The sequence below is a fragment of the Emys orbicularis genome, chromosome 14, assembly GCF_028017835.1.
Source record: "Emys orbicularis isolate rEmyOrb1 chromosome 14, rEmyOrb1.hap1, whole genome shotgun sequence".
NCBI lineage: Eukaryota > Metazoa > Chordata > Testudines > Emydidae > Emys > Emys orbicularis.
This window is the reverse complement of record NC_088696.1, coordinates 32,913,451-32,981,326: the sequence shown is the minus strand read 5'-3', so window position 1 is coordinate 32,981,326 and position 67,876 is coordinate 32,913,451. Positions and strand designations below refer to the sequence as shown.

Sequence of the window (67,876 nt, the reverse complement as noted above, 5' to 3'; positions counted from 1 at the left end):
GTCTGTTTGAGGTGAAGTTTTTTTAAAAAGATGCTGGGGGATTCAGACAGTAGCTCAAAAATCTGAGCTCAGTTACTGTATCTGTAGTGTAACTTAAATCAAATAAATGGTGTAGCTGAGCTTGGAATATGGCTCAAAATGCCAAACGTTACATACAAGAGCGCTCAGTAGTTTGAGCATTGGCCTGCTAAACCCAGGATTGTGAGTTCAATCCTTGAGGGGGCCCCTTCAGGATCTGGGGCAAAATCAGTACTTGGTCCTGCTAGTGAAGGCAGGGGGCTGGACTCGATGACCTTTCAAGGTCCCTTCCAGTTCTAGGAGATAGGAGATCTCCATTAATTTAATTTTTTTTTTTTTTAAAAGTAACTGGGGATGAATGAGGAATTCTGCAGGTGAAGATTTCAGGAAAGGAAGCATCATGAATAACTAGCTAGGGGAGGGTATAGCCATCCGCTTCCAAAAAGATATCCCTGCACTCCAGAGTAAGGATCCAAAATACTGTGCTAACAGTAGTGTAAGCTGCTGCATATTGGATTATGACTATAGTGTGTTTTTAATAAAGATCCTACCATTACAGCAGTCAAAAAGGAGATGAGGTTGCTTGGAGCTAGGTCAGTCCTACCTCAAGATGTATATCTGGGCAGTAGGTTCTGCTACTGGACTGTTAGTGCCAACATGGACCTGTAAGAAACCCTACAGGCTGGGCTTACTTGAGCCAAATGCCCCAAACCACACCCCTCTCTACATATTGGTCCCATCCTGTCTTCATGATGTTATCATTTTCCCAGAGATGCTTTTTGTGTCTGTATCCTTGATTCCCTCTTGTATTCCCCTGGTCCCTGAAAATCTTTTTTCCTTTCGCTCAGATGCCCCCTTTCTGTCCTTGCAGCAGTATTTACTATGACACGACTTTGGGCTATGTGGACAGATCATGATGCCACAGTGGGAACTCCAGAGCTCTTGATATAACAAGCAATAGCAACCCGTACTTCCTGAGCTCAAAGAGTTTATATATAGGCCCTGATAGACCTAAGAAAATATTGCACACAATGTTAAGATGGGTGGATCTCAGGTAATAGTCTCTCAAATTCTCCATTCTGTAACCATCTTCCCATTTAGGGCAAAATGGGAAATTGGCATTGTTGAGTCCTATAAAAGTGATGCTTAGTGAGCCACATTTTTCTCAATAAAGAAACAGGCCAATTGGGCTGTTCTAGGAGTGTCCATTGCTCTCTGCTTTTCAAGGGTTTCATAACAACTGTTGAGGTGTTTCTTATGGCTAATAACCTCTTTCACCTGTAGAAATTAAGTAATAGCCCCACCCACAATGCTGATTGGTTTCTTGGTGAGAAAGGCAATTCCCATTGGATGGCAGCAGCTTGTCAGTCATACTTTTGTCCTTCTCAGAACTGTACTAATACCAAGTGCTCTAAGACAGGCTTTTATATCCTTGTGTGGGTGAGCTCTTGCTTCAATAGTGGTTGTGTAGAGTCTCTTTCAGTTGTAAGTGTCTGTTGGTGTTTTATACCTAAACCTTAGAGGTAAGGAAATGGAGTCCCAGGTGCGTCAGAACTTCCATGCTGACTGTGAGGTTGCTGTGAACCGCATGGTGAATATGGAGCTGTATGCTAGCTATGTCTACCTGTCTATGGTGAGTAGCTTTGTCTTAAAATCATATAAAATTTTGTCTTGAACAGGGCTAATCTTGTAGCCATAACTTATTGGAGAAGCATGTTTCCTGATGTGCTGGTGGTTTTGAAATGAGGGTATATTTCACAATGTGATTCCCTCAAACCTAATGGCAATTGAAATGTCAAGGTTACTAACCTCTGATTGCCTTAGCAGCAAAACATATCAAGGTATTTATCTTATTGTGAGCAACCTTCCTTTTTCATGAGGGGTGAGGACTATTATTGTCCCTTTTTTTAAAAATTCTGGGCAGCTATTTCTTCTTCTATCAACTTTTGGATAACTCCAGAATGCTGAAACCAACAGTAAAGAAACCTTGGTGCAAGTAGTGGATAAATGAAAGAGGATGAGGGAATGGGACAACTCAATTGATGCTATAAACCACCTTAATAATGAACATAAGTTTTTGATGTCAGCAGAACATGTAGCACAATTTTTAGCTCATAGGGCAAAGTGCTGTATCACAACAGTGTGTCATGTGCAGCTGTTAATCTACATAAAAGATGGGTGTAACTGTTAAGATTCAAAGGCCTAACACCTTTCTATAGGTTGTAGGAGGTGTGAGGGAGGTTAATTGCTATTACAGACTGATTTGGAATCTTGTAACTGTTTCTGGGGCAGTGGGTGGTGATATAGAGATTCAGACAAGATTCCTCCTCCTATAACTACTCACAAAGAGTTGAGACACTGGAAGGAAAATATCCTCTGCATTACTTTCTCTAGTCCTACTACTTTGATCGTGATGATGTAGCCCTCAGACATGTAGCAAAGTTCCTCAAGGAGCAGTCCCATGAGGAGAGGGAGCATGCAGAGAAGTTCCTGACCTACCAGAACAAGCGAGGGGGACAAGTTATCTTGCAGGATATCCAGGTGAATAAATATTTCCGTGAGTACCCAGAGAGCAGCTGATGAAATGACCCTGGCTCTAGAGTTTTATTCTGCATGTTACTAGTGGCAAATGGGTTTGTAGTCAATTTGCTCTTCTACAGGACTGCTAACCTTTATTTGTGCAACCATGTGGTGTGTTTGTGTGGTGTGTGTGGTGTGTGGTTTTTTTGTTTTTTGTTTTTTGTTTTAACATCTGAGGGGAGTTGAATTCTAAGCCCTCTTGAGGCTCCCAATCCCCTGGAGTAAAACTTCTTGCACTGTGAACTATGGTGATGAAGGCAGAGGTAGGGAGTGTCAGAGTACTAGGTAGTACAATTGGGGAGGTGGTAGATCAGGAGTAAGCAGCATTGATAGAGCATTCTACAGTAGTCTTGTCCCTGAGTTTGGCTTACCTTCTCTTCTCCCCCCCCCCCCCCCCCCCATGACATGCTAACTAAATGGAGTAGCTCATAGAATTAAAAAGGATAAAATAGCTTGTTTCATCTTCAGAAATGGTGCAGTGTATTGTAAAAGGAGCCTGCTATCTGTGGCTCATAAATGAGACAGGTGGGGATGTTGTGTGTGGTGGGTTTTTTCTTTCTTTTTTTTTTTTTCTTTTAATGGTGGTCTGCCTTGACAGAAACCAGAGCGGGATGAGTGGGGAAACAGCCTGGAGGCCCTGCAATGTGCCCTGCAGCTGGAGAAGACTCTGAACCAGGCCCTGCTGGACCTGCACAAGCTGGCTACTGAGAAGAATGACCCCCATGTGAGTACTAGCTTAATCTTAAATTGAGACCATGGGTGCATGCTCTTTGTACAGTGGGCACCTGCTCCCTGGTTGTGTCATTAGGTGTTGCCACAATAGAAATAAAGCACAAGGAAATGCAGGTATTTGGATCAGAAGAGAGATTTGAACCACTGGCTCTTCTCTTGCCCTCTTACCTTACCTGTTTGGGTGGGAAAGTCTTGTGCAGTTTCATGCCATGTGCATGAGGTGACTTCACAGTAGCCTTTCTGACTTGCAGTACTGATGGGAATTCCTTTACTGATCATCGAATTGGAAGGGACCTTGAGGTCATCTAGTCCAGTCCCCTGCACTCAAGGCAGGACTAAGTAGTCTCATTCTAGACCATCCCTGACTGGTGTTCAGGGATTTTTAAGAGCAGGTTGGACAATGGAGATTCCACAACCTCCCTAGGGCAACTTATTCCAGTGCTTAATCACCCTGACAGTTAAGAAGTTTTTCCTAATGTCCAACCTAAACCTCCCTTGCTGCAATTTGAGCCCATTGCTTCTTGTCCTATCCTCAGAGGTTAAGGAGAACAATTTTTCTCCCTTCTTGTAACAACCTTTTATGTAATTGAAAATGGTTGTCCCCTCTCGGTCTTCTCTCCAGACTGAAAAATGGTCATGTTTTCTAGACCTTTAATCATTTTTGTTGCTCTTCTCTGGACTTTCTCCAATTTGTCCACATCTTTCCTGGAATGTGGCAGCCAGAGCTGGACACAATACTCCAGTTGAGGCCTAATCAGTACAGAGTAGAATGGAAGAATTATTTCTCATGTCTTGCTTACAATACTCCTCCATGCTAACTGATGGTAGAATGAGGCTTGTTAAAACTCTGGTGTGGGTCCCTCATTTTTGGTGCTTGCCCATTGCAGATCAGGTGCTGTTGAGTGAGCAACTTTACATTGTCCCCTGAAATGTGGTGGGAACTGATTTCTTTTGTCCATGCTTTGCAAACTTCAGCTTTGAGCAGGGTCACCAATGGGGGCTCCATGCTGCCTTCCTTTCCAGGCCCCCGGTGGACCATGGAGTCTTGCAATATTGACTTGTTGAGACAAATGTGCTATCTCCATTTTTATAGGATTGGAACAATCCACCTTCACTTTACTTCTGTCTTTCCCCCTAGCTCTATGACTTCCTGGAGTCTGAGTACCTTGAGGAGCAGGTGAAGACCATCAAGCAGCTGGGAGACCATGTCACCAACCTGAAGTGCCTGGGAGTACCCCAGAATGGCATGGGAGAGTACCTGTTTGACAAGCACACCCTGGGGGAGAGCAGCTGAATGCAGTACAGGTTCTTGTGTTTAGAAGGAATGTCTTGCCTGAGCTCAAAATAAAGAAGAATGAAAGCTGTTTTGGCTGTAACGTGGCATTCACTGGTGTGTGTGTGTTATATAAAATATATAATGCCTCTAAACTGTATTGGAACAAAGCATGGGAGGGCATAATGTCATGAGGATAACGAGGGACAGTGAAATTCAACTAACCTTCTATACAGCAACAGATGTGGCTCTATGAGGAGTTTATTCATGCTAGTCTTCCTCCACACACATATCTATTCTGGCTAAAATCTAACTCTTTCAGCAGATCTCCTTGTACACAGTTCAGGAGGAATCCCTACAAATATAGTATTCATTGGATCAGCCAGCAATAGGAATGTAAATGACAAGAGTGGGACTGGCTATGGATAGTGGTGGCAGCAGAAAATGGGATGGAGAAATAGTGCACTTAGTGCTCCTACATCAGTTTGGTGAATTCTGGGAGCTCAGATTACAAATGGCAACATTCAGCACAGCTCTCCCAAATGAAGGGGAAGAGTCTTCCCCCCAGAGAACTAGTACTAATCCAACTGCTTCCGGGAATCAAGAGACCTTAAACATACAGGGTTTGTCCCTTATGATCTCTTAAAGGGAGTGTCAGGAAAAAACAAACCCAAGTCAAATGGGGATGAGGGAGGGAAGACAAGATTCCTTGCAGACTCTTGTAGCACTTACTTTAGCTGGTGTCTGCCATATAAAACCAGAGTTTGGCAGGTCGTGTTTGAGAGGCCCTGTATCAGGGTTGGATTGGAATAGCACAGCGAGTTATATGCCAAGAAGGGACACATGCCCCCTTCTGATTTTTAGATGGAACACTCCAACAGCCTCTGGTTATCTGACCAGGATAGGCTGGTGGAAACCTATGTTCCCTGCTCAACTATGCATTAAAAGGGTGTGTTCTAGTGTAGGACCACCTCACCTACTGGGCACCTGCACCAAAGTGAAGCCGCTTCTAGCTGTGGCTGTTACTCCGCTCTACTCCTACCCTAAAAGACAAATGCAGGAAGGGGTGGGTGCTGGAACAATACCTCTAGAAGGCACAGCAATGGCTGAAAGTTGAAGCTAGACCACTTCAAACAGGAAATAAGGTGTACACTTATAATGGTGACCATAACTAACCCTTGAACAACTTAACAAGGGTTGTGGTGTGTTCTCCATCACTGACAACTTCTAAAAGATATTGGATCTTTCTCTGAAAAAAGAGATGCAGCAGGCATTTGGGTAAATTCTTGGGCTTTACTCTGACGCTCTGTAGAAGACGATGATCACAATGGTTCCTTCTCTTGGAATCTGACTCAGTGGAGTGGTGGGTTGAGACCCATTGCCTCCAAAGGAGTTCTAAACCTGACCGGCCTAGCAGCAAAGGGAGGTGCTGAGCCTTGGCAGGAGAGAATTGTTCTGGAATCCACAGCAGGATGGGGCTCATTTTCACTGAGAGAGCCTGACTCAAAGAGAAGGGGGAGACTCTCATCTAACTGCAGCACAGGCTTGTGGTAGTAGGAACTACAATTCTTGCCCTGGGGCAGTCTCTCTCCTGCTCCAGGGCTCTACCCCCTCACTTTCCTTCCACACTAGGCCACCATCCTTACATGCGCTCCTGGGTAGGATGAGACCTATTTCCACCCTCTTCTAAATGAACAACCATACTTTGGAATAAAAGCTTGTTAATTAACAGTAACACATGTGAGGCCTCTCTTCTGCTGTGAGGATGAGAGCAGGAGCCTTTCTGCAGGAACAATTCCCTCTGGTCAGGGCCGGCTCCAGGCATCAGCCCACCAAGCTTGTGCTTGGGGCGGCACCTGGAGGGGGGCGGCGGCGCAGCGCTCCGGCCGCCGGCGAGAGCGGAGCCCGGGGGGGGGGGGGGGGGGGCGGAGGGCGGCCGGGGCTCCGCTCTCCCTGGCGGCCGGGGGGAGAGGGCGGCTGGAGCCCTGGGAGGAGGGCGGAGTGCCCGGCCGGGGCTCCGCTCTCCCCGGCGGCCAGAGCGCCGGGGAGAGGGCGGCGAGCCCCGGCGCTCTGTCCGCCGGGGAGAGCGGAGCCCCGGCCGGGCACTCCGCCCTCCTCCCAGGGCTCCAGCCGCCCTCTCCCCCCGGCCGCCAGGGAGAGCGGAGCCCCGGCTGGGGCTCCGGCCGCCCTCCCCCCCCCCGCGCTGGCCCTGCCTCTGGTTTCTGTAGGTTAGAGGGTGCGGGTCATTTGCTTTCATGAAATAAAGTAAGAGTGGCTTTTTAAAAAATTTTTTTGTGCAGTGAGAACATTCTACAGGGCATAGCTGTAAGAGGCACCTTCTTGCTCAGTATAACCCTGGGGAAGCTAATAGCTGCACTGATTGTCCTTGGGACCATGCTTTTGGCAGGCATGGAGTATCCCTAGTCTAATTGTTTCATTCTCTCAAACCTGGTTCATCGCTGCTACTTTCTTGTTTCCCCATTCGGTGTGCAGTAGTGCAATTATTGCAATAAGCAGAAATAGAGTTCTTATTGGTAGAAGTTAATCCATTTTTGTAGCCCCATGTGCTGAGAGTATGGGGTGGAGTGAAGAGACATGGATTGGAGAAGCTGGAAGATAATGCATAAATTCCCCATTCCACCTAAAATCACAGTTGGGTTAATTTAAGGAATAACCTTATTAACTGGACTGTAAAACTTTACTGAATCATGCTAGCTTTTCATACTCACTTCACCTATATATTAAATTATTTCTATCCTATCCCTTACTGACTTTAAGAAAGGGAAGACCGCATTCTATAAAAGTGTTTGATCTCTTGATAATACATGATTTATTGCTATTAACCTTTAGATCACACTTTGGCTGTTCTGGTTTCATTTACTTTGTTCAGTTAATATTCTGTATCTTCAAAAGAAATCTTCAAAGTAGAACTTCAATCAAATCATAGTTGTGCGTGTTGTCTTCCTGGATTAAATGTATACCCACAGCCAGCACAGTGCTGGATACGGAGACAGAAGGTTGTTTAAACTGTTTCAAGAGGATGTGTGTGCTCAATGCAAAATTCTTCTTGGGTCCATGATTATCTATAAAACATAGGGGTGTACTTTTCAATCGTACATGACTCAAGTTGACTTGATGCCAAAGAAAGTTGTAGATGGTCAGCACCCTGGAATATCAGGCAACTTATGTATTTAAGTTCCCACTCCTGCAACGAGTCCTGCATTGGTGAATCCTTTTACCCATGTAGAACACCATGGACGTCCATGAGGTTCTGCGTAGAGGCAGGGATCTTCCTGCATGGAGCTTGTTGCAAAATTGAGGCACCCAAGTCTGAAAGTTGGGTCTTTTTTAATATTACATGTATATTTTTAAATTTTCATTCCATTTCCCATAATACAAAGAAAATGAGCATTTTCCTTGAACTCCCCACTCTTCTTCCCTCCATGAGATTGGAAACTTACTTTTTGGGCTAAGACTAAAGATGGAGACTTTCAGCTCCAAAGCACAGATTTTTTTTTTCTAATGAGTTATGATGAAGGCTCCAATCTGCAAAGACATACGTATGTGCTTAACTTTACTACCAGGAGAACTTATATTGCTTTCACTGGGACTGCTCAGATTAGTAAAGTTCAATACGTGTTTGCTGCTCTGGGACCTTACAGAGAACAAGGTGATCAAGTGCCAGACCTTGCCTAGTGTATATGCTAATATCAAACCGTATTTTTCTCTGCTATGCTAAATTATATATATTGTAGCTTTCTGTCTTTTTAGTTCTTCAGATTACTCACTTCATGAAAGCAGATGCTTATTTCAGAAATGGTTAAAAAATACAGCCAATATATGTAAATAATTCCCACTGGCTCCTGGCTAATCTACTATCCTCATACTGTACAGAATCAGTAAACCAACAGAAACCAAGACATATTAAAAATGGATGGAACCAGGAAAACATTCTTGAAAGGCTTTTGCTCAAGTGATTGACACAGATTGGAACAAATGCATGTTGTTGCTTGTGCTCACTTATGGGGATCTGAACATTCAGATTTGGAAAGATAAGGCCCCTTCCTCCCCACTGTCTTTGGGTGCTAGTGCCAGCAAACTCCTGATATCCCAGATGGGTGGTATCTATTAAAACTGTATATAAAGGTTTCTGTCATGGCTATCAATCTGGCACCTTCCCCCTATCCCATACTTACCTTAAATACTCCTATGGGCCACTCCCAATGTAATATCTAACATCACAGCCATATCAGATGTGCCTCTCCTGCAAGTAGTAGGATAAGATTAAAGCCACTTGCTAACTGTCTCCTCCACCATCATCCTAGTTACTAGAGAATTTAAGGAGTCATGCCAGTACTTATCTCCGCTCTAGTTTTCTGGTATGCTAACATCCTAGCAGCAGACTGTCCCTCTTGTCATCAGGTTATGGACCATCCATGACCCCAGAGCATGAGTGTGTAAGAGGCATTACTGTAGGGAAAGCTAAATTAACAGAGAAGAGCCTCCAGAGCTTCCACTGTAACAGGGAAGCAAAGTTTCACAGAACTAACAACCATTCAGAGGAACTCTACGGATGCCTAGGAAATACCACAAAAAACACCATGCATGCTCCAAGAAACACGCTCCCAAGATCTACATTTTAGTTACCTCATTGCAGACCACTGTGGGCAGACACATTTATTAGGTGACTTGTAATCATTACATGCATAATGCATTAAAAACACAAGAAACCAGAGAGCATTCTGCTTGATACAGTCCTTCTCTCCTCAGCAGTATCATTGTAACAAGTTAACTATACAGGGGAGTCCTTTTTTCCTGGATGGAAATACTGTCATAGCCCCACCCACAATGCTGAGTGGCATTGATGAAGAAGGATATTTCCATTGGGCAGCAGTAGCTGCCCGTCACACTCCCACCTTGTTGGGGATGGTAGTAGTACCAGCTGTGCTAGGGTAGAGGCATCTACATTTATTCTGATGATGTGTTCTTCATTTATTAGTGTTAGAACGGGCTCTAAGTTAGTATTTTATACCTATATTTTTTTAGACAGAGATATGGACTCCCAGGTGTGTCAGAACTTTCACTCTGAGAGTGAGGCTGCTGTTAATCACATAGTGAACCTAGAGCTATATGCTAGCTATATCTACTTGTCAGTGGTAAGGCCTTATTGGTTCCAGTATTCTAAAATAGAGAGTACAATGTATTGTAGACATGTGACAAAAAGAAAATTCTTGTAAAGATGTTTGGTTGAGGATAACAAGTTTTGCTAGGGCTAGTACTCTCTGATTAGTAGCTCTTAATGGTGTAAGCATGTAAGTGAATACAGGTGTGCTCTCTTTAGTAAGGACATTGAGGTTGTTGTGTTAGATCTTTCAGGATACAAAACAAACTCAGCTCAACTTCAATAGCTATTTAAAGACACTTTAGGCTGTTGAGGAGAACTACACTGACTAAAAAACTCCTCTGCTAACAGCTTGTATCAAAGCCATACATCAACAAACATAGTATTACAGTAACTTGTACATTCCGGTCTCTTAATAGAAAGACCAGTACTATTAACTGCATATGGGAGAATTCCTCACATGATGGAACTCTGGGAAGTCCATGATTAACTCCAGGGAAGTGGAAGTTATGAGGCTCTGATGGCATAAACTCAAGGTTTATGTAATCACACAACCCCAAAGCACATGTAAGAGTTGGGGGAGAAATGAGGGTTGTGTAGGCAGCTGAGTTTTTTCACCCACCTGTTTACTTTACATAGTCTATAACCTATTAAATATAAGTCTGAATTGTATTGTTTAACTGAGTTCTGTAGAGTTTGTTCCTGAAAACTAGGCCCGGACTTATTGGGTGAAGGGATATTTCCTGAGAAAGGAAATCAAATAGTGGGGAGCTGAGGAAGTTACAAGTGCAGAATGAATCCAATGGCACCATGTGCCCTGGTGAACAATTTCTCCATCATATGCATAATTCACATGTTTTTATAAATGAAATGTGTGTTCCTTGAGTTGGTGCCTTTTTTGCAAAAATATATTGGAGTGCCCTTTCTCCAATAGATCCATTAGCTCCATTTTCTGGTGTTCTTAGAAAATTGGTCATGGATGTTTCTGTTTCTGCAGCTACCATCAGAAAATCCAAAAAGAGAGCGTACCCTATGAAGAACTCATCTGTAATATCAAGAACTACAAACACAGCTATGTAACCCATGGGTCAGTGTGTGTTATAGGTCTGCCTCAGTGTCCCTTTCATAGAGGATATGAGTCTGTTACAGCCTCACTGAGAAAGCTTTAGCTTTTAAACTCAAACTGTAGTAGCTCAATTTTTAAGTTCTGGAGGTTCTCCAGTTCAATCCTCAGTATGTGAACCAAGATGGCCACAGTGGTTACTACACTTCTACTTAAGCTCCTGATATTTACAAATGCATTAGCATGTCACATTGTGCCTTATTCTTGCTTCAGTTTGATTTTTTCCCCCTATCCTTCCATGTCTTGACTGTTCTTACTCCTCTGTGTTCTGAAGATGCTCCTGTCAGGTACATCAGATTCTTACCACTGTTTCAGCAGTTCCTGATTGTTTCTGCTGCTTTCCTTTGTCCCTGCCTCAGATTTCACCTCACTACTCTCTGATATCCCCACTATCATTGTTCTGTGACAGACATCAGGTGATCTGAATGTACAGAAACTAGAGGTGGGTCTGAACCAAAACCCTACATCCAAAAATAACTGAACTCTGAGGATGTTCAGATCTGGGTCTGGACATTGCAGCTGGCTCCATTCTAGAATGGGTCAATCCAAAATTCCAGATCTAGACCCCTGAACTGAGTGGTTCAGGGGAAGCAGGACTTCAGAGCTTTCCATATAACAGGCAGATTATTACACAGCTTTACTAGTAGGTAAGTAACCTTGACACCATTCAAAAGATAGTATTGGAAACAATAAGACATGCCATTACAGGCATAATTCCCTCAAACTTCCCATTCTAGCTCGTCTTCCTTGGGCAATTGGGTGTAATTACTAACCCACTTTCTTTGCACTCAGTGCAAGAAAACCAGAGATTTTCCTGTAGTGACTATGCTGTTCTAAGTAAGTATCAATAAACCCCTAAAGTTACAGGACAACAGGTGCTCTGTATTACTGAATCATCCACTCAGCTGGGGCAATTCTGTTACAAACCATCCCCAGAATGCTGACTGGTTCCTGGAAGAGGGGAGAAATTTCAATTGGTTGGAGAGCCCATGACAAGCACATCCATCCTACTCTGAAGAGTATTAATGCCAGATGTGGAACATAACCCAGACTCTGGGTTCAGTGGTGTTTAAATTGTTAGTTTATACTGAAATTTAGATCCAGCTATGAGTAGTAGTGTAATGGAGTCTCAGTTGTGTCAAAACTTTCATCGTGAATGCATGGCTGCTATCAATCGGATGGTGAACTTGGAACTGTATGCTAGCTATGTATATCTCTCTATGGTGAGTGCTGGCTGTATGCTTAATGGTTTAAAACAGAAGCACTTCTAAAAGCTCTTTTCCTGAGTAATATTTTGAACTGCAGCTGTTTGGGGCCAAACTTAGAAGTGGTTTTTTTTTGTTTTTTTTTTTAAATATATATATAAGTACTGAGGTGGAAAAAGACCTGTTAGATCTCTCTGCTAAATCTGGATTGTTTCTCATAATACTTTTTCTCTTTTTTTTAAATTTGGTGGCTAGTTTGTACAGCTTTCAAAGCCCTAAATCATGCTTTCCACAGGCTAATAAATCTTGTCAAAAGTCTTTTGTGATATTGTCTATTTTGGTGCATAATTTCTAGCTATCCTCCAAGACTCCAGCCTAAATGTCTTGTCATACTTGGTGTCTATACTTGTCAAATATCTATAGGGCAGATGGACATGGCAAGTCCATCTTGGTCATCTCTAAAGCAAACTATAGATATTCAGCCCTTCTAAACTTTCTAATTTAATTAATGTAGTCCCCCAATATACTTATTGCTTTACACTCCTCTCAGGTCAGTTTTCCTATAACTTCTGAAAAAATGTAGCCCAAAACTGAGCACCCCATTCTGGCATGGGGAGCTTATAGATTAGATTTGAACTGTATATTGTTACTCTCTAGCAGTATGCAGTTTCCAGGCAGCACACCTGTTTGAAAATGAGAATTTTATTCTTCTGAGGAGAAACTGATATTTCAATGTTTGTTTTTTGTCTTGAATCAGGATAAAATTGTGAAATTTTTGTAAAACAAAAAGCTTCAATTAGGAAACACTGCAACACTTTGCCTGAACACCCAAAATGTTTTGTTTCAGGTTGGTTTGACAGTGACCTGCATCTGCCTGAGCTGCCATGGTGCCTCATGGGAGTTGTAGTCCACCCTGGGAGCCTGGAATAGAGAACTACATCTCCCATGTTACACTGTAGCCATTCAGCGCTTCCAAGCAGGTGGTTGGACTGAGCGTGGAGGAGGAAGTAGGGAAAAGAGAGCTCTAAATCTGAGGGGGCTCCAGAGCAGAGTCAGTAGCGGGGAAGGGGCTGTAACTGTAATTCCCATTGTATTAATCACCTAAGAATATATGCTTCTATTGCACTTTAATGTTTCGGTTGCTTTTAAAATTGTGTGGCTGTGTTCATTGTCGATAACTCAATGAGCAGCTCAGTGTGTCCTTGTATGGAGATGGGGGACATAATTCAACAAAAGCAAATGGTAGCAAATTCAAAACTGATAAAAGGCTGTATTTGTTCACTCAATGTGTAATTAGACTGTGGGATGCATTACCACAGATGTTGTCAAGGCCAAGAATTTTTTTAATATTCGAAGAGGGATTGGATAGTTATATGGATAACAAGAATATCTAGAGTTAGAACAGGTAATACAGAAGTATTGGAATGGATAAAAACCTCATATTTAAGCCAATCTCCTCTTAGTTTTAGGATGAGACATCCATGAGGAGGCAGAGTGCATCACCTGTGCCTAATGTGTGGGTCCTGGACCTTCCTTTGAAGTAACTGATGCTAGCTAGTAGATGGGTCACAGGTTTTATAGAGTTGGACAATTCCTGCACTGGTGTTCAGACAATGTCTATTGCATACACACCTTATTACACATAAACAGGTAGCTGTACACTTGTCTAATGACAGATGATATGAATATATAGTCCCTCTTTAGGTCTAATTGCCTCCATTGATCTCCTGTCCCTCTCCCCAGTCCTATTACTTTGACCGTGATGACGTGGCCCTGAGGCACATGGCCCAGTTCCAGAGGGAGCAGTCCCGCAAGGAAAGGGAACACGCAGAGAAGTTCCTGAAATACCAGAACAGACGAGGAGGACGTATTATCTTGCAGGACATAAAGGTGAGAAACCAATCAGGGTGCAAGAGAAAGATCTCTGGCACTAAGCATTCAAACAGGAGTCTAAATATTTGTTTTAGGTATACTTTTTGGCTGTAGTTGATGAACTCCTACAGGAATATGACAGATGAGCTCAAGTAACAGCTCTCTAAATAGTTGGCTAGCTGACCTGTTTGTCTAGCTCTCTGATAAGAGGTATGGGCTTCAGAAGTAGATGTATTAGTGTCCTCGCTTGAAGGCGAGGGGTGACTGGCATCCGCTAATCTTTGTGGTAAAGAGGTGGTGGTTTGAGGAAAGTATTTGGTCTAGAATACCAAGGTAAATGTTCTGCCAAGTTGATATTCATACAGGTCTACCAGTGCAAGAAGCTTGCAGCCCACCAGCCTGAGTAAATTTTAGCTCTAACTGGTGTTACCACAGTCTGATACAGCATTGAGGCATATTACTTTAAATAGGAATAACTAAGAACAAGTTAAACAAAAGCCCAGTGAAAGCTTCAGTGAGGGGGAATGAACTCCCTGTGCCAGTGAGGCACACGGGTGATAGCAAGTGAAGCAGTGCGGCTTGGCCAAACAGAGGTATTGCATGCTACAGACGGCATGGACTTCAGTAAGTGAAGCTAGAAGGCCATTTGTTAAAGGGCACATAACTTTCTGTTTGGGCTTGTACAGAAGCCCGAGCGGGATGAGTGGGGGAACAGCCAGGAGGCCCTGCAATGCGCCCTGCAGCTGGAGAAGACTCTGAACCAGGCCCTGCTGGACCTGCACAAGCTGGCTACAGAGCAGAATGACCCCCATGTGAGTATGTGTGGGAGTTGAGACTGAAGCTGAGATGTATATGGGAACATAAGCTACCTTTTCTGGGTGGGGAGTGGGAGATTTCTAATATGACCACAGTGGCTGTTGGACTATTTAGAATCTTTCAAACTAGAAGACATTTATCTGTTTGAGATTCCCTGACTAGCAGTCCCACCATGTAATGGCAATCTCACAAAATGGAGGGCATTTTAACTGAAAGCGCTCCATGACACAATACCTCTCCCTATGTAGTTGGCCATGAACAGGCTGCTTGGCACTCAACCCTGCACTGAAAAACAGGCCCAGGTCCTCAATGGAACTATGCTGGTTTGACAAGTGATGTCAAAAGTGTCTTCTACTAAATGAGGATCTGGTCCACAATTAGAGCAAGACCGGAATCTGCTGTCAATGATTTTTGATGGAAAATGTGGTTTCTACAAAATTGAAAAGTTTCCATTGGAGAAACATCTTTCTACCAATATCTTTCAGATTTCTGTTGGGGGTGGGGGCGGGAAAGGAATCTGAACAATTTTTTTTGGTCATTGTAACACAATCTCTCATCCTGAGCTGCCATGGTGCTTCATGGGGTTGCAGGTGACTCATGTTCCCCTTCTCTTCTGTTGGCAGGGTGCTCTGTCCATGCTACAACTCACATGGTACACCCATTTCCTCTCTGGCTGAATCACAGTGGTGTCATTCATGGAATGTTGTCTGATTGAGTTCTCAGGCTTATGGAGGAGAATGGGGGCATGTGGCACCAGAACGCCAACTCCCATGAGACACCACAGCAGCTCAGGCAGACCGGTTCCATGTCAAACTTAGCCAAAATGTGTTGATGTGTGTTTCTAAATTGGGGGTATGGGTGTGGAATTTTGTCCTGATTAGGAAACTCCAATTTTTTGAGGTTTCCATCCAGAGCTAGAATCATAGAAATGTAGGGCTGGAAGGGACCTCAATAGGTCATTTTGTCCAGCTCTCTCTGCAGAGGCAGGCCCAAGTAAACCTAGACCATCTCTGACAAATGTTTGTGCAACTTGTTCTTAAAATCTCTAATGGTGGGGATTGTACAGCCTCATTGGAAGCCTTTTCCCAGGCTTAACTATCCTTACAGTTAGAAAGCTCTTCCTAATACCTAACCTAAATCTCCCTTGCTGCATATTAAGCCTGTTTCTACTTGTCCTACCTTCAATAGGTATGAACGACAATTGATCACCATCCTCTTTATAACTGCCCTTAACATATTTGAAGACTTATGGATCCCTGCTCACTCTCTTTTTCTAAAGATTACATATGCTCAGTTTTTAAAACTTGCTTCATAGGTCAGGTATTCTAAATCTCTTATCATATTTGTTGCTCTCCCCCGGACTCTCTCCGATGTAGCCATATCTTTCTTTCTTAAAGTGCGGCACTCAGAACTGGACACAATACTCCAGCTTGGGCCTAATCAGGGCTGAGTAAAGAGGGCAACTATCTCTTTTGTGTCTCTCACACAACACTTCTGTTAATATGCCCCAGAATATTAGCTTTTTCCACAACTGTAACACATTGTTGACTCATATTCAGGTTGCCATGTACTATAACTCCTAATTCCTTTTCAGCAGCACAGTACTACTGCCTAGCCAGTTACTCCCCATTTTGTATTTGTGCATTTGATTTTTTTTTTAGTTATGATAGTTTACTGTTATGCCATTAATATTGTTTCTTTCAGATTTCTCCTGATTTCTTTTTTTTTTTTTCTTCCTCCTCCTCCTCATCTATTTTTATTCCCTTGGAACCTTGCCTACTACTTGAGTTGGGATGAAATGTGGAAATAGCAAAACTTTATAGGACTGAAATTCCAATTTTTAGTCATCTCTACACCTATCACTTACCTATCAGGTGATAGTACAGTAGAACAGGTGATACCTGTTCTTCATAAACTACTGCCTCTTTCTCTAGCTATGTGACTTTCTGAAGTCTGACTACCTGGAGGAGCAGGTGAGGGCTATCAAGCAGCTGGGAGACTATCTCACCAACCTGAAGCGCCTAGAAGTGCCCCAGAACGGCATGGGAGAGTACCTGTTTGATATGCACACCCTGCGGGAGAGCTGCTGAACTTCACTCTGAGATACTGCCTAGCTTGGTGACACCTCTGTGCACAGAGAAGATGAATTGACTGAACGCTAAATATTGTGAATAAAACATGGCTTTCAGTTGTAACTTGATATTTTTTGGCCTTACTTTGTGCTGTAGTGAACTGGCTTACATGTCTAGTTCTGCTGTACTCACAGGCAATAGAACTCAAAATACTGTTAGTGCTCTAACTACTGCACATTAATAACATGCATATGCTTCTTGACTATACCCACTTCAGCAGGAATCTGAAACATAACACTCAATCATAGTTGAAGGCTCAATCACTTCCTGTCTTATCCCTCAACCACTACCCTAAACCAGTTCAGAAACTACTGCACGTACAAATGAGCTTATTTTCTTATAGTCACTTAACCAACCTATCTCTATCTTCCACTCAAGTTTGCCATACTGTTGGCTCTCCAGGCAGTATTTCCACACCAGTGAGATTCTCTCTTTTCCTCCCCCTTCCCTGCCCCATCACTGCAGGTAGTGGGTGAAAATCTCTTCCCTCTAAGATTCTGATTAAGCAGAATGATGCCCTGTACTAGCTTGCCCTTGCAAGTAGTCTAGTGCCTCTCAAATAGAGCTTTCCAGGTAATCTGTCACAAGAGGACTGTTCTTCTGACTTCTATAGGCAGCAGTTTGCAATGGGCAGAGATACTGTTTTGTCAGAAGCTACCTAGAAAGCTGTAGTTGAAGGGAGGGGAGGAACCTTTCATAAGCACAGTGGTATCCCTCCCATTGACAGGGCTCTGGCATTGGATTTATGAGAACCATGGTTGCAGAGCTCCTTGAGAATGAAGTCAGGTGCCACGCCAGGCTGAATGTGTTCAAAGATAATCTCTGCAATGTTCTCTTAGCATTGAGTTCTCCTGTCTAAAAAGGCACCATATAGGTGGTGAGAAATAGTCGAGTAACTGTGTTTAAGGCATCAGTATGAAAGATTAGTGATCTTGGCTTGTAGTAGCTACTTTGCTCCGGTCACTGTTGACACGGGGTAAATGCCATGGCTTCCTTGTCTTTTATTTCCTTGGAAGGAAGAGAGCTAAACTCACTGACATATAGATACTAACAAGAAACCTTTTAAAAAAATTCTATTTTCTATTGTGTAACGCTTCATAAGGGTTTAGTGCCACCTATGTGGGGGGCTGATCCAATGCTGGTAATCAAGATGTTGCCAGTTTTGTTCCTTTCCCTTCCCTTCCCCATCACTGTCCTTCACAGGAGAGGCTAGTTAAGACAGTTTGGGCTGCCCAGGAATCTTTGCTCCAGCAGCAGAGCTGCAGGTGATAAATAACAGATTGGCAGAAATTTGGTTGCTCAGGTGTATTTGGATGTTGTTTTGCAACATTGTGATCCTGATCCCTTTGAATTAGCTTTGCCCATAATAAAAATGTGGAATGCAGATCTTCAAGCTGGTTGAATATTGGCTGAGAAGGACTGTTCTATTATAGGCTATTAAGGAAATTCATTAATTGATTTACCCACTTCCACTGTGCATGAGATCACCAAGGGAAGTGGGGAGAATTCCTTTCATTTTTACCCTCTGGTGTGATTGTGGAAGGAACCAGGATCAGGCTTTTCCCTCTACATGCTAAAACCTGTTGGTTTTTTTTAGGCGTGGAAGGCAGAGAAGAACTCAGTGTGACATCCAGAGGGACAATGGCTCCGGTCACTGTGTTTCTTAAAATTCATTCACTCCCACACAGACTGCACTGACAGAGGCCAGGTGCCATCAGTACATGACATTTTTGAAGGTGCACCCATAAAATGTTTTGAATAAGAATGGTAGCAAGGCATTGCCTTTCACTGGAAAAAAAAAATGTGAGAAATCATTGCATGTGGGTCATGGGACTTTTGCCTGTTTTTTAAAACACACTCCCCTATTTCATCTTCTGGCCCCAGCATGAAATTTAATAATGGAAAACACACTCTAATTATCTACTGACTCCTTCAAGTGCAATAGGATGCATCAGGTTTGGTTTTACCCTTGCCACAAATGTTGCTTGCTGTTCCTGTGACCACCACTGCCAATATTCCTAGGCCTGTGCTGCTGTTTATTGCTATCAAGTCCTTCCCTCTCCACTTAGGCCTCTGGAGTTTCTAGTTTTCCCTGTTCTCCATGTTCTATTTTTGTTTGTTTATTTCTTGTTTGTTATTATTGTTGTGCTCACAATGTGCTAGGTGCTGTACAAATATAACAAAAAGCCCATCTCCTGCTGCAAAGAGTTAATACTGAACTGTGTCCCTTCTGCTCTTGACTTTTTCCCAGTCTCTTCTATGTCAAACCTCGAGGTCCTTTCCAGGCATCTGAAGAGAGGGGATTTATAGATGCATAGATCCCAAGGCCAGAATGTACTACTGTGTTCAGTGAGCTTGACCTCCTGTATAACACGGGCCATGGGACTTCCTCAGAATAATTCCTAGAGCACATCTTTTAGAAAACCATCCAATCTTGATTTAAAAACTGTCAGTGAGGAAAATCCACCACTACCTTTTGTAAATTGTTCCAATGGTTAATTACTCTCACTGTTAAAAATGTACACCTTATTTCCAGTCTGAATTTGTCTAGTTTCAACTTCCAGCCACTGGATCATGTCAGACCTTTCTCTGCTAGAAATGTCTACACCTTTCTCTGGTACTTATAAACTGTAATCAAGTCACCCTTTTAACTTCTCTTTGTAAAGCTAAATAGACTGAGCTCTTTAAGTCTATCACTATAAGGCAGGCTTTTAATGATTCATGTGGCTCTTCTCTGAACCCTCCCCAATTTTTCCAACATCCCTCTTGACTTATGGACACCAGAATTGGACAAAGTATTCCAGCAGTGACTGCACCAGTGCCAAACACAGAGGTAAAACAACCACTCTACTATTTCCTGAGATTCCCCTGTTTATGCCTCCAAGGATCGCATTAGCACTTTTGGCCACAGCATTGTACTGGGAGTTCATGTTCAGGTGATTATCTGCTATGACCCCAAACTCTTTTTCAGAGTCACTGCTTCCCAAGCTAGAGTCTCCCATCCTGTAAGTATGGCCTACATTCTTTGTTCCCAGATGTATACATTTGCATTTAGCCCTATGAAAATACATTTTTTCTTGCACCCAGTTTACCAAGAGATCTTGATCATTCTGTATTAGTGACCTCTTCATTAGTCACCATTCCCACAATTTCTATGTCATCTACGAACTTTATCCGTGATGTTTTCATGTTTTCTTCCAGGTCTTTCCTCAAAATGTCAGATAGCATAGGATCAAAACAGCTGCCCTGTGGGACTCCCCTAGAAACACTCCTGCTCACTGGTGCTTCCCCATTTCAAATGTTCTTGATGTAACAGCAGCTGTGTTAGGCAGCATTTCAGAAAACGAAAGGACCCTTGCCTCCCTTTGGAGATGGCATAGGAAAGAGGGACACTCCTGAGAGCATTTTATCTAATCTAATCATCATAGGGTCTCAACCTATTCCCTCAAACATGCCATTACTACTCCTTCCCTTGCTCACAAAGCCTTGTGAGAAATTAGATTCATCTGCTGAACTGTGCTCATTTGTTCCCCCCGTCTGTGTTAAATGTGGTAATAGGCCATGTCATGTTACCTGTGGAAATTGAGAAACAGCCCAACCCACACTCCTTACTGATTCTTAGGCCAGCAATAGCAGTGAACCACACCCACAGCTGGCTTTGAACACTATTAAAACCTGCTGTGGAAGCAGAGGCTTTGTGGTGTTGGTGACTTGTGAGATTTTGTATAAGAGTGTTTGACTGGAAGTTAGCTTAAGATTTAGTTTACTGCTAAAGTTTCTATTTTATGAAGGAATGGAGTCCCAGGTGCGCCAGAACTTCCCTGCTGAGTGTGAGGCTGGTGTGACCTGTATGGTGAACCTGGAGCTGTATGCCAGTGGTGTCTATTTGTCTATGCTGAGTGTTTATTCTCCTTTCAGAGAAAAGGAAGCAGACAGAAATGTTCTTGAGAGACATATGAAGCCATTTCTTTAAAAGTTAATAACTAGTCTATATTTTTAAAAGATGTAACTTATCAGTTTTTACATTGAATAGTAGAACCACTTGGCATCCTGCTAAATGCCTCATCTTCTTCTTGAAAGCTCTCTTGCAGTCAGTTCCAAATGTCTTGGGTTGGGGTTAAAAGAACAGCTTACTGGAATGCATTGAGCTTTATGTTCATAGAATCTCTCTTTCCAAAGCTGACTTCAGTTACTGGGATTCATGTTAAAAATGTGGCCTTCTCCCTGACCCCCTTTAACTATTTAAATATTTCAGTTAAAAGGGTTGCTCTAGTAATATTAAATCCTCTTTTGGACTGGTATGGCAACTAACTATGCTGAGTATAGGTATGCGAAGCTATGTGTGGGAATTTCTGACCCCTAAATAACTAATTAGGGTTATCTCAGCTTCTATAAAACAAAATAATTTGGCTATGGGGGGAGTTAACTAACTCAAGTAGCATATTCTTTGCACTGATAAATACTTTGCTTCCCAAGGAAAGCTATGAAGTGTACCTGTTGGGTGTAGAAGATTGTCAAATTCAGGCACTCAAAAGCCCTTCTGTGTGAGGTTCATGTTAGTAGCAACATCAGAAGTATGATGGGTTAGGTTGTGTGGATTTAATTGGGAATAACTTTCCTTAGAGTCAAGTTCCCCTTTGTGTATTAGAAGGAAAATTTTCCATGGATATCTGACATCACATGACAAAGGTCTTTGTTAATATCTTCTTCTTCTCCCCAGTCCCACTACTTCGACCGTGATGATGTTGCCCTGAGGCACATGCTCCAGGTTCTGAAGGAGCAGTCCCAGGAGGAAAGGGAGCATGCAGAGAAGTTCCTGACATATCAGAACAAGCGAGGGGGGCGTATTGTCCTTCAGGACATCCAGGTGGGAGAGAATTTCTGTATCCAAGAATGGAACTGCTTGTCTGAACTCCCCAGGGAAAGGGGCTAAGTAATAGGGGACTAGCACAGAACATGGTATGCTGGCCTTGCCACAAAAAGTCATCTCCACATAATCAGCCATAGGCCTCTCAGTGACGGAAGAGGTCTCAGTTAGCATAAAAAGAAAAGGATAACAAATAACATAGGACATTGTCTTTTGAAAGGCTAGGGCTGCAACAGCTGGTGTAGCATTGGCCATTATTCAGTGACTAGAGCTTCAAATGACTAATATTGGCAGGTGTACATGAGCTCTGACCAAACTTGAGGGGCCAGGAGAAACTTTTTTTCTCTTTTACTATTTCCCTGCACCTACCTGCATTATCTTCCCCTGTAATGAGGAAAGAAAAGTGAAATAAATGCAGCTTCCAGGGAATGGAAAACTTGTGCTTTGTAAATGAAAATGCTGTTGCTGAGAAGCAAGGCGAGAGTATCTCACTGCAGGATGTGAATCTGTTCTCTGGCACAGAAGCCAGAGAAGGATGAGTGGGGAATCAGCCGGGAGGCCCTGCAGCTGGAGAAGACTCTGAACCAGGCCCTGGCTACTGAGAAGAATGATCCCCATGTAAGTGAACTGGGACTAAGAAGGGGAAAACAGCTGCCTTTCCCTACAGTGGTTCAGAAAAGACAACTGGGGTAGATTTGGGAAGCAACATAGACCATAGAGGGACCTATGTAGGGCAGACCTTCCAAAAGGCAAGTGTTGGAACCTATTTCCCAAGCCTCCTTTCTCAAGGTGTGGTGGAAGGGTGAATATTTCTATTATAAAGATGATGGAGAGGAAGAGTCCAGTCTCCTTTCATATGGTGTAGTCATATACCTATATGTCATGCCCTGTGCTGCAGCTCCTTAAGGAAACTGGACAGCTTCTCATGCACTGATGGGGCACCTTCCAAAATTCATACAGCCCCCATTGCTAGGGACATGATCCAGACTAGCTTCTTTGTAGACAGTAAGAGAGCTCTAACGACAGACTTGTTCGTCTCTCAAACTTGAGGTCCCCTCACAAGATAATGCCATTTAATGAGTACCTGCAATGGCCAAAAATCTGTGCTTCTAACTCCTATTTGTAATCCTCCTGCAGCTTTGTGACTTCCTGGAGTCTGAGTATCTGGAGGAGCAGGTGAAGGGCATCAAGCAGCTGGGAGACCACCTCACCAACCTGAAGTGCCTGGGAGTGCCCCAGAACGGCATGGGAGAGTACCTGTTTGACAAGCTCACCCTGGGGGAGAGCAGCTGAACTTCATGGTGTAGAACCAGTCCACTGTACTGGCTCACCAGTGCATAGTTGTATTGCCTTATTTGCAATGTATGAGAATAAAATATGGTGCTCATTTGTGGCGCGTCTGACTTTGCTTACAGGGTGCTCTAATTAAACTCATCCCTGTTGTGAGCCCCTGGCAACAGGGACTGGCAGAAATGACTGTATGCCACATTATGGATGGATGGCTGTTGTCTATGCCTGGTTTGCTGCAAGCCCACGCTTTCTTGGTCACAGCTGAAGACTTGTTCAGCTGCTAGTGTTAATATCAAATCATACTGAAGTGACCCTATGTGCATAAATGGCAGCCGCATCCCACAACAGGCACGTGTCCCATTTAACATGTAGTTTGAGGCCACTATTGCCCCACAAAGAGGGATAAGGACTATCTCTATTCAGGATATTCACCTGCTGCCATAGGTGTATTTCCTCTACCCATGTCCGTTATAGCTATAAGCCTGCTGCTCCACAGTCAATGCCTTTGAAGGATGATCGGCCCTTGTGAGGATGACAAAAATCATCGTCCATCACGAGCTAGCTGAGAGAGTGGAGTGGGATAACTGGATACTGCTCTGGTTGTGTGTGTGTGTGTATGATAAAAGAGAGGCAGAGCACCCTCTCTTCTCCTGAGATGGGGCTGATGCCATTTGGTTTACAGAAGGTGCAATTGAAGATTTAAAGAAGGTGACAGCTTGAAACCTGTTTGTCCTCAAATATCCTGCATGGAGTAACACAGCACCAGAGAGCTACATCGACACATGAGGCTGTCAATAAACACACGGTTATTGAAAGCTGGGCTCTGTGTCGTCTCATATTCTAGCATAGTGATAACTGGAAGAGTAGCAGGGCGAAGCTGCTGTCAGTGTTGCTCTTTGCCTTTTCTGCTGCCCCCCTACCCCCCGTGTGAGATCCGGTACCAGCACCAGTGTTCAAGGTCACTGATTTTCTACAACTCATTGTTCAGTGTCAAGGTACATTTTGTGACTCCCAGTCTCTTTGAAGTTGTTTACAAAGGGAATCCTGCTTTAAATCTATGTTTAATTTGGGAGGAACAGATTTCCAAGACGGCTTAATATGTGAGATATTCTATGTAAATGGAGTATTGCCCTTACAGACAATTCAGAAACTCCATTCTTTGACTCCCACATCCCTCCGCTGCATGCATTATTCAAAGGGTCATCTGTCACTTTCTTCTCTGATGTGGCTCTGGTATGCAGCAGGATACATTCCTGATGCTAAGAGCTGCTTCCTAGGAATGAATGGAAGAGAAGACCTATCAGTGTGTGCTTCATTTTGTTTTTAAATTTTGTGGTTAAGAAATATGGATGGCAGAGAGAGGGATTTCCCAGTGTCTCTGAACTTGTGACCCTTTGAGGGAAAACTGGATCCTGCAGCCAGGGGGAGTGGAATAAGTTTCATAGTGGGGGTACTGAGAGCCATTGAACCAAACTGTAAACTCTGTATATGATGGAAACCACTTCAAGCCGGGGGGTGCGGCAGGACCCCTAGTTCCAGCACCTTTGCCTGTAGTTGGGTTTCTGAGTATTCAGTCACTTCTTGCAATGCTCTGTCAGACAGACTTGCTGCATTGACATTAGCCAGGAGGAACAGACCTCTGCAAAACAAGTGGGATGCAGGATATTCTGTTTTTGCATTGCCACAAGAATAGTTAGATGGCTGTTCTTGTTGGAATCATTGCCATTTTCACATATGCTGGCTGCTCCAATCCATATCCCCGGGGCTCCCCTTGTGTCCCTCCAGTTCCGTTAGGTCTCCACTGCACTGCTTGAGCTGTCCTCTCCCGGTTGTACTTTTGCTGTTGTTATTTTTTCCTTTGTAGTGCCCATAACGAGCTGGGTGCTGCACAAATATGAGGGAAGGCGCAATCCCCGTTTACACTCCATTGTGATGCTCCAGCCTTTGCACTTTCCTACCACAGTCTCTCCTGTGAGAAACCGCAGCCTACTAGAGACAGATCTGAACAGAGAGGGGATTTCAGAGTTCTCCATAGAACAGAACAGGGAGTTGCATTAAGGAACATTTCAGATACCTGAGAGGCTTTGGTGTTCCTTGGGAAATGTCACAAGAAATGGGAAGCCATGTACAGTCCAAGGAACATATATCTAATCTCATGTGTATCTATTCTGTATGGGCATTTATATAGCCTCTATTATCATAGTGACTCAGCACCTATATAAACATTCCTCCGGACACCCCCTAACACCTCTGTCCTTTCCTTCCCCACAGGGTGTTATTGGATTTATTTGCTGAGCCTGTCACTCTGTGTCTGGCTGCCATACACCAAAGGGGTGGTCATGGTAACAGGTCAAGTCATATTACTGAATCACCCCTTCATCTGTGGGAAGTGAGGAACAGCCCCACCCTGGATGCTCATTGGTTCCTTGATGCGAATGAGATTTCCATTGGGCAGCAACAGCTGCCAATCACACCCAGGTGTGACTCAGAAGGGAATTAATAGCAACTGTGAAGGCCTAGGTGGTGGTCTTGATTCCAGAGTTAGTTTACTGCTAAACCTCACAAAGAGAGGAATGGAGTCTCAAGTGCGCCAGAACTTCCATGCTGAGTGTGAGGCTGCTGTGAACCTCATGGTGAACCTGGAGTTGTATGCTAGCTATGTCTATCTGTCCCTGGTGAGTGTTTCTCTCTTCTCTAGTGTTTTTGTGTATCCAGGACTGGGTGTGATTTTTGCATTAGGGGGATTCATGTCCTTATACTAAAATAAGTTTGAGGTTTCTCTTATTATCTGGGTTGAATCCCTTGAGTACCTTTTCCAAGTAGCTGTAGTAGTAGGATGTAAAGCCATCCTAATGCTGCCTTTGTGATAAATGGACAAAAAGTTGCCTTGTTGCTATGCAGAAAAACACATGATTATGCTGACTGTGGACTGTAGGATGTTAACTATAATATTGCTTTACTGTAGTTATGGTAAAGAAATGTGAAACTCTGGATAGTTAAGCAAATAGAGGGCCAGTTCTGTCATGCCATTCGAGTGTTTCCAAAACGTACATGCATACATCACTTGTCGGATGCAGCCACTTTTGGCACAAGAATTAATGGAAGGCAGGACACATTTTGGCTACTTAGGTAGCACTGGGGCAACTCTGAGTTCCAAAAAGGTATCTCTGGATTTTTGTTTAATATCCAGCAGGCAAATGTCTGTTTGAGGTGAAGTTTTTTTAAAAAGATGCTGGGGGATTCAGACAGTAGCTCAAAAATCTGAGCTCAGTTACTGTATCTGTAGTGTAACTTAAATCAAATAAATGGTGTAGCTGAGCTTGGAATATGGCTCAAAATGCCAAACGTTACATACAAGAGCGCTCAGTAGTTTGAGCATTGGCCTGCTAAACCCAGGATTGTGAGTTCAATCCTTGAGGGGGCCCCTTCAGGATCTGGGGCAAAATCAGTACTTGGTCCTGCTAGTGAAGGCAGGGGGCTGGACTCGATGACCTTTCAAGGTCCCTTCCAGTTCTAGGAGATAGGAGATCTCCATTAATTTAATTTTTTTTTTTTTTAAAAGTAACTGGGGATGAATGAGGAATTCTGCAGGTGAAGATTTCAGGAAAGGAAGCATCATGAATAACTAGCTAGGGGAGGGTATAGCCATCCGCTTCCAAAAAGATATCCCTGCACTCCAGAGTAAGGATCCAAAATACTGTGCTAACAGTAGTGTAAGCTGCTGCATATTGGATTATGACTATAGTGTGTTTTTAATAAAGATCCTACCATTACAGCAGTCAAAAAGGAGATGAGGTTGCTTGGAGCTAGGTCAGTCCTACCTCAAGATGTATATCTGGGCAGTAGGTTCTGCTACTGGACTGTTAGTGCCAACATGGACCTGTAAGAAACCCTACAGGCTGGGCTTACTTGAGCCAAATGCCCCAAACCACACCCCTCTCTACATATTGGTCCCATCCTGTCTTCATGATGTTATCATTTTCCCAGAGATGCTTTTTGTGTCTGTATCCTTGATTCCCTCTTGTATTCCCCTGGTCCCTGAAAATCTTTTTTCCTTTCGCTCAGATGCCCCCTTTCTGTCCTTGCAGCAGTATTTACTATGACACGACTTTGGGCTATGTGGACAGATCATGATGCCACAGTGGGAACTCCAGAGCTCTTGATATAACAAGCAATAGCAACCCGTACTTCCTGAGCTCAAAGAGTTTATATATAGGCCCTGATAGACCTAAGAAAATATTGCACACAATGTTAAGATGGGTGGATCTCAGGTAATAGTCTCTCAAATTCTCCATTCTGTAACCATCTTCCCATTTAGGGCAAAATGGGAAATTGGCATTGTTGAGTCCTATAAAAGTGATGCTTAGTGAGCCACATTTTTCTCAATAAAGAAACAGGCCAATTGGGCTGTTCTAGGAGTGTCCATTGCTCTCTGCTTTTCAAGGGTTTCATAACAACTGTTGAGGTGTTTCTTATGGCTAATAACCTCTTTCACCTGTAGAAATTAAGTAATAGCCCCACCCACAATGCTGATTGGTTTCTTGGTGAGAAAGGCAATTCCCATTGGATGGCAGCAGCTTGTCAGTCATACTTTTGTCCTTCTCAGAACTGTACTAATACCAAGTGCTCTAAGACAGGCTTTTATATCCTTGTGTGGGTGAGCTCTTGCTTCAATAGTGGTTGTGTAGAGTCTCTTTCAGTTGTAAGTGTCTGTTGGTGTTTTATACCTAAACCTTAGAGGTAAGGAAATGGAGTCCCAGGTGCGTCAGAACTTCCATGCTGACTGTGAGGTTGCTGTGAACCGCATGGTGAATATGGAGCTGTATGCTAGCTATGTCTACCTGTCTATGGTGAGTAGCTTTGTCTTAAAATCATATAAAATTTTGTCTTGAACAGGGCTAATCTTGTAGCCATAACTTATTGGAGAAGCATGTTTCCTGATGTGCTGGTGGTTTTGAAATGAGGGTATATTTCACAATGTGATTCCCTCAAACCTAATGGCAATTGAAATGTCAAGGTTACTAACCTCTGATTGCCTTAGCAGCAAAACATATCAAGGTATTTATCTTATTGTGAGCAACCTTCCTTTTTCATGAGGGGTGAGGACTATTATTGTCCCTTTTTTTAAAAATTCTGGGCAGCTATTTCTTCTTCTATCAACTTTTGGATAACTCCAGAATGCTGAAACCAACAGTAAAGAAACCTTGGTGCAAGTAGTGGATAAATGAAAGAGGATGAGGGAATGGGACAACTCAATTGATGCTATAAACCACCTTAATAATGAACATAAGTTTTTGATGTCAGCAGAACATGTAGCACAATTTTTAGCTCATAGGGCAAAGTGCTGTATCACAACAGTGTGTCATGTGCAGCTGTTAATCTACATAAAAGATGGGTGTAACTGTTAAGATTCAAAGGCCTAACACCTTTCTATAGGTTGTAGGAGGTGTGAGGGAGGTTAATTGCTATTACAGACTGATTTGGAATCTTGTAACTGTTTCTGGGGCAGTGGGTGGTGATATAGAGATTCAGACAAGATTCCTCCTCCTATAACTACTCACAAAGAGTTGAGACACTGGAAGGAAAATATCCTCTGCATTACTTTCTCTAGTCCTACTACTTTGATCGTGATGATGTAGCCCTCAGACATGTAGCAAAGTTCCTCAAGGAGCAGTCCCATGAGGAGAGGGAGCATGCAGAGAAGTTCCTGACCTACCAGAACAAGCGAGGGGGACAAGTTATCTTGCAGGATATCCAGGTGAATAAATATTTCCGTGAGTACCCAGAGAGCAGCTGATGAAATGACCCTGGCTCTAGAGTTTTATTCTGCATGTTACTAGTGGCAAATGGGTTTGTAGTCAATTTGCTCTTCTACAGGACTGCTAACCTTTATTTGTGCAACCATGTGGTGTGTTTGTGTGGTGTGTGTGGTGTGTGGTTTTTTTGTTTTTTGTTTTTTGTTTTAACATCTGAGGGGAGTTGAATTCTAAGCCCTCTTGAGGCTCCCAATCCCCTGGAGTAAAACTTCTTGCACTGTGAACTATGGTGATGAAGGCAGAGGTAGGGAGTGTCAGAGTACTAGGTAGTACAATTGGGGAGGTGGTAGATCAGGAGTAAGCAGCATTGATAGAGCATTCTACAGTAGTCTTGTCCCTGAGTTTGGCTTACCTTCTCTTCTCCCCCCCCCCCCCCCCCCCATGACATGCTAACTAAATGGAGTAGCTCATAGAATTAAAAAGGATAAAATAGCTTGTTTCATCTTCAGAAATGGTGCAGTGTATTGTAAAAGGAGCCTGCTATCTGTGGCTCATAAATGAGACAGGTGGGGATGTTGTGTGTGGTGGGTTTTTTCTTTCTTTTTTTTTTTTTCTTTTAATGGTGGTCTGCCTTGACAGAAACCAGAGCGGGATGAGTGGGGAAACAGCCTGGAGGCCCTGCAATGTGCCCTGCAGCTGGAGAAGACTCTGAACCAGGCCCTGCTGGACCTGCACAAGCTGGCTACTGAGAAGAATGACCCCCATGTGAGTACTAGCTTAATCTTAAATTGAGACCATGGGTGCATGCTCTTTGTACAGTGGGCACCTGCTCCCTGGTTGTGTCATTAGGTGTTGCCACAATAGAAATAAAGCACAAGGAAATGCAGGTATTTGGATCAGAAGAGAGATTTGAACCACTGGCTCTTCTCTTGCCCTCTTACCTTACCTGTTTGGGTGGGAAAGTCTTGTGCAGTTTCATGCCATGTGCATGAGGTGACTTCACAGTAGCCTTTCTGACTTGCAGTACTGATGGGAATTCCTTTACTGATCATCGAATTGGAAGGGACCTTGAGGTCATCTAGTCCAGTCCCCTGCACTCAAGGCAGGACTAAGTAGTCTCATTCTAGACCATCCCTGACTGGTGTTCAGGGATTTTTAAGAGCAGGTTGGACAATGGAGATTCCACAACCTCCCTAGGGCAACTTATTCCAGTGCTTAATCACCCTGACAGTTAAGAAGTTTTTCCTAATGTCCAACCTAAACCTCCCTTGCTGCAATTTGAGCCCATTGCTTCTTGTCCTATCCTCAGAGGTTAAGGAGAACAATTTTTCTCCCTTCTTGTAACAACCTTTTATGTAATTGAAAATGGTTGTCCCCTCTCGGTCTTCTCTCCAGACTGAAAAATGGTCATGTTTTCTAGACCTTTAATCATTTTTGTTGCTCTTCTCTGGACTTTCTCCAATTTGTCCACATCTTTCCTGGAATGTGGCAGCCAGAGCTGGACACAATACTCCAGTTGAGGCCTAATCAGTACAGAGTAGAATGGAAGAATTATTTCTCATGTCTTGCTTACAATACTCCTCCATGCTAACTGATGGTAGAATGAGGCTTGTTAAAACTCTGGTGTGGGTCCCTCATTTTTGGTGCTTGCCCATTGCAGATCAGGTGCTGTTGAGTGAGCAACTTTACATTGTCCCCTGAAATGTGGTGGGAACTGATTTCTTTTGTCCATGCTTTGCAAACTTCAGCTTTGAGCAGGGTCACCAATGGGGGCTCCATGCTGCCTTCCTTTCCAGGCCCCCGGTGGACCATGGAGTCTTGCAATATTGACTTGTTGAGACAAATGTGCTATCTCCATTTTTATAGGATTGGAACAATCCACCTTCACTTTACTTCTGTCTTTCCCCCTAGCTCTATGACTTCCTGGAGTCTGAGTACCTTGAGGAGCAGGTGAAGACCATCAAGCAGCTGGGAGACCATGTCACCAACCTGAAGTGCCTGGGAGTACCCCAGAATGGCATGGGAGAGTACCTGTTTGACAAGCACACCCTGGGGGAGAGCAGCTGAATGCAGTACAGGTTCTTGTGTTTAGAAGGAATGTCTTGCCTGAGCTCAAAATAAAGAAGAATGAAAGCTGTTTTGGCTGTAACGTGGCATTCACTGGTGTGTGTGTGTTATATAAAATATATAATGCCTCTAAACTGTATTGGAACAAAGCATGGGAGGGCATAATGTCATGAGGATAACGAGGGACAGTGAAATTCAACTAACCTTCTATACAGCAACAGATGTGGCTCTATGAGGAGTTTATTCATGCTAGTCTTCCTCCACACACATATCTATTCTGGCTAAAATCTAACTCTTTCAGCAGATCTCCTTGTACACAGTTCAGGAGGAATCCCTACAAATATAGTATTCATTGGATCAGCCAGCAATAGGAATGTAAATGACAAGAGTGGGACTGGCTATGGATAGTGGTGGCAGCAGAAAATGGGATGGAGAAATAGTGCACTTAGTGCTCCTACATCAGTTTGGTGAATTCTGGGAGCTCAGATTACAAATGGCAACATTCAGCACAGCTCTCCCAAATGAAGGGGAAGAGTCTTCCCCCCAGAGAACTAGTACTAATCCAACTGCTTCCGGGAATCAAGAGACCTTAAACATACAGGGTTTGTCCCTTATGATCTCTTAAAGGGAGTGTCAGGAAAAAACAAACCCAAGTCAAATGGGGATGAGGGAGGGAAGACAAGATTCCTTGCAGACTCTTGTAGCACTTACTTTAGCTGGTGTCTGCCATATAAAACCAGAGTTTGGCAGGTCGTGTTTGAGAGGCCCTGTATCAGGGTTGGATTGGAATAGCACAGCGAGTTATATGCCAAGAAGGGACACATGCCCCCTTCTGATTTTTAGATGGAACACTCCAACAGCCTCTGGTTATCTGACCAGGATAGGCTGGTGGAAACCTATGTTCCCTGCTCAACTATGCATTAAAAGGGTGTGTTCTAGTGTAGGACCACCTCACCTACTGGGCACCTGCACCAAAGTGAAGCCGCTTCTAGCTGTGGCTGTTACTCCGCTCTACTCCTACCCTAAAAGACAAATGCAGGAAGGGGTGGGTGCTGGAACAATACCTCTAGAAGGCACAGCAATGGCTGAAAGTTGAAGCTAGACCACTTCAAACAGGAAATAAGGTGTACACTTATAATGGTGACCATAACTAACCCTTGAACAACTTAACAAGGGTTGTGGTGTGTTCTCCATCACTGACAACTTCTAAAAGATATTGGATCTTTCTCTGAAAAAAGAGATGCAGCAGGCATTTGGGTAAATTCTTGGGCTTTACTCTGACGCTCTGTAGAAGACGATGATCACAATGGTTCCTTCTCTTGGAATCTGACTCAGTGGAGTGGTGGGTTGAGACCCATTGCCTCCAAAGGAGTTCTAAACCTGACCGGCCTAGCAGCAAAGGGAGGTGCTGAGCCTTGGCAGGAGAGAATTGTTCTGGAATCCACAGCAGGATGGGGCTCATTTTCACTGAGAGAGCCTGACTCAAAGAGAAGGGGGAGACTCTCATCTAACTGCAGCACAGGCTTGTGGTAGTAGGAACTACAATTCTTGCCCTGGGGCAGTCTCTCTCCTGCTCCAGGGCTCTACCCCCTCACTTTCCTTCCACACTAGGCCACCATCCTTACATGCGCTCCTGGGTAGGATGAGACCTATTTCCACCCTCTTCTAAATGAACAACCATACTTTGGAATAAAAGCTTGTTAATTAACAGTAACACATGTGAGGCCTCTCTTCTGCTGTGAGGATGAGAGCAGGAGCCTTTCTGCAGGAACAATTCCCTCTGGTCAGGGCCGGCTCCAGGCATCAGCCCACCAAGCTTGTGCTTGGGGCGGCACCTGGAGGGGGGCGGCGGCGCAGCGCTCCGGCCGCCGGCGAGAGCGGAGCCCGGGGGGGGGGGGGGGGGGGCGGAGGGCGGCCGGGGCTCCGCTCTCCCTGGCGGCCGGGGGGAGAGGGCGGCTGGAGCCCTGGGAGGAGGGCGGAGTGCCCGGCCGGGGCTCCGCTCTCCCCGGCGGCCAGAGCGCCGGGGAGAGGGCGGCGAGCCCCGGCGCTCTGTCCGCCGGGGAGAGCGGAGCCCCGGCCGGGCACTCCGCCCTCCTCCCAGGGCTCCAGCCGCCCTCTCCCCCCGGCCGCCAGGGAGAGCGGAGCCCCGGCTGGGGCTCCGGCCGCCCTCCCCCCCCCCGCGCTGGCCCTGCCTCTGGTTTCTGTAGGTTAGAGGGTGCGGGTCATTTGCTTTCATGAAATAAAGTAAGAGTGGCTTTTTAAAAAATTTTTTTGTGCAGTGAGAACATTCTACAGGGCATAGCTGTAAGAGGCACCTTCTTGCTCAGTATAACCCTGGGGAAGCTAATAGCTGCACTGATTGTCCTTGGGACCATGCTTTTGGCAGGCATGGAGTATCCCTAGTCTAATTGTTTCATTCTCTCAAACCTGGTTCATCGCTGCTACTTTCTTGTTTCCCCATTCGGTGTGCAGTAGTGCAATTATTGCAATAAGCAGAAATAGAGTTCTTATTGGTAGAAGTTAATCCATTTTTGTAGCCCCATGTGCTGAGAGTATGGGGTGGAGTGAAGAGACATGGATTGGAGAAGCTGGAAGATAATGCATAAATTCCCCATTCCACCTAAAATCACAGTTGGGTTAATTTAAGGAATAACCTTATTAACTGGACTGTAAAACTTTACTGAATCATGCTAGCTTTTCATACTCACTTCACCTATATATTAAATTATTTCTATCCTATCCCTTACTGACTTTAAGAAAGGGAAGACCGCATTCTATAAAAGTGTTTGATCTCTTGATAATACATGATTTATTGCTATTAACCTTTAGATCACACTTTGGCTGTTCTGGTTTCATTTACTTTGTTCAGTTAATATTCTGTATCTTCAAAAGAAATCTTCAAAGTAGAACTTCAATCAAATCATAGTTGTGCGTGTTGTCTTCCTGGATTAAATGTATACCCACAGCCAGCACAGTGCTGGATACGGAGACAGAAGGTTGTTTAAACTGTTTCAAGAGGATGTGTGTGCTCAATGCAAAATTCTTCTTGGGTCCATGATTATCTATAAAACATAGGGGTGTACTTTTCAATCGTACATGACTCAAGTTGACTTGATGCCAAAGAAAGTTGTAGATGGTCAGCACCCTGGAATATCAGGCAACTTATGTATTTAAGTTCCCACTCCTGCAACGAGTCCTGCATTGGTGAATCCTTTTACCCATGTAGAACACCATGGACGTCCATGAGGTTCTGCGTAGAGGCAGGGATCTTCCTGCATGGAGCTTGTTGCAAAATTGAGGCACCCAAGTCTGAAAGTTGGGTCTTTTTTAATATTACATGTATATTTTTAAATTTTCATTCCATTTCCCATAATACAAAGAAAATGAGCATTTTCCTTGAACTCCCCACTCTTCTTCCCTCCATGAGATTGGAAACTTACTTTTTGGGCTAAGACTAAAGATGGAGACTTTCAGCTCCAAAGCACAGATTTTTTTTTTCTAATGAGTTATGATGAAGGCTCCAATCTGCAAAGACATACGTATGTGCTTAACTTTACTACCAGGAGAACTTATATTGCTTTCACTGGGACTGCTCAGATTAGTAAAGTTCAATACGTGTTTGCTGCTCTGGGACCTTACAGAGAACAAGGTGATCAAGTGCCAGACCTTGCCTAGTGTATATGCTAATATCAAACCGTATTTTTCTCTGCTATGCTAAATTATATATATTGTAGCTTTCTGTCTTTTTAGTTCTTCAGATTACTCACTTCATGAAAGCAGATGCTTATTTCAGAAATGGTTAAAAAATACAGCCAATATATGTAAATAATTCCCACTGGCTCCTGGCTAATCTACTATCCTCATACTGTACAGAATCAGTAAACCAACAGAAACCAAGACATATTAAAAATGGATGGAACCAGGAAAACATTCTTGAAAGGCTTTTGCTCAAGTGATTGACACAGATTGGAACAAATGCATGTTGTTGCTTGTGCTCACTTATGGGGATCTGAACATTCAGATTTGGAAAGATAAGGCCCCTTCCTCCCCACTGTCTTTGGGTGCTAGTGCCAGCAAACTCCTGATATCCCAGATGGGTGGTATCTATTAAAACTGTATATAAAGGTTTCTGTCATGGCTATCAATCTGGCACCTTCCCCCTATCCCATACTTACCTTAAATACTCCTATGGGCCACTCCCAATGTAATATCTAACATCACAGCCATATCAGATGTGCCTCTCCTGCAAGTAGTAGGATAAGATTAAAGCCACTTGCTAACTGTCTCCTCCACCATCATCCTAGTTACTAGAGAATTTAAGGAGTCATGCCAGTACTTATCTCCGCTCTAGTTTTCTGGTATGCTAACATCCTAGCAGCAGACTGTCCCTCTTGTCATCAGGTTATGGACCATCCATGACCCCAGAGCATGAGTGTGTAAGAGGCATTACTGTAGGGAAAGCTAAATTAACAGAGAAGAGCCTCCAGAGCTTCCACTGTAACAGGGAAGCAAAGTTTCACAGAACTAACAACCATTCAGAGGAACTCTACGGATGCCTAGGAAATACCACAAAAAACACCATGCATGCTCCAAGAAACACGCTCCCAAGATCTACATTTTAGTTACCTCATTGCAGACCACTGTGGGCAGACACATTTATTAGGTGACTTGTAATCATTACATGCATAATGCATTAAAAACACAAGAAACCAGAGAGCATTCTGCTTGATACAGTCCTTCTCTCCTCAGCAGTATCATTGTAACAAGTTAACTATACAGGGGAGTCCTTTTTTCCTGGATGGAAATACTGTCATAGCCCCACCCACAATGCTGAGTGGCATTGATGAAGAAGGATATTTCCATTGGGCAGCAGTAGCTGCCCGTCACACTCCCACCTTGTTGGGGATGGTAGTAGTACCAGCTGTGCTAGGGTAGAGGCATCTACATTTATTCTGATGATGTGTTCTTCATTTATTAGTGTTAGAACGGGCTCTAAGTTAGTATTTTATACCTATATTTTTTTAGACAGAGATATGGACTCCCAGGTGTGTCAGAACTTTCACTCTGAGAGTGAGGCTGCTGTTAATCACATAGTGAACCTAGAGCTATATGCTAGCTATATCTACTTGTCAGTGGTAAGGCCTTATTGGTTCCAGTATTCTAAAATAGAGAGTACAATGTATTGTAGACATGTGACAAAAAGAAAATTCTTGTAAAGATGTTTGGTTGAGGATAACAAGTTTTGCTAGGGCTAGTACTCTCTGATTAGTAGCTCTTAATGGTGTAAGCATGTAAGTGAATACAGGTGTGCTCTCTTTAGTAAGGACATTGAGGTTGTTGTGTTAGATCTTTCAGGATACAAAACAAACTCAGCTCAACTTCAATAGCTATTTAAAGACACTTTAGGCTGTTGAGGAGAACTACACTGACTAAAAAACTCCTCTGCTAACAGCTTGTATCAAAGCCATACATCAACAAACATAGTATTACAGTAACTTGTACATTCCGGTCTCTTAATAGAAAGACCAGTACTATTAACTGCATATGGGAGAATTCCTCACATGATGGAACTCTGGGAAGTCCATGATTAACTCCAGGGAAGTGGAAGTTATGAGGCTCTGATGGCATAAACTCAAGGTTTATGTAATCACACAACCCCAAAGCACATGTAAGAGTTGGGGGAGAAATGAGGGTTGTGTAGGCAGCTGAGTTTTTTCACCCACCTGTTTACTTTACATAGTCTATAACCTATTAAATATAAGTCTGAATTGTATTGTTTAACTGAGTTCTGTAGAGTTTGTTCCTGAAAACTAGGCCCGGACTTATTGGGTGAAGGGATATTTCCTGAGAAAGGAAATCAAATAGTGGGGAGCTGAGGAAGTTACAAGTGCAGAATGAATCCAATGGCACCATGTGCCCTGGTGAACAATTTCTCCATCATATGCATAATTCACATGTTTTTATAAATGAAATGTGTGTTCCTTGAGTTGGTGCCTTTTTTGCAAAAATATATTGGAGTGCCCTTTCTCCAATAGATCCATTAGCTCCATTTTCTGGTGTTCTTAGAAAATTGGTCATGGATGTTTCTGTTTCTGCAGCTACCATCAGAAAATCCAAAAAGAGAGCGTACCCTATGAAGAACTCATCTGTAATATCAAGAACTACAAACACAGCTATGTAACCCATGGGTCAGTGTGTGTTATAGGTCTGCCTCAGTGTCCCTTTCATAGAGGATATGAGTCTGTTACAGCCTCACTGAGAAAGCTTTAGCTTTTAAACTCAAACTGTAGTAGCTCAATTTTTAAGTTCTGGAGGTTCTCCAGTTCAATCCTCAGTATGTGAACCAAGATGGCCACAGTGGTTACTACACTTCTACTTAAGCTCCTGATATTTACAAATGCATTAGCATGTCACATTGTGCCTTATTCTTGCTTCAGTTTGATTTTTTCCCCCTATCCTTCCATGTCTTGACTGTTCTTACTCCTCTGTGTTCTGAAGATGCTCCTGTCAGGTACATCAGATTCTTACCACTGTTTCAGCAGTTCCTGATTGTTTCTGCTGCTTTCCTTTGTCCCTGCCTCAGATTTCACCTCACTACTCTCTGATATCCCCACTATCATTGTTCTGTGACAGACATCAGGTGATCTGAATGTACAGAAACTAGAGGTGGGTCTGAACCAAAACCCTACATCCAAAAATAACTGAACTCTGAGGATGTTCAGATCTGGGTCTGGACATTGCAGCTGGCTCCATTCTAGAATGGGTCAATCCAAAATTCCAGATCTAGACCCCTGAACTGAGTGGTTCAGGGGAAGCAGGACTTCAGAGCTTTCCATATAACAGGCAGATTATTACACAGCTTTACTAGTAGGTAAGTAACCTTGACACCATTCAAAAGATAGTATTGGAAACAATAAGACATGCCATTACAGGCATAATTCCCTCAAACTTCCCATTCTAGCTCGTCTTCCTTGGGCAATTGGGTGTAATTACTAACCCACTTTCTTTGCACTCAGTGCAAGAAAACCAGAGATTTTCCTGTAGTGACTATGCTGTTCTAAGTAAGTATCAATAAACCCCTAAAGTTACAGGACAACAGGTGCTCTGTATTACTGAATCATCCACTCAGCTGGGGCAATTCTGTTACAAACCATCCCCAGAATGCTGACTGGTTCCTGGAAGAGGGGAGAAATTTCAATTGGTTGGAGAGCCCATGACAAGCACATCCATCCTACTCTGAAGAGTATTAATGCCAGATGTGGAACATAACCCAGACTCTGGGTTCAGTGGTGTTTAAATTGTTAGTTTATACTGAAATTTAGATCCAGCTATGAGTAGTAGTGTAATGGAGTCTCAGTTGTGTCAAAACTTTCATCGTGAATGCATGGCTGCTATCAATCGGATGGTGAACTTGGAACTGTATGCTAGCTATGTATATCTCTCTATGGTGAGTGCTGGCTGTATGCTTAATGGTTTAAAACAGAAGCACTTCTAAAAGCTCTTTTCCTGAGTAATATTTTGAACTGCAGCTGTTTGGGGCCAAACTTAGAAGTGGTTTTTTTTTGTTTTTTTTTTTAAATATATATATAAGTACTGAGGTGGAAAAAGACCTGTTAGATCTCTCTGCTAAATCTGGATTGTTTCTCATAATACTTTTTCTCTTTTTTTTAAATTTGGTGGCTAGTTTGTACAGCTTTCAAAGCCCTAAATCATGCTTTCCACAGGCTAATAAATCTTGTCAAAAGTCTTTTGTGATATTGTCTATTTTGGTGCATAATTTCTAGCTATCCTCCAAGACTCCAGCCTAAATGTCTTGTCATACTTGGTGTCTATACTTGTCAAATATCTATAGGGCAGATGGACATGGCAAGTCCATCTTGGTCATCTCTAAAGCAAACTATAGATATTCAGCCCTTCTAAACTTTCTAATTTAATTAATGTAGTCCCCCAATATACTTATTGCTTTACACTCCTCTCAGGTCAGTTTTCCTATAACTTCTGAAAAAATGTAGCCCAAAACTGAGCACCCCATTCTGGCATGGGGAGCTTATAGATTAGATTTGAACTGTATATTGTTACTCTCTAGCAGTATGCAGTTTCCAGGCAGCACACCTGTTTGAAAATGAGAATTTTATTCTTCTGAGGAGAAACTGATATTTCAATGTTTGTTTTTTGTCTTGAATCAGGATAAAATTGTGAAATTTTTGTAAAACAAAAAGCTTCAATTAGGAAACACTGCAACACTTTGCCTGAACACCCAAAATGTTTTGTTTCAGGTTGGTTTGACAGTGACCTGCATCTGCCTGAGCTGCCATGGTGCCTCATGGGAGTTGTAGTCCACCCTGGGAGCCTGGAATAGAGAACTACATCTCCCATGTTACACTGTAGCCATTCAGCGCTTCCAAGCAGGTGGTTGGACTGAGCGTGGAGGAGGAAGTAGGGAAAAGAGAGCTCTAAATCTGAGGGGGCTCCAGAGCAGAGTCAGTAGCGGGGAAGGGGCTGTAACTGTAATTCCCATTGTATTAATCACCTAAGAATATATGCTTCTATTGCACTTTAATGTTTCGGTTGCTTTTAAAATTGTGTGGCTGTGTTCATTGTCGATAACTCAATGAGCAGCTCAGTGTGTCCTTGTATGGAGATGGGGGACATAATTCAACAAAAGCAAATGGTAGCAAATTCAAAACTGATAAAAGGCTGTATTTGTTCACTCAATGTGTAATTAGACTGTGGGATGCATTACCACAGATGTTGTCAAGGCCAAGAATTTTTTTAATATTCGAAGAGGGATTGGATAGTTATATGGATAACAAGAATATCTAGAGTTAGAACAGGTAATACAGAAGTATTGGAATGGATAAAAACCTCATATTTAAGCCAATCTCCTCTTAGTTTTAGGATGAGACATCCATGAGGAGGCAGAGTGCATCACCTGTGCCTAATGTGTGGGTCCTGGACCTTCCTTTGAAGTAACTGATGCTAGCTAGTAGATGGGTCACAGGTTTTATAGAGTTGGACAATTCCTGCACTGGTGTTCAGACAATGTCTATTGCATACACACCTTATTACACATAAACAGGTAGCTGTACACTTGTCTAATGACAGATGATATGAATATATAGTCCCTCTTTAGGTCTAATTGCCTCCATTGATCTCCTGTCCCTCTCCCCAGTCCTATTACTTTGACCGTGATGACGTGGCCCTGAGGCACATGGCCCAGTTCCAGAGGGAGCAGTCCCGCAAGGAAAGGGAACACGCAGAGAAGTTCCTGAAATACCAGAACAGACGAGGAGGACGTATTATCTTGCAGGACATAAAGGTGAGAAACCAATCAGGGTGCAAGAGAAAGATCTCTGGCACTAAGCATTCAAACAGGAGTCTAAATATTTGTTTTAGGTATACTTTTTGGCTGTAGTTGATGAACTCCTACAGGAATATGACAGATGAGCTCAAGTAACAGCTCTCTAAATAGTTGGCTAGCTGACCTGTTTGTCTAGCTCTCTGATAAGAGGTATGGGCTTCAGAAGTAGATGTATTAGTGTCCTCGCTTGAAGGCGAGGGGTGACTGGCATCCGCTAATCTTTGTGGTAAAGAGGTGGTGGTTTGAGGAAAGTATTTGGTCTAGAATACCAAGGTAAATGTTCTGCCAAGTTGATATTCATACAGGTCTACCAGTGCAAGAAGCTTGCAGCCCACCAGCCTGAGTAAATTTTAGCTCTAACTGGTGTTACCACAGTCTGATACAGCATTGAGGCATATTACTTTAAATAGGAATAACTAAGAACAAGTTAAACAAAAGCCCAGTGAAAGCTTCAGTGAGGGGGAATGAACTCCCTGTGCCAGTGAGGCACACGGGTGATAGCAAGTGAAGCAGTGCGGCTTGGCCAAACAGAGGTATTGCATGCTACAGACGGCATGGACTTCAGTAAGTGAAGCTAGAAGGCCATTTGTTAAAGGGCACATAACTTTCTGTTTGGGCTTGTACAGAAGCCCGAGCGGGATGAGTGGGGGAACAGCCAGGAGGCCCTGCAATGCGCCCTGCAGCTGGAGAAGACTCTGAACCAGGCCCTGCTGGACCTGCACAAGCTGGCTACAGAGCAGAATGACCCCCATGTGAGTATGTGTGGGAGTTGAGACTGAAGCTGAGATGTATATGGGAACATAAGCTACCTTTTCTGGGTGGGGAGTGGGAGATTTCTAATATGACCACAGTGGCTGTTGGACTATTTAGAATCTTTCAAACTAGAAGACATTTATCTGTTTGAGATTCCCTGACTAGCAGTCCCACCATGTAATGGCAATCTCACAAAATGGAGGGCATTTTAACTGAAAGCGCTCCATGACACAATACCTCTCCCTATGTAGTTGGCCATGAACAGGCTGCTTGGCACTCAACCCTGCACTGAAAAACAGGCCCAGGTCCTCAATGGAACTATGCTGGTTTGACAAGTGATGTCAAAAGTGTCTTCTACTAAATGAGGATCTGGTCCACAATTAGAGCAAGACCGGAATCTGCTGTCAATGATTTTTGATGGAAAATGTGGTTTCTACAAAATTGAAAAGTTTCCATTGGAGAAACATCTTTCTACCAATATCTTTCAGATTTCTGTTGGGGGTGGGGGCGGGAAAGGAATCTGAACAATTTTTTTTGGTCATTGTAACACAATCTCTCATCCTGAGCTGCCATGGTGCTTCATGGGGTTGCAGGTGACTCATGTTCCCCTTCTCTTCTGTTGGCAGGGTGCTCTGTCCATGCTACAACTCACATGGTACACCCATTTCCTCTCTGGCTGAATCACAGTGGTGTCATTCATGGAATGTTGTCTGATTGAGTTCTCAGGCTTATGGAGGAGAATGGGGGCATGTGGCACCAGAACGCCAACTCCCATGAGACACCACAGCAGCTCAGGCAGACCGGTTCCATGTCAAACTTAGCCAAAATGTGTTGATGTGTGTTTCTAAATTGGGGGTATGGGTGTGGAATTTTGTCCTGATTAGGAAACTCCAATTTTTTGAGGTTTCCATCCAGAGCTAGAATCATAGAAATGTAGGGCTGGAAGGGACCTCAATAGGTCATTTTGTCCAGCTCTCTCTGCAGAGGCAGGCCCAAGTAAACCTAGACCATCTCTGACAAATGTTTGTGCAACTTGTTCTTAAAATCTCTAATGGTGGGGATTGTACAGCCTCATTGGAAGCCTTTTCCCAGGCTTAACTATCCTTACAGTTAGAAAGCTCTTCCTAATACCTAACCTAAATCTCCCTTGCTGCATATTAAGCCTGTTTCTACTTGTCCTACCTTCAATAGGTATGAACGACAATTGATCACCATCCTCTTTATAACTGCCCTTAACATATTTGAAGACTTATGGATCCCTGCTCACTCTCTTTTTCTAAAGATTACATATGCTCAGTTTTTAAAACTTGCTTCATAGGTCAGGTATTCTAAATCTCTTATCATATTTGTTGCTCTCCCCCGGACTCTCTCCGATGTAGCCATATCTTTCTTTCTTAAAGTGCGGCACTCAGAACTGGACACAATACTCCAGCTTGGGCCTAATCAGGGCTGAGTAAAGAGGGCAACTATCTCTTTTGTGTCTCTCACACAACACTTCTGTTAATATGCCCCAGAATATTAGCTTTTTCCACAACTGTAACACATTGTTGACTCATATTCAGGTTGCCATGTACTATAACTCCTAATTCCTTTTCAGCAGCACAGTACTACTGCCTAGCCAGTTACTCCCCATTTTGTATTTGTGCATTTGATTTTTTTTTTAGTTATGATAGTTTACTGTTATGCCATTAATATTGTTTCTTTCAGATTTCTCCTGATTTCTTTTTTTTTTTTTCTTCCTCCTCCTCCTCATCTATTTTTATTCCCTTGGAACCTTGCCTACTACTTGAGTTGGGATGAAATGTGGAAATAGCAAAACTTTATAGGACTGAAATTCCAATTTTTAGTCATCTCTACACCTATCACTTACCTATCAGGTGATAGTACAGTAGAACAGGTGATACCTGTTCTTCATAAACTACTGCCTCTTTCTCTAGCTATGTGACTTTCTGAAGTCTGACTACCTGGAGGAGCAGGTGAGGGCTATCAAGCAGCTGGGAGACTATCTCACCAACCTGAAGCGCCTAGAAGTGCCCCAGAACGGCATGGGAGAGTACCTGTTTGATATGCACACCCTGCGGGAGAGCTGCTGAACTTCACTCTGAGATACTGCCTAGCTTGGTGACACCTCTGTGCACAGAGAAGATGAATTGACTGAACGCTAAATATTGTGAATAAAACATGGCTTTCAGTTGTAACTTGATATTTTTTGGCCTTACTTTGTGCTGTAGTGAACTGGCTTACATGTCTAGTTCTGCTGTACTCACAGGCAATAGAACTCAAAATACTGTTAGTGCTCTAACTACTGCACATTAATAACATGCATATGCTTCTTGACTATACCCACTTCAGCAGGAATCTGAAACATAACACTCAATCATAGTTGAAGGCTCAATCACTTCCTGTCTTATCCCTCAACCACTACCCTAAACCAGTTCAGAAACTACTGCACGTACAAATGAGCTTATTTTCTTATAGTCACTTAACCAACCTATCTCTATCTTCCACTCAAGTTTGCCATACTGTTGGCTCTCCAGGCAGTATTTCCACACCAGTGAGATTCTCTCTTTTCCTCCCCCTTCCCTGCCCCATCACTGCAGGTAGTGGGTGAAAATCTCTTCCCTCTAAGATTCTGATTAAGCAGAATGATGCCCTGTACTAGCTTGCCCTTGCAAGTAGTCTAGTGCCTCTCAAATAGAGCTTTCCAGGTAATCTGTCACAAGAGGACTGTTCTTCTGACTTCTATAGGCAGCAGTTTGCAATGGGCAGAGATACTGTTTTGTCAGAAGCTACCTAGAAAGCTGTAGTTGAAGGGAGGGGAGGAACCTTTCATAAGCACAGTGGTATCCCTCCCATTGACAGGGCTCTGGCATTGGATTTATGAGAACCATGGTTGCAGAGCTCCTTGAGAATGAAGTCAGGTGCCACGCCAGGCTGAATGTGTTCAAAGATAATCTCTGCAATGTTCTCTTAGCATTGAGTTCTCCTGTCTAAAAAGGCACCATATAGGTGGTGAGAAATAGTCGAGTAACTGTGTTTAAGGCATCAGTATGAAAGATTAGTGATCTTGGCTTGTAGTAGCTACTTTGCTCCGGTCACTGTTGACACGGGGTAAATGCCATGGCTTCCTTGTCTTTTATTTCCTTGGAAGGAAGAGAGCTAAACTCACTGACATATAGATACTAACAAGAAACCTTTTAAAAAAATTCTATTTTCTATTGTGTAACGCTTCATAAGGGTTTAGTGCCACCTATGTGGGGGGCTGATCCAATGCTGGTAATCAAGATGTTGCCAGTTTTGTTCCTTTCCCTTCCCTTCCCCATCACTGTCCTTCACAGGAGAGGCTAGTTAAGACAGTTTGGGCTGCCCAGGAATCTTTGCTCCAGCAGCAGAGCTGCAGGTGATAAATAACAGATTGGCAGAAATTTGGTTGCTCAGGTGTATTTGGATGTTGTTTTGCAACATTGTGATCCTGATCCCTTTGAATTAGCTTTGCCCATAATAAAAATGTGGAATGCAGATCTTCAAGCTGGTTGAATATTGGCTGAGAAGGACTGTTCTATTATAGGCTATTAAGGAAATTCATTAATTGATTTACCCACTTCCACTGTGCATGAGATCACCAAGGGAAGTGGGGAGAATTCCTTTCATTTTTACCCTCTGGTGTGATTGTGGAAGGAACCAGGATCAGGCTTTTCCCTCTACATGCTAAAACCTGTTGGTTTTTTTTAGGCGTGGAAGGCAGAGAAGAACTCAGTGTGACATCCAGAGGGACAATGGCTCCGGTCACTGTGTTTCTTAAAATTCATTCACTCCCACACAGACTGCACTGACAGAGGCCAGGTGCCATCAGTACATGACATTTTTGAAGGTGCACCCATAAAATGTTTTGAATAAGAATGGTAGCAAGGCATTGCCTTTCACTGGAAAAAAAAAATGTGAGAAATCATTGCATGTGGGTCATGGGACTTTTGCCTGTTTTTTAAAACACACTCCCCTATTTCATCTTCTGGCCCCAGCATGAAATTTAATAATGGAAAACACACTCTAATTATCTACTGACTCCTTCAAGTGCAATAGGATGCATCAGGTTTGGTTTTACCCTTGCCACAAATGTTGCTTGCTGTTCCTGTGACCACCACTGCCAATATTCCTAGGCCTGTGCTGCTGTTTATTGCTATCAAGTCCTTCCCTCTCCACTTAGGCCTCTGGAGTTTCTAGTTTTCCCTGTTCTCCATGTTCTATTTTTGTTTGTTTATTTCTTGTTTGTTATTATTGTTGTGCTCACAATGTGCTAGGTGCTGTACAAATATAACAAAAAGCCCATCTCCTGCTGCAAAGAGTTAATACTGAACTGTGTCCCTTCTGCTCTTGACTTTTTCCCAGTCTCTTCTATGTCAAACCTCGAGGTCCTTTCCAGGCATCTGAAGAGAGGGGATTTATAGATGCATAGATCCCAAGGCCAGAATGTACTACTGTGTTCAGTGAGCTTGACCTCCTGTATAACACGGGCCATGGGACTTCCTCAGAATAATTCCTAGAGCACATCTTTTAGAAAACCATCCAATCTTGATTTAAAAACTGTCAGTGAGGAAAATCCACCACTACCTTTTGTAAATTGTTCCAATGGTTAATTACTCTCACTGTTAAAAATGTACACCTTATTTCCAGTCTGAATTTGTCTAGTTTCAACTTCCAGCCACTGGATCATGTCAGACCTTTCTCTGCTAGAAATGTCTACACCTTTCTCTGGTACTTATAAACTGTAATCAAGTCACCCTTTTAACTTCTCTTTGTAAAGCTAAATAGACTGAGCTCTTTAAGTCTATCACTATAAGGCAGGCTTTTAATGATTCATGTGGCTCTTCTCTGAACCCTCCCCAATTTTTCCAACATCCCTCTTGACTTATGGACACCAGAATTGGACAAAGTATTCCAGCAGTGACTGCACCAGTGCCAAACACAGAGGTAAAACAACCACTCTACTATTTCCTGAGATTCCCCTGTTTATGCCTCCAAGGATCGCATTAGCACTTTTGGCCACAGCATTGTACTGGGAGTTCATGTTCAGGTGATTATCTGCTATGACCCCAAACTCTTTTTCAGAGTCACTGCTTCCCAAGCTAGAGTCTCCCATCCTGTAAGTATGGCCTACATTCTTTGTTCCCAGATGTATACATTTGCATTTAGCCCTATGAAAATACATTTTTTCTTGCACCCAGTTTACCAAGAGATCTTGATCATTCTGTATTAGTGACCTCTTCATTAGTCACCATTCCCACAATTTCTATGTCATCTACGAACTTTATCCGTGATGTTTTCATGTTTTCTTCCAGGTCTTTCCTCAAAATGTCAGATAGCATAGGATCAAAACAGCTGCCCTGTGGGACTCCCCTAGAAACACTCCTGCTCACTGGTGCTTCCCCATTTCAAATGTTCTTGATGTAACAGCAGCTGTGTTAGGCAGCATTTCAGAAAACGAAAGGACCCTTGCCTCCCTTTGGAGATGGCATAGGAAAGAGGGACACTCCTGAGAGCATTTTATCTAATCTAATCATCATAGGGTCTCAACCTATTCCCTCAAACATGCCATTACTACTCCTTCCCTTGCTCACAAAGCCTTGTGAGAAATTAGATTCATCTGCTGAACTGTGCTCATTTGTTCCCCCCGTCTGTGTTAAATGTGGTAATAGGCCATGTCATGTTACCTGTGGAAATTGAGAAACAGCCCAACCCACACTCCTTACTGATTCTTAGGCCAGCAATAGCAGTGAACCACACCCACAGCTGGCTTTGAACACTATTAAAACCTGCTGTGGAAGCAGAGGCTTTGTGGTGTTGGTGACTTGTGAGATTTTGTATAAGAGTGTTTGACTGGAAGTTAGCTTAAGATTTAGTTTACTGCTAAAGTTTCTATTTTATGAAGGAATGGAGTCCCAGGTGCGCCAGAACTTCCCTGCTGAGTGTGAGGCTGGTGTGACCTGTATGGTGAACCTGGAGCTGTATGCCAGTGGTGTCTATTTGTCTATGCTGAGTGTTTATTCTCCTTTCAGAGAAAAGGAAGCAGACAGAAATGTTCTTGAGAGACATATGAAGCCATTTCTTTAAAAGTTAATAACTAGTCTATATTTTTAAAAGATGTAACTTATCAGTTTTTACATTGAATAGTAGAACCACTTGGCATCCTGCTAAATGCCTCATCTTCTTCTTGAAAGCTCTCTTGCAGTCAGTTCCAAATGTCTTGGGTTGGGGTTAAAAGAACAGCTTACTGGAATGCATTGAGCTTTATGTTCATAGAATCTCTCTTTCCAAAGCTGACTTCAGTTACTGGGATTCATGTTAAAAATGTGGCCTTCTCCCTGACCCCCTTTAACTATTTAAATATTTCAGTTAAAAGGGTTGCTCTAGTAATATTAAATCCTCTTTTGGACTGGTATGGCAACTAACTATGCTGAGTATAGGTATGCGAAGCTATGTGTGGGAATTTCTGACCCCTAAATAACTAATTAGGGTTATCTCAGCTTCTATAAAACAAAATAATTTGGCTATGGGGGGAGTTAACTAACTCAAGTAGCATATTCTTTGCACTGATAAATACTTTGCTTCCCAAGGAAAGCTATGAAGTGTACCTGTTGGGTGTAGAAGATTGTCAAATTCAGGCACTCAAAAGCCCTTCTGTGTGAGGTTCATGTTAGTAGCAACATCAGAAGTATGATGGGTTAGGTTGTGTGGATTTAATTGGGAATAACTTTCCTTAGAGTCAAGTTCCCCTTTGTGTATTAGAAGGAAAATTTTCCATGGATATCTGACATCACATGACAAAGGTCTTTGTTAATATCTTCTTCTTCTCCCCAGTCCCACTACTTCGACCGTGATGATGTTGCCCTGAGGCACATGCTCCAGGTTCTGAAGGAGCAGTCCCAGGAGGAAAGGGAGCATGCAGAGAAGTTCCTGACATATCAGAACAAGCGAGGGGGGCGTATTGTCCTTCAGGACATCCAGGTGGGAGAGAATTTCTGTATCCAAGAATGGAACTGCTTGTCTGAACTCCCCAGGGAAAGGGGCTAAGTAATAGGGGACTAGCACAGAACATGGTATGCTGGCCTTGCCACAAAAAGTCATCTCCACATAATCAGCCATAGGCCTCTCAGTGACGGAAGAGGTCTCAGTTAGCATAAAAAGAAAAGGATAACAAATAACATAGGACATTGTCTTTTGAAAGGCTAGGGCTGCAACAGCTGGTGTAGCATTGGCCATTATTCAGTGACTAGAGCTTCAAATGACTAATATTGGCAGGTGTACATGAGCTCTGACCAAACTTGAGGGGCCAGGAGAAACTTTTTTTCTCTTTTACTATTTCCCTGCACCTACCTGCATTATCTTCCCCTGTAATGAGGAAAGAAAAGTGAAATAAATGCAGCTTCCAGGGAATGGAAAACTTGTGCTTTGTAAATGAAAATGCTGTTGCTGAGAAGCAAGGCGAGAGTATCTCACTGCAGGATGTGAATCTGTTCTCTGGCACAGAAGCCAGAGAAGGATGAGTGGGGAATCAGCCGGGAGGCCCTGCAGCTGGAGAAGACTCTGAACCAGGCCCTGGCTACTGAGAAGAATGATCCCCATGTAAGTGAACTGGGACTAAGAAGGGGAAAACAGCTGCCTTTCCCTACAGTGGTTCAGAAAAGACAACTGGGGTAGATTTGGGAAGCAACATAGACCATAGAGGGACCTATGTAGGGCAGACCTTCCAAAAGGCAAGTGTTGGAACCTATTTCCCAAGCCTCCTTTCTCAAGGTGTGGTGGAAGGGTGAATATTTCTATTATAAAGATGATGGAGAGGAAGAGTCCAGTCTCCTTTCATATGGTGTAGTCATATACCTATATGTCATGCCCTGTGCTGCAGCTCCTTAAGGAAACTGGACAGCTTCTCATGCACTGATGGGGCACCTTCCAAAATTCATACAGCCCCCATTGCTAGGGACATGATCCAGACTAGCTTCTTTGTAGACAGTAAGAGAGCTCTAACGACAGACTTGTTCGTCTCTCAAACTTGAGGTCCCCTCACAAGATAATGCCATTTAATGAGTACCTGCAATGGCCAAAAATCTGTGCTTCTAACTCCTATTTGTAATCCTCCTGCAGCTTTGTGACTTCCTGGAGTCTGAGTATCTGGAGGAGCAGGTGAAGGGCATCAAGCAGCTGGGAGACCACCTCACCAACCTGAAGTGCCTGGGAGTGCCCCAGAACGGCATGGGAGAGTACCTGTTTGACAAGCTCACCCTGGGGGAGAGCAGCTGAACTTCATGGTGTAGAACCAGTCCACTGTACTGGCTCACCAGTGCATAGTTGTATTGCCTTATTTGCAATGTATGAGAATAAAATATGGTGCTCATTTGTGGCGCGTCTGACTTTGCTTACAGGGTGCTCTAATTAAACTCATCCCTGTTGTGAGCCCCTGGCAACAGGGACTGGCAGAAATGACTGTATGCCACATTATGGATGGATGGCTGTTGTCTATGCCTGGTTTGCTGCAAGCCCACGCTTTCTTGGTCACAGCTGAAGACTTGTTCAGCTGCTAGTGTTAATATCAAATCATACTGAAGTGACCCTATGTGCATAAATGGCAGCCGCATCCCACAACAGGCACGTGTCCCATTTAACATGTAGTTTGAGGCCACTATTGCCCCACAAAGAGGGATAAGGACTATCTCTATTCAGGATATTCACCTGCTGCCATAGGTGTATTTCCTCTACCCATGTCCGTTATAGCTATAAGCCTGCTGCTCCACAGTCAATGCCTTTGAAGGATGATCGGCCCTTGTGAGGATGACAAAAATCATCGTCCATCACGAGCTAGCTGAGAGAGTGGAGTGGGATAACTGGATACTGCTCTGGTTGTGTGTGTGTGTGTATGATAAAAGAGAGGCAGAGCACCCTCTCTTCTCCTGAGATGGGGCTGATGCCATTTGGTTTACAGAAGGTGCAATTGAAGATTTAAAGAAGGTGACAGCTTGAAACCTGTTTGTCCTCAAATATCCTGCATGGAGTAACACAGCACCAGAGAGCTACATCGACACATGAGGCTGTCAATAAACACACGGTTATTGAAAGCTGGGCTCTGTGTCGTCTCATATTCTAGCATAGTGATAACTGGAAGAGTAGCAGGGCGAAGCTGCTGTCAGTGTTGCTCTTTGCCTTTTCTGCTGCCCCCCTACCCCCCGTGTGAGATCCGGTACCAGCACCAGTGTTCAAGGTCACTGATTTTCTACAACTCATTGTTCAGTGTCAAGGTACATTTTGTGACTCCCAGTCTCTTTGAAGTTGTTTACAAAGGGAATCCTGCTTTAAATCTATGTTTAATTTGGGAGGAACAGATTTCCAAGACGGCTTAATATGTGAGATATTCTATGTAAATGGAGTATTGCCCTTACAGACAATTCAGAAACTCCATTCTTTGACTCCCACATCCCTCCGCTGCATGCATTATTCAAAGGGTCATCTGTCACTTTCTTCTCTGATGTGGCTCTGGTATGCAGCAGGATACATTCCTGATGCTAAGAGCTGCTTCCTAGGAATGAATGGAAGAGAAGACCTATCAGTGTGTGCTTCATTTTGTTTTTAAATTTTGTGGTTAAGAAATATGGATGGCAGAGAGAGGGATTTCCCAGTGTCTCTGAACTTGTGACCCTTTGAGGGAAAACTGGATCCTGCAGCCAGGGGGAGTGGAATAAGTTTCATAGTGGGGGTACTGAGAGCCATTGAACCAAACTGTAAACTCTGTATATGATGGAAACCACTTCAAGCCGGGGGGTGCGGCAGGACCCCTAGTTCCAGCACCTTTGCCTGTAGTTGGGTTTCTGAGTATTCAGTCACTTCTTGCAATGCTCTGTCAGACAGACTTGCTGCATTGACATTAGCCAGGAGGAACAGACCTCTGCAAAACAAGTGGGATGCAGGATATTCTGTTTTTGCATTGCCACAAGAATAGTTAGATGGCTGTTCTTGTTGGAATCATTGCCATTTTCACATATGCTGGCTGCTCCAATCCATATCCCCGGGGCTCCCCTTGTGTCCCTCCAGTTCCGTTAGGTCTCCACTGCACTGCTTGAGCTGTCCTCTCCCGGTTGTACTTTTGCTGTTGTTATTTTTTCCTTTGTAGTGCCCATAACGAGCTGGGTGCTGCACAAATATGAGGGAAGGCGCAATCCCCGTTTACACTCCATTGTGATGCTCCAGCCTTTGCACTTTCCTACCACAGTCTCTCCTGTGAGAAACCGCAGCCTACTAGAGACAGATCTGAACAGAGAGGGGATTTCAGAGTTCTCCATAGAACAGAACAGGGAGTTGCATTAAGGAACATTTCAGATACCTGAGAGGCTTTGGTGTTCCTTGGGAAATGTCACAAGAAATGGGAAGCCATGTACAGTCCAAGGAACATATATCTAATCTCATGTGTATCTATTCTGTATGGGCATTTATATAGCCTCTATTATCATAGTGACTCAGCACCTATATAAACATTCCTCCGGACACCCCCTAACACCTCTGTCCTTTCCTTCCCCACAGGGTGTTATTGGATTTATTTGCTGAGCCTGTCACTCTGTGTCTGGCTGCCATACACCAAAGGGGTGGTCATGGTAACAGGTCAAGTCATATTACTGAATCACCCCTTCATCTGTGGGAAGTGAGGAACAGCCCCACCCTGGATGCTCATTGGTTCCTTGATGCGAATGAGATTTCCATTGGGCAGCAACAGCTGCCAATCACACCCAGGTGTGACTCAGAAGGGAATTAATAGCAACTGTGAAGGCCTAGGTGGTGGTCTTGATTCCAGAGTTAGTTTACTGCTAAACCTCACAAAGAGAGGAATGGAGTCTCAAGTGCGCCAGAACTTCCATGCTGAGTGTGAGGCTGCTGTGAACCTCATGGTGAACCTGGAGTTGTATGCTAGCTATGTCTATCTGTCCCTGGTGAGTGTTTCTCTCTTCTCTAGTGTTTTTGTGTATCCAGGACTGGGTGTGATTTTTGCATTAGGGGGATTCATGTCCTTATACTAAAATAAGTTTGAGGTTTCTCTTATTATCTGGGTTGAATCCCTTGAGTACCTTTTCCAAGTAGCTGTTCCTGAAGAAACTTTAGGCCAAGATTAAAAATTTCCCTTATAGAGGTCTATAGATCAGCTATTAAACTAGTAACCTTGGAGACTGTGATTCTTCAAGATCTAGAAGGGTCATTCTGTTCATCTCTGTTTCTTGAACCATGAATCCTTTCTCTTTATTAACTCAGTGGCTAGTGAAATATCTTCATGCTGGACAACTGCTTGCTCCTAAGCCATAATTAAGTAATGGTTCTCCATGTGTTTGTAACTTGCAAAGTTGGTCAGAAAATGATTCCGGAGGGGGAGAGAGATCCCTCTACATAACAGCACAAACAACTCCCAGCCCTGTTAAGTGTATGGGAGAAAACTAGCAACTAGATTCTTTTGTCTAATGGCATTGCTTTAATTTACAGCTTTCTGTGGGAAGCAAAGAGTCTGTGAGTAGTTACAACCTAGCACTAGTTGGCTGGCAAACTTTATACAGCTGGGATCTGCTCTTCCAGTCTTTTTCTAAGTAGCTTTCTTACTTGTAAACCCAGTAATCAAAACTGCAGCTGTATAGCCCTGAAACACTACTTGGGTTTTGCCTTGAAAATGTCCTGCAGGAATGTGAGGCAGTGGGCTATGTGGCTGAAGTAAAAGGATTTAGGTTCTCTGTATGTTCTGGAGCATGGGAAGGACTTTCAGAAGCCCTTCTCTCTGTGTCTGGCTTCATCTGAAGGTGTATAGCTTGCTTCTTCCTGTAGTAGGTAAGCACAGTGAAGGTATGGGGAAGGATCTATCCCTACAGCTGAAGAGCTGCTGCCTAGAACAATGAAAGCCACATGAATAGTCTGTTCACAGTGAGAAACTTCCTGTGGTATGATGCTTTATTACTGTCAAATGTCATTGATTTCCTGTCTTCCTCCCCAGTCCTACTACTTTGACCGTGACGATGTGGCCCTGAAGCACATGGCCCAGTTCCTGAAGGAGCAGTCCCATGAGGAGCAGGAACATGCAGAGAAGTTCCTGAAATACCAGAACAAACGAGGGGGACGCATTGTCCTGCAGGACATCAAGGTGAGAGACAGTCAGTAATCACCCAAACAGGAGAGTAGAATGAAGATTCTAGGACAGTAGCTCAGCGTTTCTTGCTGTGTGAACCTGCATAGGCTGGTAGTGGCATCAATTTCTCCTTTGTAAAAGCGCCATAATCTACTACCTGATCAGCCCATTGTCCTGGTGCTCATTTGAAGAATAAGAAACTTTTACTTCTGCTTCTTACCTAGCATGTACTGGGCTCTGTTTTCAAATGGACACTATTTGGTTGGTTTTTCTTCCGAATGGCTGAAGTGTCCTTTGTGTGAGAAGACTGCACAGCTAGTGCCCCTTTGTTAATTCTAAAGTGTTTGTGGGTCAGAAAAAAATACTGCTTTTCTATGCAAAAGCATGAGAATAAAATTGCTGAACCACAAAAGAGGCAGTATAGCAAGGAGCTAAGCAAATAGGGTAATTCTCCTAGATGAAGGAAGCTGGGATCCATTTCTAATAGTGCAAGTGTTTCCATTCTATTACTGGTCTCCTACAGAGGCCGGAGCGGGATGAGTGGGGGAACAGCCTGGAGGCCCTGCAGTGCGCCCTGCAGCTGGAGAAGAGGGTGAACCAGGCTCTGCTGGACATGCACAAGCTGGCTACTGAGAAGAACGACCCCCATGTGAGTGACTGGCTAGTGAAGGGGAAAATGGCAATCTCCATTTCCTTTCCTACAGACAAGTAGGAGAGGTTAAGAATTTGAACATTGAGATTCATTTGAGGAGAAACTACATGGTGTGGTAGGTGGGGGTGAAGAGGAAACATGCTAGAAATCAAGAACTGGAGAGAAACTTTCCTGGACCACCTCTCACACAGTTCTTTGCCCTTCACCTCTGCTTATGTTTTGCCTCTCCCTACAATTAGGGCTCAGATTAAAGTGACTGTATATGGCCTGCTCTTTCTTGAGCTCTATTCTTAGATGGGATTGGGATTTTGTTTTGCCTTGCATGAGGTTAATACAATGACTTTCTGCATGTTCCTTGCTACCACCTTCTACGATTCCTTATTGGACACCTCATCCAGGCTTAAGGTCAGTGGTGCTATTGCTCTGGACAAACACTGTACAAGAAGCAGTATCATCATCGCTGAAAATGGAGGTCCCACCTTGGGAGTATACCATGAGGCACCTGCAGCTGTGAAGTGTGACTGAAACTACTGAGCATCAAAAATCTGTAACCATCATAGTCCTCCTAACCCTCTGCTTTTCTCTTGCAGCTGTGTGACTTCCTGGAGTCTGACTACCTGGAGGAGCAGGTGAAGACCATTAAGCAGCTGGGAGACCACCTCACCAACCTGAAGCGGCTGGGAATGCCCCAGAACAGCATGGGAGAGTACCTGTTTGACAAGCTCACCCTGGAGTAGAGCAGTTGAACTGGACTCTAGGGATATTGCTTATTTGGTGGCTCATCTGTATGTAGAGGAAACAAGAATTGAGCTAAATAATGTGAATAAAACATGGCTTTCAGTTGTAACCTGACTTTGCCCTTCCTTAGTGTGGTGTTAAATTGGCTTCAGTGTGTATGTCACTAATTACACTACACACACTAACAGGGGCTGCACATCCAGTGAGTGCCCTAGCAATTACTGTAGATAAAATAACATGCTTCTTGGTTGTGCCCACTAGAGTATACATCTGGAAGGGAACACTCCATCACAGCTGGATAGTCATTCCCATCCTTTGTCTTAACCCATGAGTGGTAGGCTAAACAGATACAGCTTATTTGCAGGTGCAGTAGTTTCTGCATCTTCTTAAAGTCACTTAGCTAAGCTGGATCTATGCCTACCACCAAAGGCTGTTATACTGTTGATTATCCAGTTAGTATCCCTACATCAGTGAGGTACACTCACAAGCATTGCTTCAGGTACTGAGTGGGGGAAAAAAATTGTTACATGACATTCTGCCTAAGCAGAATCCTAGAACATAACCTGCCCCTGCAAGCAGCTAGAAAGCATTCGGCTAGTGCTGTCCATGTACTATCTGGTATAGAGCCATGTCAGAAGACCTCTTGTAACAGTGTTTTTTTTTTTATTTATTATTAAAACACAAAACAACCCTTCCTTAGTCTAAAGCATAGATGGATTCTGTACATGTACAGGACTCTGGTGCTAGGTTTATGAAAACTGCAGTTAGAGAGCTTCCTGCCAGAGGAGCTCAAGTACACCACAAGGATCAATATTTTCAGATGTTCCCTCTTCCCCCACAACCTAGAACCAGGCATCATATTGCTGGGCAGAGGAGAGTGTGTGAGGAGACAGCCCACTGGCTGCTTAGCTTTCATTGCTATTTGTAGGTCTGAGAGGAGAGCTTGCTTGTAGTTGGCTCATGCTGGACACCATAGCTGTAAACCAAATGCCATGGGCTCCCCTCCTCTTCAGTATGGAACAGAATTCAACACTTTTCTCCACTTACTAATAAGAAACCATTCTTTCCCCCCCTCTTAGGCTAGCTCACAAGAGTTTAGTGCCACCTTGGCTACTTAGGGAGGCTTAATACTTAGGTGCTGAAGGTTGGGCTCTAATCAGATGTTGGCTTGAGATCAGTGATAAACAGAAGACTGGCAGGTCAAGCTGTTGCCAGTTTTGTTCTGTTTCTATTATTGCCCTTAACAGGAGAGACCAGTTGAGCACTTGAGCTGCCTGGAAATCTTTGTTCCAGCACCTGAACTACAGCTGACACAGAGCAGCCTGGAGTTCTGCATCTGCAGTGTATTAGGCTGTCTTTGTACAACACTGTGACTGCGAGCCTGCTCAAGTTAGCTCTGCAACTAGACATTGTCTGTAATAAGCAGCTTTTTCAAGCTGGTTGAATGTCAAGAGAGAGACTATTTGATATTACAAGTTACTTCAGAAAATTCATGGTTTGATTTTCCCACTTCTACTGGGCATAAGAATGCAAAGGGGTCTCCTCTCATTTTACCCTCTGATGTGGGGGTGAGCGGAACCAGGATCAGATTCTTCCCCTGCTTATGAAAATCCATTTATTAGAAGCGAAAGGCAGAGAATCAAAATCAGTGAGACAACTGAGAGAGACAGTAGCTCCTGCCACTGGCTCTCTTTAAATTTAGTCATTTGCAGACAGGCCTGATATATTGCCAGCAGACAGATGCTGGCATAAGGGGTGTGTGTTGCGGAGGGGGAAGGGGCTGTATTATGTAGTGAATATGCAGCCAGAAACCATTTGGAATAAAAGGCAGCAAAAGAAGGTTGGAAATACTGTAATCTTTTATTGAAGAAAAATGTTGGATATCAAATCATTGCAGGTGGGTCACAGGAGTCCTACAGCCCAGGTTTGCCTGTTTCTTCAAAACACTTGCTTACATATTTATGCTGCTAGCCCAGGGGTGGGCAAACTTTTTGGCCCGAGGGCCACATCTGGGGTGGGGAAGTTGCATACAGGGCCATGAATGTAGGGTGGGGGCAAGGGGTTGGGGCACAGGAGGGGTGTGGAGTGTATGAGGGGACTCAGGGCAGGGGGTTGGGGTGCAGAGTGTGGGAGGGGGCTCAGGGCAGGGGCTTGGGGTGCAGAGTGCAGGAGGGGGTTCAGGTGCAGGAGGGGTGCAGCAGGGGTTGGAGTGCAGAAGGGGTGTGGGGTGCAACAGGGGGCTCAGGGGATTGGGGTGCAGGAGGGACTCGGGCTGCGGGCTCTGGCCTGGCGCCGCTTACCTTGAGTGGCTCTGGGGTGGCAGCAGGGCTAAGGCAGTCTCCCTGCCTGCCCTGGCCCCGTGCCATTCCCAGAAGTGGCTGGCACCACGTCCCTGTGGCCCCTGGGGGAAGGAGGGGGGTAGAGGGCTCTGTGCACTGCCCTTGCTGCAGGTACCTCCCCCAAAGCTCCCATTGGCCGTGGTTCCCCATTCCCAGCCAATGGGAGCTGCGGGGGGCAGTGCCTGCAGGTGAGAGCAATGCGTGGAGCCCTCTGCCCCACCCCCCAGGGACGTGGTGGCACGGGGCCAGGGCAGGCAGGGAGCCTGCCTTAGCCCTACAGTGCCACAGGGGTGGCAATCCTGTGGGCCATATCCAAAGCCCTGATGGACCAGATCCGGCCCACGGGCTGTAGTTTGCCCACCCCTGTGCTAGCCCCATCAACTGGAAATGTAATAATGGAACAACATGCTGCAGTTGGCCACTAAAAACCCTTTATTGTCACTGACACCTTTAAGTGCAATTTTATGAATTGTGTTCAGCTTTACCTTTGGCTTTCTGTTTCTGTGACCATCGCTGCCAACTTTCATATGCCCCTGCTGCTACGTGCCACATGGCTGTTGCTCCCACCTGGCCCCTCACTCTCTCCTTGGGTCTCTGGAGCTCCATGTTTTCCCCATTGTCCATGTTATAGTTTTTGTTGTTGTTTATTCATTTCTGGTAATACCCTCAATGTGCTAGGTTCTGTACAAACATAAAGAAAAGCACAGTCCCTGCTGCTGTGACGTTCCTGATCTTGACTTTTCCTCCTTTGCCCTATCTTATGATAAACCTCAAGGTCCTTTCCATGTTCTCCATATAACACCAGCTGTGTTAGGTAACATTTCAGATAGCAGAAGGGCTCGTGCCTCCCTTTGGAAATGTCATAGGAAAGATGTTCACTTCACGGAGCATTTTGTCTAATCTATGGCATATCCCTAAGTTAAGTATCTAGGTACTTATCTGGCAGCCATCATCATAGTGTCTGTCCTCCAAACACCCCACTACTCCTCCTTCCCTTCCTTACAGAGCTATTGGGAAACTGGATTTGTCTGTTGAACTTTCCTCATTTGTCTCCCCGTCTGCAGGGCCTAGGCTGCAGGGTCATTCTGCTAATTGGCCGGGTCATGTTACCTGTGGAAAGTGAGAAACAGCCCCACCTGGTTCCTTGGTAAGGAAGGGTGTTTCCATTGGGTAGCCACAGCTGTCATTCATACCCACACCTGGCTTTGAACACTATTAATAGCAGCTGTAGGGGACCAGGTTTTGTGTGGGTGAGGTGTTGTGAGTTTTGTGTAGCAGTGCTTGAAGAGAAGTTGTTTTAAGCTTTAGCTTATTGATTGTACTTTACTGCAAAAACCTTGCAAGCAGAGGAATGGAGTCCCAGGTGCGCCAAAACTTCCATGCTGAGTGTGAGGCTGCTGTGAATCGCCTGGTGAACCTGGAGTTGTATGCCAGCTATGTCTATCTGTCCCTGGTGAGTGTTTCCTCTTTTTTTCAGAGGCTAGAGCTGTTAGAAAGCAGACAGAAATGCCCTTCATAGACATATTAAGGTAATTGTTTGTAAGTGAACTATGTTTAATAAATTTTCTCATTGAAATAGAATAGCAAAATTGTGTTTAAAAAATAGTCACTTGTACTCTTTCCCTATGGCTACTTCTGAGACCTGTTAGGTACTTATTAGTATTAACTGCTGTGGGTATAAGCCTGCTAGGACTGACCATTGCCCATGCAGCACATCTATTAAAGACAAAGGAAGAGCTACAAACACTCAACCTGAGGTCCCTATGTCAGCAGTATCAGAAGTATAATAGTAATGCTTCTTGGTAGGGTAAGTGGGGAGGCCTTTATGTATGTACTCCACCTTCAATTGGTGAGAGATGCTTGAGTTTCTGTGTATAACCTTCTTCACAGAGGAAGAGTGAGATAGGATAACTTTCCTTACACTGAGGTTCTCTATTGCACACTGGAAGGAACTGTTTTTCTGTAAAGTGTTTTATCCTTGTCCCATGACTGATGTCTGTTTAATATTTTATACTCTTCCTTAGTCCTATTACTTTGACCGTGATGATGTGGCCCTGAAGCACATGGCTCAGTTCCTGAAGGAGCAGTCCCACGAGGAGCGGGAGCATGCAGAGAAGTTTCTGATCTACCAGAACAAGCGAGGGGGGCGTGTTGTCCTGCAGGACATCAAGGTGAGATACAAATCTAAGGGGAGATTCTGAGGGATCCCACTGCTGCCCTAAATTCTCTAGGAGTCAAGTAACTTTTCCATGTCATAAGCATGACTCACTGGCCTGCAAGAATAAAATGTAGGGCTTATGAATGGAGCACTGGAATGGGACTCGGGCGACCTGGATTCTATTCCTGGTTTTGTTACTCCCAGGGTGGGCGGCCTTGAGCAAGTTGCTTAATCTTTTTGTGCCTCAATTTCCCCATCTGTGAAATGGGGATAATGATATTGACTTCCTTGTATGTGCTTTAAGATCTGCTAAGTACTGCATAAAAGTTAGGTATTATCATATCATCCATTGAGGGTGTCCTCTCTGAGGCCTATGGATCAGGAGCAGAAGATCTGTATCTCTTGTCCACATCTGTCAAACTCTTTGAAGGCTAGGGCTAGAATTATACTCTGTGGTCTACACCACCCCTAGTAATAGAGATTTCTGTGAACACTCTAGCAGGCATTATTATAATTCACAAACTTTGTCCATCTTCTTCCCTATCCTGCTCCCCCACACTCTCTTCCCCTTCTCCAGTGTTTAGCTACGCTTTATAGATAAAACAATTGAGGGTGGGGAGGGGAAACTTTTTTTTTTTTTAATACAACACGTGTGCCAGTGAATGGAGACTTTGGCTATATGCTGATTATCCAATAGCATGGAGGACTATTTGGATAATTGGGAGCTCAGATAATGGAGGGGGCAGGAGCCATTCAGCAGCAGGGTGGCCTTGTATGCAGCTGGGGACTAGTCAGCCTCCTCGCAGTCCTGGGTAAGGGTCTCTGCTCTTTTATCTGAACCTGTGCATTATCCAAATTCCTTTCTATCCCCCAGCATAAGACAGATAAACTCATTTTGGATAAATGAGACTGGAATTGTTGAGAGGCAGGACCAGACTAACTCTTACTTTCTTGCATAGAAGCCCGAGCGGGATGAGTGGGGGAACAGTCTGGAGGCCCTGCAGTGCGCCCTGCAGCTGGAGAAGACTCTGAACCAGGCTCTGCTGGACCTGCACAAGCTGGCTACAGAGAAGAATGACCCCCATGTGAGTGGAGGAGGAGATGTGAATAGCTGTTCATGAGTGGCTGTGGTTTGAATACTAGATTGAACATGGTCCAGAAGCCTTATTAGCTGGCTTCTGCAGACCCCAGAACTCTCTAAAACTAGGGAGTGTCTGACTTCTGTGGTCAGGGTATCAAAAGTGAATTGGTCTGACATACCCATGGATAGAAGGTCTCCCTCTGGTTCTTATGGATGCAAATAGAAAGCAACTGTCCCAGCCTACTGTAAAAGAATGAACCAGACAATGTTTTGGGATGGCAGGGTCACAAGATCGATTAAGTCATGAAATGACTGGTCCCTATAGCTACACATGAAGGGAAGGGTGACAAAGCTGTCTTGTAGAGCTATTTGCCATACAAGAGACCTAGGATGTGGTGGGGGAAGTCATAGACCAATGTTTCTCCTCTTCTATGGTATGATCAAGCTACTATAATCTATCCAGGTATTTGAATGAGCCATCACTGTAGCATAAATGCCTACTAGTTTCTTGTCTCAGTAAGTGGGAGCTAAATGGCTGCAGAATGCCCTCTTGACCCTCCCTCCCAGACTTTCAGGGACTTGCATGAGAAGAGCATCTGGGGACTGAGAGTTTGACTGCAATTAGCTGTCACTACCTGGCTGGCATTGCAGCTTGGTGCCTAGCTGGCAACTCCATAAAACAATGCAGTGCTGTATGTCTGAGCAGGCGTAAGTCCATCCTAGCCCTCCCTGTTTCCCACAGCTCTGTGACTTCCTGGAGTCTGACTACCTGGAGGAGCAGGTGAAGGCCATCAAGCAGCTGGGAGACCATGTCACCAACCTGAAGCGCCTGGGAGTACCCCAGAATGGCATGGGAGAGTACCTGTTTGACAAGCACACCCTGGGGGAGAGCAGCTGAGCTCCAAACTCTGAAGCTGTCTAGAGTGCAGTCCTGATCTGTTGTCTCTTACAGCTGCTTGTGAGTTGCAATATCTGCATATCCTCAAAATAAAATTTGCTATTTGTCCAGCAACTTGGTTTCTACTCTTATTTGTTGCTCTAGTCTACTTCTAGTAGTAAGATGCTGCTCATGAACAGGGAATATCTAGGAAGACTCATGGAGTATGACTTTGAAAACCCTACAAGTTTTTGTCACAGTTGTGTGTGGTGTGTGTTGCGTTTTAAAAAAAAAAAAAAAAAAAGTCTACCCAGCTTGGACAAGAGGGAAACATGGTCTCATCCTTGCCACACAAGAGCCAAGTATCAAAACATACTGAGATGATGCATCATTAAGGCTTCAGGTACAGTTTCTTATGGAAATAGCCATAAAACAGGCTTGCGTTTTCCTGCCTATAAGCACATAGGCGTCATACACTAAATCAATTACAGAACCCAATCATTAAACTGTATTGGGATAGTCTCCTATTTGTCTTGTTTTGCCCCCAACAGCGGGTGCTTTTGGTAGCCTCTTCAGTGAGGGGCTTCACCCTACACAAATATGGTACCACCTTAGTTACAACAAACTCCAGACTAGAGTGGCTATCTGACTCTTTTGCCTACATAGTTGGCATCCGTAGCACTGAAGATGACCACAGCCATGTAACAAGGAGCTGGAATTGAAGCTGGTTCATTCAGCAACCAAACTGGAAAGTGTCATTTAAAATATCCTTCTTTCTTTAGTGTGGACATGGGCAAATTAAACCCCCTTCAACTGGAAGGCTGTAGGCTCAGATGTGGGTAGTCTGGCTTCCAGAGAAAGCTTATTCTCTTCCAATTACTCACTGCCAGAATGGGGAATAAACACTGCAATCCTAGGGTAAGATTGCTAGAACAAGGCATAACATAGCCAGAGTCTGGGGAACAGGTAACACCCTTCTCTTCTCTTCCTCTTCTTCTTTCCTTCTCTTTCTCCCCCCCCCCTGGGCTGTGTGTGTGTCAGTCATAGTGCCAATACAGGGGTGGTTGGGAGAGCCTACTCTGTGTGATAAGAGCTAGGCTTATGTCATACATCTGACACTCAAACTGTTCTCTGTAGGCCTTCCAAATGCTTCCAGCCATCTGCCTGTGGGCAGCTTAACAGACTAACCATCAAGGAGGTGGCTGATTTGGCTTCTAACAGAAGCCTGTGCTCATGCTGAGAGGGGATTATCATTGACATAGCTCAACATCAGGCATTGGTAGGCATCTCTGGTAGGAAGGATGATCTAGTTGAGAAGACACAGGACTGGGACTTGGGGAAAGATTTGTTCAGGTCCTGGTTCAGCTGTAGAATTCCCTTGTGGTCTTGGTCAAGTTACTTAATCTGCCATATGCCTTAGCTTCCCCTTTAGCAAAATGGGTATAGTAATTCCTTAGTTTAGAGGGGTATTCTTCATCTGCTCAGAGCGCTCCCTTAGGAGGTGTTCAACAGGATTATGTTGTCTCAGCTCATGTTCAGTGTGCAAGTGGGTCTGTTAGACAGTAGAGACATGAGTGGCTAATAGTCAATTAACCTAGGTGACATTAAGCTTTTCTGCCTCCAAAACGGCAATGGAGACGCTATGACAGGGTGTAAATGAATGGGGCCTGGAGGATGAGGACTACCTGACTGAGAATCAACATAAGCATGTCTCTAAGAATGCCTCTAGGAAGTATGGTACATCCAGGGCTGGCGCTTCCATTTAGGTGACCTAGGCGGTTGCCTAGGGTGCCAGGATTTGGGGGGGCGGCAGTTCAGCAGTGGGGGGGTCCTTCCGCGCTCCGGGTCTTTGGCAGCAATTCTGGGGCGGGTCCTTCACTCGCTCCGGGACCCGCCACCAAAGTGCCCCAAAGACTGGGAGCGCGGAAGGACCCTCCGCCGCAGAATTGCCGACAACAACCGGGAGCGCGGAAGGACCCCCGCCTAGGGCGCCAAAAACCCTGGTGCCGCTCCTGGGTACATCTGCTTGGTGTGGTGAAAATTTTCACCATATTGATCTTCCTTTTTCTTCTCCCTGTCATCTTGTTGGATCGGCAGCTGTAGTTTTAGGTGGGAAGACAGCATAGGAGGTGAGCTTCTTATGACATATTGCTACACTAGTAGGGTGAGGGAGATTCAGTTTTAATATGCACTCTAGACAATAAATGAATGACAGCACAGGGGCTTCCTTTTAGCTTTTTGTATGGTATTAAATATGGTGCTAGTTAAATAAGGTTGAAAATTGCATGCAATTATAAACAGACAGCTCTTTGGGAACAAGCAGACAACTCTTGCATGCAGACAACTCTTTGGGAACAAGCAGCAGAGACAAGCCAATTAATGCCTTTGCTATAATGCATAACATTCCCCCCTGAGCAATTTCATATACTTCCCCTTTTCTGTACAGGCTCAAGTTGTACTGGTACCTAAACATTCTTCAATGAGCTTCTCTCTAGGAGTGCTGTGGACTGTGCAGAAGGCCAGTTTCCTACATGCCAGAGCTTGTCTCCTAGAATTGAAGGGGTTTGATAAGAAGACAGGGTGTAACAGAATGACTTGGTTTACTCTTGTGGTATATGTGCATGTGCGCTCTGGACAAGGTGCCTGTGTGGATTACAGTGATAATACATTGCGGGAACAAGCCACATCCTGCAAAACTGAGAAAGGTTTGAGGGAAAGTGGACACCTTGGATTTCTGACCAGTCAATATTTTCTGCTGCTCTGCTAACAAGAGACACATACCTGAGTGGAGAGTGTGGCTTTATATGAGCTGTGTACATCAATTACTGATTATTGAAGGAGCTGGGTCCTTTTCCCCAAAGTAATAAATACATTTTAATAAGGGTTGTGTAGGTGTGAGCATAACAAGAGCAGCTGAAGGGAGGGAGCCATAGACCCTAACATTTCTTCCTATTTGGAACAGAGTACATTTTGCCCCACTGGTGACTAAAGAAGAGAGCTGGGTGTGTGGGAATCTGCCAGGTCAATGGGGGAAAACCCCACTAGCTGAAATGGACATGTACCTAATTGCCCTGTTTCTATTTTCACTCTCTATGAGAGCAATGGAGCAGCTGTCTGGTTTCATGTCTTTGTCTCTCACTGTTAATCTGATATATCCATGCTCCAGCCTCTGTTATGGCAGATGGTGGGATTCAATAGAGAGAGATGAATGCTCTGGGAGAGAACTCCTATAGTAGGCCAAGCTTCTCATATGTAAAGAGCTCTGAAATGCCTCAGTAGGGATTAGAGTAAGTGACATTTGTACATGATACATTTGATATCACCTCTTCCCCCTCATTTTCTGTCTTCTAATCTCTACAGGCCAGTGTGAGGAAACCACATTCATTTGTACACAGTGGGACACAAAATAACTTGTACCAGGAAACAAAACAAACCCAACCAACACCCCCTGCCCCACCCCCCAAATGGACTGAATGTCCAGTTGCAGGAGCATTCTATATCACTAACCCTCTCCCCGGCTCTTGTCAGAGGTGTGGTTTTAACTGTAGATGTCATACAGCTGAATCATCCATTCACTAGTGAAATTCATTAACACACCCATCTGCAATGGCTTGGTGAGGAAGGGACTTTCTAATGGGCAGCAGCTGCCAGTCACAGCCACACCCTATTTTGAACAGTATTAATGCCAGCTGTGCCTAGGAAAGGTTTATACCTGGGCTCTGGCTTGTGCTTCTGCTTGGGTTGTTTTTGCTACATCCCTTTCCTGTTCAACCCCACAGGTATAGTGATGGAGTCTCAGGTGCGTCAGAGCTGAAGATGAGGTTGCAATTAACTGCATGGTGAACATGGAGCTGTATGCTAGCTAATGTCTATTTGTCCATGGTGGGTGCCTGTTTTACAAAAACATTATCATATTTCATTGTATGTTAGATCTCAGGCATTTGCAGAAATCTAAGGCTATTGAGGTTTTAAAGCCATCAATGAGACATTCTGGTTGTGTAGAATGTCCTTAGAAACTAGAGTGTTACATACACTTGTAAAGATGAGTTTTTGTGACTCTACAACTTCTAGTGTGGAGCTAATAGGAAACTTGGGGGAAGTTATTAGAGGCCTGAAATGGGGAAAGGGATGTTTAGGTGTTAGAGGCAGTAATAGCTCTATTGCTATTTGAAGGGTGACCTAGATTAAAGATATCACTAAGCTCAAGTACCAGTGCAATGCATTAATCAAAGTGAGTTCAGTTTCTGGTTCTCCAACACAGGAAGTTGGTGATACTTAAGAGGGACATTTTAAGGCAAATCTTCTGAAACATGCAAATTCTACTGCTAACCATTTCTGGGACTCAAGTGCCAGAGACACAAACGTACTTCAGAAAACTTTGTCCTTAAGCTCATTGTGCCTCAGTTCCTTACTTCCAACATAGGAGTAACATTTTACATGTAAGGTCTTGGTTAGCTGCCTATCAAACTCTCTGAAGCAGGAAGGTGTTTTTATATACCATAATGAAGCCCATAATCTCAGCTGGGGCCTCCTGGTGCTACCACAATCCAAATATCCTAAATCGTCACCACTGCTTTCCCTGTCTCCCCCCAGTCCTACTACTTTGACTGTGATGATGTGGCCCTGCGGCATGTGGCCCAGTTCATGAAGGAGCAGCCCTATGAGGAGAGGGAGCATGTAGAGAAAGTTTCTGATCTACCAAAACAAGCAAGGGGGGCATGTTGTCCTACAGGACATCAAGGTGAGCAACTAAGTCCCTAACCACGTGTGGTGGGAGGTCAGTGGAATGGAGTCTCTAATAGGGTTTCTCTTCTCTAGCTATGTGAGGAGAAAATATGAGGGGGCTGTAGAGATGGGAATCTTAAGAGGAATTTCCCATAGAGCTTTGCTACATAAGCAAGTCAAACTGGAAGTCTAAGGACCTAACGTGACCTTATTATTTAGTGCCATAGGAGTAAAACTGTTTCTGGAGCACAGGATTTAAATTCCTAACTGCTCTACTTAAATGTCTGAGCTGTAAATGGTAGGCTTGGGGTTAGCGGTGAAGTAATATAGCAGTGCTATTGATCACTATTAGTGGATGATGCATGTTCACGAGAAAACACTTAAGCCTTGAGAGATTAGTATTGGCAGGTATGACCAAAGAAAATGTGTGATTTTTACTTTGCTACATTACATTGTGTTTGTTCAAAATGGGCTTTCATTGAAAAGTGATTAAGCATTTCCGTTTCAAAGTATGGGTTTTGACAAAACACTAGTTAGAATGGTCTTTCTAGCAAAAGACCAAGCACAACTTAGAATAGCTATTATCTTGGTGTCTATTGCCCTAGAAATTGGGCAGAGTGGAGTCCTCCCCATCTCAGATAAGTGCCCTAACCGCCAGGCTACAGGCTATTCTGAGTTGGGTCTCTCCCTTTGGTTTTATGAAATTTCAGATGGTCACAGTTTCATCCCAGTGCAGAACTGGAAAGTTTAGAGAGATGGGAAAAGTGTTTCTTGCCCAGTTCTCATCCTAACCTTTTCCCACTTATATGTAAGTTTTGTTTCTTCTAGGAATGTTGGGGATCTATTATGCTATTCTGGCTGGTATTACAGAAGCCAGAGTAGAATCATAGAATTTCAGGGCTGGAAGGGACCTCAGGAGGTCATCTAGTCCATCCCCTTGCTCAAAGCAGGACCTAGCCCCAGACAGATTTTTACCCCAGTTCCCTAAATGGCCCCCTCACAACCCTGGGTTTAGCAGGCCAATGCTCAAACCACTAAGCTATCCCCCCGATGAGTGGGGGAACTGTCTTGAGGCCCTGCAGCTGGAGAAGACTGTGTACCAGGCCCTACTGGACGTGCACAAGCTGGCTATGGACAAGAACGACCCCCCGCGTGAGTATGGCCAGGACTAGAATATGCACTATCCCCTGTTTTGGATGTGCTGCCCAGTGTGGGAGAGCGAGTCCTTGGCTTTCAATCCAGGTAGCAGTACTCTAGTGAAGCATGTCTGGAAACAGCATACATATCTGCTCTTCATGTTGGTTTATTGATGTTATAAATGGAATGTGCTACTGAATCTCTAATGTCCTGTCTCCTAAGCTGTGCACAAATGACGGAGTAGCCTCTTTTACTAGAGATATTGTCATGCTGGTAACTGTAGCTCTGTTCAATCACTTTAGCTTCCATGCTATGCACCTGAGGAGTAATCACGTCTGCTCAAATGAAGTGCATAAAGATAAGGTTCATGCCCCCTGAAACCTGTGAAGCAAATCCATACTCCCAGAATCTAAACAGTCTTCAGGGAGGTCTGTTCAAAACTGCATAGCACTGGAGGCTTCACGCTAACCAGCAGTGAAAGCTGCTCTTTGTGTAACTATGTATGTGCACCACTGGCTCACTAAATCCACAGTATTGAATATTGGAGAGCAGAAGTAAGTCTAATACCTAAACCTCCTATCTGCTTCTGCAGCTATGTGACTTCCTGGAGTCTAACTACCTGGAGGAGCAAGTGAAGGCCATCAAGCAGCTGGGAGACCACCTCACCAACCTGAAGCACCTGGGAGTGCCCCAGAATGGCATGGGAGAGTACCTGTTTGACAAGCTCACCCTGGGGGAGAGCAGCTGAACTACCCATTTAACACTTATGGCTTTTTTCCAGAGGAGAGAAGCTGTATCAATGACCATCTAAGTGCTGAGAATAAAATTGACTAACCTATTAAAGTCTGTATTGTGCTGTTGAACTGGGGTGGGGATGAAGGAGGCCACAGGCATCTTGCTGACAAATCATTGGCTAGTATGGAACGAACATAGTAAACTGAGAGCAGATGGTCAGGTGAGGAGGGGATGGTACAGGAGTACATTGTCTATGGATATTCCTCAGACATCCTATGCTCGTGGGTGAAGTGTCCCCTCAGGAATTGCATAAAGATGCTGACCTCTC

General features: G+C 44.0%; 8 protein-coding genes and 1 pseudogene across 9 annotated transcripts; all 9 read left to right on the top strand.

Moving 5' to 3' along the window:
- Nucleotides 1-1,549: 1,549 nt before the first annotated feature.
- LOC135888715 (ferritin heavy chain A-like) lies at nt 1,550-4,624 on the top strand. The gene is made up of 4 exons (XM_065416481.1): nt 1,550-1,651; nt 2,413-2,559; nt 3,197-3,322; nt 4,469-4,624. The coding sequence occupies exons 1-4, from the start codon at nt 1,550-1,552 to the stop codon at nt 4,622-4,624; spliced, it is 531 nt and encodes a 176-aa protein (XP_065272553.1).
- Nucleotides 4,625-11,954: 7,330 nt separating this feature from the next.
- On the top strand, nt 11,955-16,831 carry LOC135889038 (ferritin heavy chain A-like). Its single transcript, XM_065416854.1, has 4 exons — nt 11,955-12,071; nt 13,797-13,943; nt 14,612-14,737; nt 16,676-16,831. The coding sequence occupies exons 1-4, from the start codon at nt 11,955-11,957 to the stop codon at nt 16,829-16,831; spliced, it is 546 nt and encodes a 181-aa protein (XP_065272926.1).
- A 3,835-nt stretch (nt 16,832-20,666) lies between these two features.
- LOC135889039 (ferritin heavy chain A-like) lies at nt 20,667-23,033 on the top strand. Its single transcript, XM_065416855.1, has 4 exons — nt 20,667-20,774; nt 21,594-21,740; nt 22,263-22,358; nt 22,878-23,033. The coding sequence occupies exons 1-4, from the start codon at nt 20,667-20,669 to the stop codon at nt 23,031-23,033; spliced, it is 507 nt and encodes a 168-aa protein (XP_065272927.1).
- A 2,570-nt stretch (nt 23,034-25,603) lies between these two features.
- On the top strand, nt 25,604-30,853 carry LOC135888717 (ferritin heavy chain A-like). Of its 2 annotated transcripts, none has more exons than XM_065416483.1 (4): nt 25,604-25,705; nt 28,642-28,788; nt 29,426-29,551; nt 30,698-30,853. In XM_065416483.1, exons 1-4 carry the CDS (start codon nt 25,604-25,606, stop codon nt 30,851-30,853), a joined length of 531 nt encoding a protein of 176 aa, XP_065272555.1. The 2 variants fall into 2 exon arrangements, with proteins under 2 accessions (XP_065272555.1, XP_065272554.1); XM_065416482.1 differs by lacking the exon at nt 25,604-25,705 and adding an exon at nt 27,779-27,880.
- A 7,330-nt stretch (nt 30,854-38,183) lies between these two features.
- LOC135889035 (ferritin heavy chain A-like) lies at nt 38,184-43,060 on the top strand. The gene is made up of 4 exons (XM_065416850.1): nt 38,184-38,300; nt 40,026-40,172; nt 40,841-40,966; nt 42,905-43,060. The coding sequence occupies exons 1-4, from the start codon at nt 38,184-38,186 to the stop codon at nt 43,058-43,060; spliced, it is 546 nt and encodes a 181-aa protein (XP_065272922.1).
- A 3,835-nt stretch (nt 43,061-46,895) lies between these two features.
- Nucleotides 46,896-49,262, top strand: LOC135889036 (ferritin heavy chain A-like). Its single transcript, XM_065416851.1, has 4 exons — nt 46,896-47,003; nt 47,823-47,969; nt 48,492-48,587; nt 49,107-49,262. The coding sequence occupies exons 1-4, from the start codon at nt 46,896-46,898 to the stop codon at nt 49,260-49,262; spliced, it is 507 nt and encodes a 168-aa protein (XP_065272923.1).
- A 2,561-nt stretch (nt 49,263-51,823) lies between these two features.
- Nucleotides 51,824-54,495, top strand: LOC135888719 (ferritin heavy chain A-like). Its single transcript, XM_065416486.1, has 4 exons — nt 51,824-51,934; nt 52,975-53,121; nt 53,630-53,755; nt 54,349-54,495. Exons 1-4 carry the CDS (start codon nt 51,833-51,835, stop codon nt 54,493-54,495), a joined length of 522 nt encoding a protein of 173 aa, XP_065272558.1. The 5' UTR covers nt 51,824-51,832.
- A 3,682-nt stretch (nt 54,496-58,177) lies between these two features.
- Nucleotides 58,178-60,972, top strand: LOC135888901 (ferritin heavy chain A). Its single transcript, XM_065416695.1, has 4 exons — nt 58,178-58,288; nt 58,860-59,006; nt 59,953-60,078; nt 60,817-60,972. Exons 1-4 carry the CDS (start codon nt 58,187-58,189, stop codon nt 60,970-60,972), a joined length of 531 nt encoding a protein of 176 aa, XP_065272767.1. The 5' UTR covers nt 58,178-58,186.
- Nucleotides 60,973-64,738: 3,766 nt separating this feature from the next.
- LOC135888900 (ferritin heavy chain B-like) lies at nt 64,739-67,561 on the top strand (annotated as a pseudogene).
- Nucleotides 67,562-67,876: the final 315 nt, after the last annotated feature.

What these genes read in the sequence shown, in the direction of transcription:
- LOC135888719 (XM_065416486.1), top strand. Translation starts at nt 51,833, where the DNA reads ATGGAGTCTCAAGTGCGCCAGAACTTCCATGCTGAGTGTGAGGCTGCT. An exon ending in GCTATGTCTATCTGTCCCTG is followed by an intron (nt 51,935 to 52,974) that starts GTGAGTGTTTCT and finishes CTTCCTCCCCAG; the next exon opens with TCCTACTACTTTGACCGTGA. An exon ending in CTGAGAAGAACGACCCCCAT is followed by an intron (nt 53,756 to 54,348) that starts GTGAGTGACTGG and finishes TTTCTCTTGCAG; the next exon opens with CTGTGTGACTTCCTGGAGTC.
- LOC135888717 (XM_065416483.1), top strand. Translation starts at nt 25,604, where the DNA reads ATGGAGTCTCAAGTGCGCCAGAACTTCCATGCTGAGTGTGAGGCTGCT. An exon ending in GCTATGTCTATCTGTCCCTG is followed by an intron (nt 25,706 to 28,641) that starts GTGAGTGTTTCT and finishes TACTTTCTCTAG; the next exon opens with TCCTACTACTTTGATCGTGA. An exon ending in TTATCTTGCAGGATATCCAG is followed by an intron (nt 28,789 to 29,425) that starts GTGAATAAATAT and finishes CTGCCTTGACAG; the next exon opens with AAACCAGAGCGGGATGAGTG.
- LOC135888715 (XM_065416481.1), top strand. Translation starts at nt 1,550, where the DNA reads ATGGAGTCCCAGGTGCGTCAGAACTTCCATGCTGACTGTGAGGTTGCT. An exon ending in GCTATGTCTACCTGTCTATG is followed by an intron (nt 1,652 to 2,412) that starts GTGAGTAGCTTT and finishes TACTTTCTCTAG; the next exon opens with TCCTACTACTTTGATCGTGA. An exon ending in TTATCTTGCAGGATATCCAG is followed by an intron (nt 2,560 to 3,196) that starts GTGAATAAATAT and finishes CTGCCTTGACAG; the next exon opens with AAACCAGAGCGGGATGAGTG.
- LOC135889035 (XM_065416850.1), top strand. Translation starts at nt 38,184, where the DNA reads ATGAGTAGTAGTGTAATGGAGTCTCAGTTGTGTCAAAACTTTCATCGT. An exon ending in GCTATGTATATCTCTCTATG is followed by an intron (nt 38,301 to 40,025) that starts GTGAGTGCTGGC and finishes CCCTCTCCCCAG; the next exon opens with TCCTATTACTTTGACCGTGA. An exon ending in TTATCTTGCAGGACATAAAG is followed by an intron (nt 40,173 to 40,840) that starts GTGAGAAACCAA and finishes GGGCTTGTACAG; the next exon opens with AAGCCCGAGCGGGATGAGTG.
- LOC135889036 (XM_065416851.1), top strand. Translation starts at nt 46,896, where the DNA reads ATGGAGTCCCAGGTGCGCCAGAACTTCCCTGCTGAGTGTGAGGCTGGT. An exon ending in TCTATTTGTCTATGCTGAGT is followed by an intron (nt 47,004 to 47,822) that starts GTTTATTCTCCT and finishes TCTTCTCCCCAG; the next exon opens with TCCCACTACTTCGACCGTGA. An exon ending in CTGAGAAGAATGATCCCCAT is followed by an intron (nt 48,588 to 49,106) that starts GTAAGTGAACTG and finishes ATCCTCCTGCAG; the next exon opens with CTTTGTGACTTCCTGGAGTC.
- LOC135889038 (XM_065416854.1), top strand. Translation starts at nt 11,955, where the DNA reads ATGAGTAGTAGTGTAATGGAGTCTCAGTTGTGTCAAAACTTTCATCGT. An exon ending in GCTATGTATATCTCTCTATG is followed by an intron (nt 12,072 to 13,796) that starts GTGAGTGCTGGC and finishes CCCTCTCCCCAG; the next exon opens with TCCTATTACTTTGACCGTGA. An exon ending in TTATCTTGCAGGACATAAAG is followed by an intron (nt 13,944 to 14,611) that starts GTGAGAAACCAA and finishes GGGCTTGTACAG; the next exon opens with AAGCCCGAGCGGGATGAGTG.
- LOC135889039 (XM_065416855.1), top strand. Translation starts at nt 20,667, where the DNA reads ATGGAGTCCCAGGTGCGCCAGAACTTCCCTGCTGAGTGTGAGGCTGGT. An exon ending in TCTATTTGTCTATGCTGAGT is followed by an intron (nt 20,775 to 21,593) that starts GTTTATTCTCCT and finishes TCTTCTCCCCAG; the next exon opens with TCCCACTACTTCGACCGTGA. An exon ending in TTGTCCTTCAGGACATCCAG is followed by an intron (nt 21,741 to 22,262) that starts GTGGGAGAGAAT and finishes TCTCTGGCACAG; the next exon opens with AAGCCAGAGAAGGATGAGTG.
- LOC135888901 (XM_065416695.1), top strand. Translation starts at nt 58,187, where the DNA reads ATGGAGTCCCAGGTGCGCCAAAACTTCCATGCTGAGTGTGAGGCTGCT. An exon ending in GCTATGTCTATCTGTCCCTG is followed by an intron (nt 58,289 to 58,859) that starts GTGAGTGTTTCC and finishes ACTCTTCCTTAG; the next exon opens with TCCTATTACTTTGACCGTGA. An exon ending in CAGAGAAGAATGACCCCCAT is followed by an intron (nt 60,079 to 60,816) that starts GTGAGTGGAGGA and finishes TGTTTCCCACAG; the next exon opens with CTCTGTGACTTCCTGGAGTC.